General features: G+C 39.8%; 1 protein-coding gene across 1 annotated transcript; it reads left to right on the forward strand.

Moving 5' to 3' along the window:
- The first annotated feature begins 9,109 nt into the window (after window positions 1-9,109).
- On the forward strand, window positions 9,110-58,644 carry CAB39 (calcium binding protein 39). The gene is made up of 9 exons (XM_063132248.1): window positions 9,110-9,299; window positions 36,140-36,298; window positions 43,432-43,596; window positions 47,714-47,832; window positions 51,505-51,673; window positions 53,384-53,443; window positions 54,014-54,079; window positions 55,394-55,537; window positions 56,300-58,644. Exons 2-9 carry the CDS (start codon window positions 36,185-36,187, stop codon window positions 56,486-56,488), a joined length of 1,026 nt encoding a protein of 341 aa, XP_062988318.1. The 5' UTR covers window positions 9,110-9,299; window positions 36,140-36,184; the 3' UTR covers window positions 56,489-58,644.
- Window positions 58,645-70,309: the final 11,665 nt, after the last annotated feature.

Consider the following 70,309-nt stretch of genomic DNA (forward strand, 5'->3'; position numbering starts at 1 on the left):
CAAACTTCACCTCACTGCTCCTAGATTCAACAGAGCAACATCAAGAATGAAATAGACCCAAACCCTATCCCTTTCCTGGAAAGCAACAAGCAACAACAAGAAAGGTTAAGTGTCTAAGGAGAAGAAAGAAAACCAATACATAGAAGAATGTGACACGAGGAGAAAGAAAAAGCCTATATGTTTCCAAGCCTGATTTAAGGTGCAGGTTTTGACCTATAAAGCCTTACATAACTTGGGACCACAATACTTGATGGAGCACCTCTCCACGCATGAACCAACCTGTACACTATGTCCAGCATCTAAGCCCCTCCTCCAGGTGCCTTCTCCGAGGGAGGCTCAGAGGGTGACAACACAGTACATCATATAAACAACATTAAAATCATGACTCATAAATATATAACAAAATACAATAAAACCATCAACACAATCAGTCAATAAAAAGACACACACACACACCAAAAAAAAAAAAAACCCACGCAAAAAACAAAAACAAATCGAGCGCTTGCCTATGTCCCTGCACAAATAAATAGGTGTTTAACGTAGGCTTAAATGACAACAGTGTAGGGGAACAGCTGAATTTCTACTGGAAGAGAGTTCCATAGTTGGTGTGTCACCACTGAGAAAGCACTGCCATGTGTGCTCAGTCATGGGCCATGTTCCTCAAGAACACCACAAGTAAAGTCTCCCTGGCTGATCCTAAATCCTGGGATGGTCGCTATTGGGAAAGGCTTTGATGCTATGATATGGTTTTGGCTACCAAAGCCCTCTTCACATATTGTACCCAATGCTTCCCAGGCTTTTGGTCCTCCCTAGTTATTCTCCTGGTCACAAACAGTGACTTTCTTTTACCCCATGTTTTCATTACTCCATTGCTTCTAATTCCAACATACATTTTGCCCCATTAATTTAAGGTTCAGCTGGAAGATTGTGAGTGGAAATTCTTCCCTTGTACTCATAGTCACGGCTGGGGGCAAGGGGTGGGATTGTGCAAAAGCTTCCCCTGGGCTGAATGATGCACCTTGTGCCACTGGCTCAGACAGAACTCTATTAAAGACAATGGAACCGCATGTGAGATGTGAGAAAGCCATGGGTCCTGGTCAGCCCCAGAGCCTGGAGAGGCAAAAGAAAATGTAAAATGGGAGCGTGACCTGAGTTCTGATGGGCTGCAACACTGCTGTTACATTTCAAGCCTTTCTCTGTGAGAAGTCCTTTGATTTCACTTTCATCAAATCTAGCTTATTTTTGTTTTTCTTTAAAATCTTACATATACATGGTTGCAAGCTGAAACCAAATATCAGATTTGTGGGTTCTTTAAAAACAAAACAAAAAAACCCAAACCCCCAGATGGTACAATTTAAGAGCAGAGTCTGCTCTTCTTTCTTTTATGTACTCTCCCTTTTTCTGAGTTTTGTTTTCTTCTGGCTAACCAGCTCCTATAAAACCTATAAAAAGAAGAAATCCCATAAAAGCCCCACTTTTCTTTTTTCTCCAAAACCTCTGAGGAATTAGCATACATTAGCATGGCATTATCCCTGTTGATCTGTCTTTTGCGTCTCTCTTTTCCATGTAGATTGGGGTTAGGATTGTCTTATTCCCCATTTCCCTGGAGTGGTGAGTACAATAGTACTCCAGTACTTCAGCTGGTTGCTAAGCGCTGCTGCAATAAACTTGCCCATAAACAACACCAAGAACAATGAAACTGAGGTCTGCAGCAAATCATGTAGTACAGACGCAGATGAGGTTAAATGGCACATCAGATGTGTATTATTACCTTGGGACATTAATGAACACCACACATCATTTCCTCATGAGATCGGATGCTTTAAGATGTCACAAACACCCGCATGACATTGTCCACTACTCAAGGATAACCATGATGTCTTGGTAGATTTAGGATAACTTTGCCACTGCTTTGCTAACAAATGCATGTAGGTCTGCTACATTTTTGGCTAAGCAAAATCACCAAAGCTTTAAATCAGGGATGGGTAACTTGTGGCCCTCCAGATGTTTTGGTTTACAACTCCCATCAGTTCTAGCCAGCACAGCCAGCAGTGAGGGATTATGGGCGTTGTAGGCCAAAACATCTGGAGGATCACAAGTGGCGCACCCTTGCTTTAAGTCACTAATTTGGCATCCCAATTGTTTGCATAAGAAGGATCTCACTAGATCTGGCCAAAGGTCCATCTCTAGTCCAGCATCTGGCCAAGTAGATGCCTTTGGAAGCCCAGAAGCAGGACATGAGGACAATAGCTCTCCCTTAATGTTACTAATATTCAGTGGCATGCTGCTTGTGAACCCAGAGCAGCCTTCCCCAATCTTGTGCCCTCCAGATGTGCTGGACTGCAATTCCCATAATTCCCAACTGTGGGCCATGCTGGGAATTATGAGAGTCGCAGTCCAACATACCAGGAAGCCACCAGGTTGGGAAAGCTGAGCTAGAGGTTCTAAATTGCAATTTGGTGGATCCAGAGATCCCTTGTGCAGAATTCCACTCACAGAAGAATTGCTCCACTGCCCGCCCCCCATAGCCTTCTAAACAATAGGAAGGTTGGAAAACCCTCTGGAATAGCATGGAAGGTGGGGCAGGAGGCTGCAGCAGGAAGGAGGAATCAATGAAAATGGCATCCTCCCCCCCCCCTTCCATCAGCAGTAGTTTCCACTGGATCACCATCCCTCCCCCAAGTGAAAGCAGCTCTTCTGCTTGGGAGGAGCCAATCTGAATCCAAGCCAGAATGATGAATAATACCAGTGATAGACCTATTCCTTTAAATTTTCTAAGTTAGTGACTATTACTACATTGTGTGGCAGGAGAATCCATAAATTAATTATGCATTGTGAGAAGAAACATATATATATATATATATATATATATATATTTGTCTGACCTGAATCTACTGCCAATCAATGTCACTAGTATAAAATGATAGTCTAATTGGCTACAACAGAAATTGGAGGCTTATCTTGGATCTGAGAAAATATCAACATGTCACCTAAGGCATGGATTTGTTCTAAGGAATGGTTCCTTCTTTCTTTGGGTACTACAGATGAGGTTATCAGGGCTCCATCGTGAGGCAACTTACAATTGGGCCAATTGGAAGTTGCATATGCAAATCAGAAGTGACACACATGGCATGCGACCTGGCAAATCACAGCTTAATTAATCCATGATTTGCCCCATTACATGTGAATAGAACCACTATAAATGTACTGCAAATGTTTATTTGGACATGCTGTATGAAAACTTTTTTTTTTGTTTTGCTTTGCTGTCATATGGGAGATGAATCACACAATACAAGAACAAGATGTTTGACTTTTATTCTGTTTTATATGGTATATTTACACTAGGAACTACTAAGCAGAACAGCTTCTATCAATCAATCAGTTAGTCAGGATTTGATATGAACAGTACAATCTCTTACATCCTCTCCCACCCCCATATTGTGCAAATTGGGGTTTTGTGCACGTGTTTTAAAATTACAGCTAAAATAGAAGTCATTACACTCAAATAGACTGACACTTCCCCCGTTATTTCTTTATTTTTTCTTGCAAAGATATTTATGCTTGCATGACTCAGCTATTTTGCTTTTGATTAAGTTAAAGTGTATCCTCTAAAAGAATTAAAGACAGTTGATTTTAGCAACACCGTTCTGAGATTTCATGAAGAATCTTCTTGAAATTTAATAACATGAGCCTAGTGCTTGCTATTTTCAAAATGCAATTGTTCACATAATTGTTCAAAATCTATGCAAAATGGGAAATGGTTGCTGCTATGCAGTTGCAATAAGGTTTATCATTCCAATGGCTTTTCATGTTCTCCTTCAGACAAGCTTCACATGTTGCAAATCATATTTTTCACTGTGGCTTAGTTTAGGCTTCAAACCTAATCTTACATGGCACCTAAATCATACTATTTCAGAAAGCAACATTTTCAACCTAAGAAAATTACTGTAATTTACGCGTTGTATGACGCTGGATATATTATTTAATTAAAAACTGCAGGTGACAGAGGGAGTGCCTTTCAGAACAATTCCCCAGCTGATGCTGTGGGATTGCAAAGCTGCAAAAATTCTATCTTGGCAAGAAACTAGAGAACAGAAAGGAATAGCTATTCTGATTCAGTATTTCCAGAGGTCAGTCATTTCACTCTGGATCTAACTGACATATCACTGAAATTTGTAGGGAAACAATACGTCTTTGTTCATTGACATGGTTGTTTCAGAAAGTAAGAGCAATATTTTACACATAGCAATTCCAGCGATTTTGCTACTTCAGCAGCCGCATGGATAAAATAGACCTGTTCCCCAAGACTCAAAGCAGGGTGGGGGTGATATAAGTAATTCTAATTGTATCTTACAAGGCCAAAATATGGTTCTTTCTCTTTGCTGTCTGCACCATGATTATGAAATGTACATTGTAATTACACTAAACTGGGAGTAAGTTCCATTCTTCTCAATGGGTTGAATCCAAACGTAGTCTTAGCACAAACCTATTGAAATCAATGGTACTCTGTTGTGAGAGATAGCAGGTTGGAAGCCCACGCTTTGTTCGTCATCTCAGCTTTCTTGCCAATGGGGCTCATATACTGGGGGTTGGGGGCAGTGGCTTCTGGACTGGCTGCAGGGTTTGAGATGACCTTGGACAATATGCCATCTGGTGGGGGCCTGAAGTTGGTGGCCCCCTTATTTATTATTTATTTATTTTATTTACAATATTTATAGACCACTCCCCATTGAAAATTTCGGAGCAGTGTACAAGATAAAATAAAAACAGAATAAAACAGTTTAAAATAGATTTTAAAAGAAGCAAAAAATAAGCCCTTAGGCTTATTTGGGTGGCTGGGGAGCTGACATTTAAATTCCCCATAATCCCCTGGAGCATCTGATGTAGCATCACTCCAGGGCATTGAGGGAAATTTAAATAGAGGCTTATAAACCCAGCTTCCTGATGTGGAGGGCCCAGGGCAGGTGTAAGTGCTGGTGGGACCTTGGCAGCTGCCTGGGATGCCAGGTATTGATGTCGGGCCGGTCTCCACCAGACTACCACATCAGGGCTTGAAGTCCGCATCTTGGGGGCTGTCGTCACAGTGCTGGGTTGGCGCGTCCTCCCTCTGAAACCCCAGTAACTCTCTCTCCCACGGTGGCATCAGGTAATCCTGACACCAAGGGAGTGAAGGTCACCTTCCACCAGGGTCCACCCCCAGATTGGCACCAGAGCGACGACCGACAGTGGAAGAGCTGTAGTTACATTGCTCTGATTGAAAAAGTTGAGATAAGTCCCCGACTTTTTAAATCCACAGCTTTGCAGGAAAGCCCTGTGGTGGCTGTGAAGCTGCACTTGCATCATAAAACCGATGCAGCGCAGATCCACAGCCACTGCAAGGCTTTCCTCATTGGTAGAAAGCCATTGGAATACTAGCAAGGGGAAGAGGGAGGTCACAGCATTTCAATATCTCCCTCAATGTTTGTGAAATTTGTCTCACACTCTTCTCTACCTCTGTTTAAGGTTTGCAGAAGAATAACTGTATGCTGATCCTGTAATCTGGTTTTGTGGCTGCTCTTACTGACAATAGGCAACTTGCCAGCTAAGGAAACCCCCCAGGTTTTTGGCTGGGGAAAAAAACTGTTTCTGCAGCTGCTCATTGCAAGGGAGGAAATGGTCTAATTAAAGTGAATGGAAGACCTCTAGAAATGATAGAGCCTTGTACTCTGCAACACAAACCGCTTCAACCAGTTATCCTTCAGGGCAAGGAGTGCTTTGAGGGAGTTAATATCAGCATCTGTATGGAGCATGATGGTCACATAACACAGATATAAGCAATTCAGCTGTCTACTTATGATACAAAGTTTGGGGCTTTTTACTTAGAAAAAAACAGGGAGTAAGAGAGGATGTGATAGAGGTGTATACAATTATGTATTGTGTGGAGAGGGGAAAATGTATCCCTCTCTTATAATACTAGAAATACTAGAAACTGGGGTCATCCTATGAGATGGAGCTGAATGGTGGGAGATTCAGGATAGATAGAAGAAAGTACTTCTTCACACTTCACATATTTAGATGATGGAATCTACTACCACTGGACGTAATGATGGCCACCACTTTGAACGGCTTTAAAAGGGGATTAGACAAATTTATGGAGGATAAGTCTCTGGCCATTTCTAAGCCTGCCTTTTCCCCCATGATCATCCCTGTGCATGCAAATGACACACAGGGGATCCAGGGAGCAGGCAGGGAAGATCCCTACATTTTCCTGAGATAATCCTTAGGTGTAGAAAGGGCCTCAGTGGACTGCATCCAGGTCATAGATTACACACAGTCCAGAACTTGAAGTATTTTCAGTCCCATTGATTTCAACAGGAAAAGAGCACTGCAATCCTTTGCCTACTTAAGCTAGAGTGAACTGCTAAGCACCTGCTTTGCTCTCCCATTGAAATCCATGGGACTTCACTAAGGTTGGATCCTGTCCGCTGTTTTTATTGGTTCCTCTATTGGAAAAAAAGGCCACTGGGTTGTTTGCTGTCTCTGATCCCCAAAATATAGTGAAATTGACGTTTTAACTGCAGGCAGGGTGTTCCTAAACAGGTGTGTTTCAGCCTCCTGGGATTCGGGGTGTTGTTTTTAATCTAACACTTTCTTCGCTGTATTTGTGTGAGGGTGGTTAGTGCTTTCAAAGCCAATGTTGTAAGGGTGTGTATGCATGATTTAAAACTACAGTAGCTTGTAATTATGTTAAAAGCTTTCAAGTTTAAACAGATAGTATATTCGGAACTGAACGGAAAAAAGAGTCAAGAAGAAATTGTGATGATTTATTTATTTTCAGTCTCACTTCACATCTATTTCCCCCCTATTTATTTAAAATTCAAATTTCTTTTAATAGATAAGGATCAGCAAACAAGATGGTCCAATCATAAAGAATAAGGGAGTCTTTTATCTCTTTGTTGGCTGCTGATATCCTAGATCCTTTATGTCCTGCTTGAAAATTTTTTCAACATATTTATAGTAATATAGTAATGCTTTGGAAGAAAGAATATGAAAAGAGCCCTTTTGGATCAGACCAAAGGCCTATCTAGTCCAGGGCCAGATCTACACCTTGTGTCAAATCACTACGAATGTGGAATAAAATGCAGGGTATAACACTATGAAAGCAATATATGGAATGCGGATTGTGCCCGAACAGTTATCAGTACACTTGAATACTCCTATAAAGCAGTAGTGTAGATCTAGCCTGAGACTCTTGCAGGCTCTGACCAAGCCTTCATTGCTCAGTTGGGGAGGAAATATCCCTCCCTCCTAAGCAAAAAGATCAGTAGAAAACCACAGATTCCACCATATTCCCCCCAAACACTGCTCAGCTGCCACAGAGAACAGCTGGGCAGGGGGTAAAGGGGTTGGGCTGCAGATAAACTTTAACTTCCATCCCCACAAAATACTGATGAAGATTGACTTCCCCCATGCTGCTGTTAAATTTAGGGGGAAAGTCAATAGCTGTGTATGTAGGGTTAAACCTCTCCTCGTGATCCTGATTAGTGTGCATGTGGTGAGGCAGAGAGGGGGCCATGCCCACCCCTCCTGCAGCCATCAGATTTACCCTTGAGGGAATGCAGCCCTCTGGAGTAAAAAGATTGTCCTCCCTGTCCTGTGGGATTTGTCCTCATACCCAGAAGTCAGAAATGTAGATGGCAATGCAGAAATCCAAATTTAGCACAAAGCAGTTTGAGAGGCGCAGGAAATAAATTCTATTTGAAAACATGTATTTAGTTGGCCCTAACATGTTTTGACTCTGCAAGAGGGGAACACTGACTGATTTGAAAGCCTCTCCCTCTGTGCTCTCCAGAAGGAGCTATATGAACTCTGTGTGCTGCAAGGAACTGTCTGTCTTGCAGAGGCAAGTCTTGTAACCTATGGATAGCATAGAATTCCTCATGGACACAGTAGTTTGTTTGTTTGAAAACCACTCAATGTTGTCTTTCCGTGCTGCATGTTAAATTGCTTTAGAGACTGAGGAGAAATTACTTTCAAGGCAAAAGAAGTGAGCCATTGTCCTAGACTAACACATGCCCCTTCCACGAGCCTCAGGTTTATATATCCTTGTTCATGTTTCCCCAGGTATCTTTCCATTGTACCACACCTGGTCTCTGTAAACATAATTTTTCAGAAGACAATATAATGATATTCTTTCAGAAGACGATATGGAAGCACCAAAAGTGCCTCAGGTACACATTCATTTCCCCCCCTCCTTCTCACGGATTTTCTCTGTTGAAGCAAAGGTTACAGGTTATTGGCACACTACTTGCCCAGAGATCATAATTGGGACAGAAAAGAATGAAGATGATTGTACCATTGGTGAGAATGGGTCTACCATGCTACCTATAGGTCTCTGAAAAGCTACCATCTGTACACAGCAACCTTGGTGACCTACCCAGTCCTGAGTCCCACCCAATTTTGCAGCAGATTGGACTGACGAAAAGGGAGGCTATTCTTGGCTGCAACCCCTACCCACATTTAACCTTGGAGTAAGGCCCACAGAACACAATGGGCTTTCCTTTTGCAGAAGATTTCCTTTTGCACACAGTAAGAGAAAGGCCCTATGTATACATTCAAAGGCACTCTTCATTGGTCGTTTCACAAGGTGCATAGCTGACATGCGTGGTTGATCAATGGACAAGTAGCGCTCCAAAAACCTGCAACCCGTTTCGTTCTACATCTGTGTGCATCTTATACATTCGAATCTATATTTGATTAGAAGGCGGTCAGAAGCTTGGCGGGCTTCCACCTAATCCCAGCCACACACTACCATTGACGGCTGGGGAAGCAAAGCCACCCTTGCCTCTCTGCCCATCCTTTCGTCGTATGCACCGCCCTGCTCGCGCCGTTCCAAGAGGGGCAGGACATTGGCTGGCGTTGACAGTCGTCGGCCGTGGGTGCTCAGAGCCTGCCAAGCCGCAGGGGGCAGCAGCGAGACAGCGGCCGAGCTGGGCGCGGGCTTCCTCCTGCTTCGCCGCCGCCGCTCGTCAGTCGTTAGTATCCGCCGCCGGGCTGGGAAGAGAAGAGAAGAGGGGAAGGGAAGGGAAAGGAAGAGCAGGGGCCGCTGCGCAGCCAGGACCGCGGGGCGGGGGAGGGGCCAGTCAGGCCGACACCGAGGCGAATCAAGCCAGGGGAGAAGAGTGGAGTGGAGTGCCGGCCGAGGCCTGCGACCGAGAGCCAGCCGCCGCCGCCGCCGCCGCCCCACGACGACGACGACGACGAGGAGGAGGGCAAGGCAGCCGCTCGCCCGCCCGCCGTCTCCTCGCAGCGGAGCGAAGGTACCGTGGCGTTGGGCTGCCGGGGCCTTGCGGGCCGCAGCTGGCCCGGCCCGGGGTGGTGCTTGGGGAGGCCTTTCGAGCGGGCTCCTTTGCGCTGCTGCCGCCGCCCCGAGGCCAGGCCTGGCTGGCTTTGGGGTTCTGCCTTGCGCTGGGTTTGAACTCGGCGGCCGCCCCAGGCCCTTTGTGGGTGGGTGACCCTGGCCGAGGGAGAGCAGGCAGGGACGGTGCCGGACCTCAGGGTGGCTTGGTGCACAGATTAGTCAGCCCCTTTCGGGCTCTGTTGTGTGGAGACGCGGTGGGAGAAGGCGGCTTCCTTCCTTCCTCTCTCCCTGCCGCCCCGCCCCGCCTTCCTCCTGTTACCTTGCCTGGCTGTGGCTTCTAATCGACCTTCGTGATCGTGACCGTGGGACCCGGAGCTGGGAGTCAATTCCGGATGAATTCATGTGGGGTCCAAAGGGGACAGTCTCGTGGTGTGCGGCGTCAGGCGAGCCTCGCTCCTTGGCGTCTCCAGCGTCCAGCATTGTTGTCTTTGTAAGTGGGCTCCACGAAAACTTTTCTGGACTTAAAGGGCTACGAGATCTTCAACCTGTCTGTCAGCGTTGAGGGTGGGGAAAGATTCTTGCATCCGGAAATGTTAGTAGCTCCCCTTCCCCCCCCCCCCGAGGCCTTTAAGGCTATGAATAGCGAAGGGGCTCCTGTTTGGTTTGTTAAGCCAGTTCCTTGGTGCTGCAGAAATGAAAGCGTGTTTGCTTTTCCCTTGCAAAACTGCACTTTACACAGAGAGGCCCAGTTTAGGTCAACGTTACTACGCAGGTCAATCTAGCGCTTCTTAGTTGCTAGGTTATTTTTGTAAATATTGTAGATGGTTAGGCCTGCCCTTATTTTTAAAAGCCTGAGTATTGCAATAGTAAATAGTGAGGTTGAGAACGATTTATAAAGTGTTTTTCCCCCAGAGTGTTTTCTTCCCTCTCTCTAGATAACTGCCCTGATATATTCTAAGGCACCCCACTCAGAATAATTACTACAAGCTATTCTATGAGCTGTTCTTACGGATATGTAGTATATCCTACAGATATGTTGTTTTTAAATACTTGGGAATTACACCACAAATACTGTGAAGTTTTACAGCTGCCATATTTGGAGCTTGTAAGCCTCAAATTCTGGAAATTGCTTTGTTAACGTTGTGTATGAAATACTGCACAGGATTTGCTTCTGGAATGAAATGCAGCTATTTAACTAAATTTTATGCACATAACAATAGGAAGAGAAGTGAACATACATGATTTCCAAATGTTACAATAAAGTATGGGCGTGATATTTTCGGTTGGTATCTTTGCAGTTTGATCACAGCCAAATTGTCTTAAATTATTTGGATTAAACTATTTTAATTCTATAGTGTGTTCTGGATTGCAAAATATATTGTAAAATTATAAGAATATGAAGAGTTCTTCTAGATGGAGGTGTAAAACGTAGAGGAGTTTTTAAGAGTGCAATCCTATTTATTTATTGCACTTATATACCGCTCCCATAGCCAGGGCTCTCTGGGCGGTTTACAGATCCTATGCATGTTTAGACAGAAAAAAGTCCAACAACAACTAGAATTTCCTAGCCAGAAGTTGTAGGACTACTTTTTCTCTAAACATGCATAGGATTGCAACCTTAATGCCTCACATTAGGCTCTATGTGTTTATGGGGTGTGTCTCCTCATTAACCTTAACTTACATGGATCGACATAAGAGTGTAAGTATGATTGAAACTGTCTAGACCAGGTGACTCTTAAGGCCCAGGAAGTGGAGCCACCTCACTAAGAGTCCTCCTGAGAGGCTCTTAGGTAAATAATTTCATCTGGCAGTAATGAAAGGCTGGTAATGAAGGTCTCCAGTGTTGGAAGACAGTAGATATTACTTGGAATGCTAGGGTTGCAAGCAACTTTACTTTTTCTACATATATGACATAATTGTGGGTGTAGACAAAAGCATTTCTCACTTTGAGTTCTTAAATATTTTTTATCAATCAAAGCTACATATTATTTTACATCTGTTGTATTCGTATAACTCTATTAATGATGAATGTCCTGGTGTAAGCTTGCACAGAAGTGGTGAAGAAAAGTTTTTGTCTTTTTAAAATAAACTGTTTAACGCTAACACTACCTTTTTAATCTATGGTATTTTATCAGAAGAAACCCGTTTCTGTGCTCACAAATTGCTACAAGCATATTTTTAAATTATCTGTTTTTGATACAATCCTTCAGCAGCTTTGAGGACAGTGGGTGAAAACTTGACCTTAATGAATTAATTTTATCAAGAAAAATATTTTTATACTTGGTTGGGATTCATACTGTCAGTCATTATATTATACAGTATAATATTGTGGCACAGTGAAGAGGCTTTGGGGGCTTCAATCCTGCACACATGTCAGTTGTGTAAATCTCATTGACTTCGCTGGGATTCAGACAGACTTAGCAGATTTATAGAATCGTAGCTTTGGACATTATAGTTTAGCATTTTATCTGCGACATGACAATTATTTGTTATTGAACACGAAAAAGATGACACAGTTCACATGGTGCCACTTGTGTGTGAAGTTATTGCTGAATTTAACTTAACAAAGCTTTTTACGTTCTGGTTGTTTTCCAGAGAAAGTTGGTATTATGGTGCAAGGTGATTGTGTAATAAGTGGGTTAGTTGACATAATATCTGCACAGTAGATTATAACATTTTCCAGTACAACTAATAAAGTAGTGGTTTGGAATTTGAGTACAGAGCAAATCAGACTGTACTTAGTTGTTAATGACATCGGGATGAAGGTATCTTAAAATAAATTCAAACTTTGAATGTATTATAAACTCAGCCATATACTCTTAAAGTGGGGTTTTAGGTATTCATTCCCTCTTATTTGTTAGCAAATTGGATATTTTTCATTTTCTGTGGTATTCCTTTACCATTTTTTAGGATCTGAAGAGGCCTGTGTATGAACCTTTCTGGTGCCTCATGGAATGCTGCTGTATAGGGCCCCTTGACCCTTTGAGACAGTTTTTCATGGTGTGTGAATGGCTGTGCTTAGAAGGGGATGACCAAAAAGCCACTCTGTGTGTGGCCTTTTGCATCTCAGCCATTATTTACACTGTTTCTATAAATGTTCATTGTGTAGTTACGTGTATATTGGAAAACAGACAACAGTTAAAATAGGAAAAGGTTTTATTACTATCACTTATAGGCACAGGACTCCATGCCTGTTTATGTGAAATTATGTCAAGAATGCCCCACCTCCCTAAAATGTCTATATACTTAATATAAAATGTTTGCTTAGAAGGGGGAAGAGTTTCTTTTTTCACATTCTGAAATGGTTACCATTTTTACTGTTAGACACTAATTAATTTGTGCTGACTACACTATTGCCTTAGCTTGAAATAGACTATAACAATGCTAGTATCACTTTCATAAGTTCATTCATAATTTGGAAAGCTGACATCTGCAAGATAAAGTTAAATAAATGTAACCTATCACTTTTAAAATAGATAAGATTTGGTTCTGTATAGCTTAATCCTATAAACTTTTTTCAAGGCCTCTTCAGAAGATGGAGTTCTTGCGACTAATCAGATTCGGATTTCAAGTCACATTGAAACTAGATCTCAGATTTCAGTGGGTCTCTGTGAGTGTGCACATTACAGATGAATGCGTTAGTAATTGTTCAGTACTTTAGTTTTGTACAGTGGGATGTAAACACAAATGACATTTTTCATCTCTAAGGTTTAGTGGTGAGATACTAATTTGTTTAAGATTGTATGACTATCAAAAAACAAAAATGCTTTGGCATAAACTTCCAAGGATTAAAGCTTACTTTTTCAGATCTGATGAAATAGGCTGTAGTGGCTCAAGACTTTTTGTTATGCTGCAACAGACTAACACTTATACCCTGCAGGTATTTATCCACAAAATAGCTGTCTGCGGTGTCCATAACATGTGTTTTATTTTCTTCTTCTTTGCTTATGCACCCACTTGTTGGTGTCGTAATAAGATTAATAATTGTAGAAGATCCAGGAATAACCTACTGTTGTGCAGTAATTCTTTAATTTGTCTTTTAAAGGAAAGGCCAGCTTTAAAAAGAACATCAAGATAAGCATAGTAACATTTAGAACTTATTTTGAAAACAGCATGCAAATTCTGTTCAGGGAATAATTACAGTATAACTAAAAACTGCATCCAAGGAGTCTGTAATGAATTTGCTCACTATAGCTATTTTTACTGCTTCATAGGATAGTAGGCTGCTTTTCTTAGAATCAAGCAACTTTTGCTGTACCTATAAATAAGTTTTTTGAATACAATATGGCAGTTACACTCTAGAACAAGGCCACAAAGTAAGAGGTTATAGGCAGACACACCAGTGCAAATGTTTAGGATCTGACTGCCAGTTTTCCTAATCAAGCATAAATCATTTTAGGACAGTCTTGCTATGAAGAGCATTTACCCTCTTTTAGTCATATAATTTCAGTATATATTGGGTAGTATCCATTGTTAGTCCTATGTAGAGTATACCTATTGAAATAAATGGGACAAGTAACTCTTGACTAATTTAAGTCTAATTCATGTTGATGGGTCTACTCTATGTAGGACTAACATTGGGTGCTCTCCATTGTGGCCATCAGTAAGGAACTTCTAAGCTTGTCAGTAGAGTCTCTTAGGGTGGAATCCTATGATTGTTTAGACAAAAGTCCTACAGCTCCTAGAATTCTCCTGCCAGCAATGCTGGCTGGAGAATTCTTGGAATTGTAAGACTTTTTTTTTCTATCAAAGCATGCATAGGATTGCACCTTTACTTGATTGCATAGAACTGGCTTCTGCATTGTTGATCTCTGGTTTATAGCTGTAAAATGCAGATGTACATGCAAAGTTTATCCTTCTGAATTCCTTGGGGCATGTACTGGAACAAAACTGTTTTGAAAAATTCTTCTCCAATTAGATTTTAAACTTGGTTTTTAACCTTATGTAATCTCGTTGCACCAGAGTGGGTGTGGGTAAAATGCTTGTACTTTATGTGGAGCATGCTTAATTTTAGTAATCAAAATAAATTTCCCTAAAGAAAAAGAAAGAAAGAAGCTGGCATCTCTGCCACAATAAAAGTGGAATGTGAAAGGGAATATAGGAAGCTGAGGCTAAATGGGCTTTTTTTCTTTAAGTAATTGAGTACCCTGCATCTTCAGAAAGCTACCCATGAGGGATATGATGGTAGGGATTGCAATTGGAGGGGGAATATCTGGAAATGAAAGCATTCCCCCTCCTGGTTTAGTGCAAGCAGGTGTGCTTGCGTTTTACACAAACAGACTGTGGCAGGCTGCAGTGATTGTGTGGACCCAGTCACTGGAGGTCTATACTGACACATCTTCTGTAGTCTCATAAATCTTTGATTTGCAAGTGTCTTTCACATTGAACTAAGGTTCTCTGTGTACCCTGCCTCATATTTCTTAAGAGCAGGATAATGCTGACTATTATTTGAAACCAGAGATTGAAGCTGGTTAGCAGATCCTGGTTGGTTAATATGAAATCTGGTTAGTATTAACCACATTTAACACTGGTGCTTATGTAATACTTAACTGTAGTTAACTGCAGATTGTTTTTTATGAAGGGGAAATTCAATCCATTAGTCTGTTCTTGATCTCTTAACATGTAGAAACACACATGTGGATAGATAGTACGGGAGCCCTAAAATATTATATACACCTATATTACTTAGTACATAACATTTTCTAACAAGCTAAAATGCAGGAATGATTTAATATTATTTAAATGTATATAGTTGGTATGCCTGCCTCAATAGTAAATATGTACAAAATACATTGCAGAGGTCCTATTTAACTTGTAAATCAATGTTCTTTATTATCATTACTAAAATATAAATGGAAAACTGGATCAACATCAGCATTTTAAATTGAGGTTTTCCACTTGGTCATTTAAATCTTGATTTGTATTGCTGGTTTAAATCAATCTCCTAATGTTGTATAAATGAACAGATTCAGAATTAAGCCAAAAGGGGAGCAGCTACCTAGTTCATACAGAAATAACTGTAACAGTTTCCCAAACATTTGAGATCTATTTTGGTAACACCAAGATGTAACTTTCTCTTGTCTAGTTCTGCTTCTACTTTAAAAACTGAGGTAGTTGAATGAGCTTTCACACTGCATGGTTCCATCTATAAATGTGTAATACTAAAAGCTGTGGAATTGCAGGTTAAGGTTGCAATACTAAACACAATTTCTTGGGAGTTGCTCCCATTGGACGCAGTGTGACATATTTCCAAATAAATATGCTCAGAATTGCACTGCATAATAAGGGAATATCTGTGGTATTTCAGTCTTAAAACACCATGGAGAGAGCAATCCTATGGTCCTTGGGTGAGCATCCCATCAACCATTGGATGGCTTAGAAAACCCTTTCTGAAGTTGGAGACAGATCCCTCTTGGAAGGCAGAATTAAATATCCCACTCCTTGCACCCATTGCAGAGAGAACCACACCAGCTGCTCCAAGGTTGAAAAAAAAGACCTCAGGAGAGGAGGGAAAAGGGGGCATTCTGGTTGGTAGGGAGGGGGGGAGACCAGAGAGGCCAGAATATGATTTATCCTGAGCCTCCTTTTCTCCCCAGCCAAAGCACCCTTGCTAGAAGGGGTGAAAAGACCATCTAGCGAAAATAAAGGAGATCAGAAGACAAGGAGGTAAAGGTATTAAAGGTATTTTGAGACAAAGCACTATATAGATGGAATTTGAAGGTCATTTTTGTTGCTGTTTCAAATCTTAAATATACAGAAGTGTAAATTGGGTTAGGGCCCTCTTTAAAGCTTCATCTAGTTGCTAAGACATTTTTATTTCAGTGATTTTTTTAATGTGGGTTACTATTTTGTCTACATGTTATTACTGAATTGTTTTATCATGTTCTCAGTGATATTATATGAAATTCATTTTAGTATTTTAGATGATTTTACCAGATTTTACCAAGTTTTATGTACCCTTTTGTAAGCTGCTTTTAATTTATTTTATAAAGAGAAGTGAGATATATATTGTTTTTTAAAAAATTTAAAACACTTTTCTGCATATGCCCCTTCCTAGGAGTGTAGATAAAATGCTTACCATTAATGGAAGTTAAATTGTCATTTCTAAAACAAAACATGTTAGTAGAATTTAGAGAACAAAGGTTAGTAGAATTTAGAGAACAATCAACAAAGGGCTTGCATTTTCTTCTCTGGTTTATGAGAGATTTGATACAGAAGGATGCATGCATTTTTTCCTATGAGCTTGTATAACTTCACATTTGATTCTTTTCAATAGCTGTGGCCAACCTTTTTGACAAGTGTGCCAAAGTCAGTTCTTAAATATAAGACATATAATGCTGAATTACTGTGTGTATAGTCCCAAGTAATGAAGAGCAGAGTTTCCTCAGCACTATCTGGAAACCGTAATCACCTAGGAGTATCTTAGAGAATTTTTGTGGGAGGAAACTGTCATTCTTCCCCCTCCTGAGACTTCTAACTTGACTTTGAATCCTGAACTTAAAAATAAACTCAAATTTAAAAAGCATTCTTACATTCTGAGCTGTGGAAAAATTTCTGAGTGAAATATTCAGTTCATCTTGCACATGAGCATTATAACCTGAGCTAATTTGATTTCTGAACTGGGTAATTACAACGTTGGTAACTTTGCTACTCACAAGTGGTTTTTCTTCTTGTTTTATTCTGTGGAACAGGCAGAAGCACACCATAGCTAGCCCCATGGGCCTCCTATTCCTATTTGTAAGTGTCACAGACCTGTCCTGCCTGTGCCACCTGTTCTGTAGGTTAGCTGTCCATGCTTTATAGCATGGTCTGTACATTCAAATGACATTCCTGTTGTTAGATCAGTGTATCATACCAGTGATTAATAGAATTGTTCTTGTGTTGTGCTAATAAAAATATTTGAGAAACTGATTCTAGATTGTCAGTGGTGAGGACAAACATTTCTGTAGCTGGGTGTGGGTAGAGGAATTAAGGCAACTAAATCTTACAAATTGCTTAAGAACTTCTTATTTTTAAAGCACTGTTCCCCCTCCTCCACACTGACCTATAGTGATTATTATACCATGTTAAAATCTTAATTTGCACTGATGTATCTGTATTCAGTGCCACTGAAGCAGCCTTGGGTTGTCAATGTTGTGGCACGTCGATCAATTTACCCAACCAAAAATATTTATTTAAAGTCTTTTTATTCCACTCTCAGCCGAAAAGGCTCCTGGAGTGAGTAAAACACACGTCTCTGCCTGCAGGCTTGCAATATAAAAAGACATGACACATAACAAAAAAGGAACGGGGAAGGAAGGGGGGAGTATGTCTTTCAGGAAGGGGGGATGGAATGACCCTGCTTCCTCCTCCCCTACTGTATAGCCCGCTGGAATTTCAGCTAGCTTATCCAACTAGAAATACTTATTTGAAAAAGACCCTATGGTTAGTTACATGGGGAATTGCCTACTATATGAACTCGTCCTAATTAGGTAATGGGTGATTTGTACCATATGATCCTAGTGTGAGCCATCCTGCTCAATTAAGTAACGTGAAGAGGTCATCTTTTTGTGAACCGCCCAGAGAGCTTCGGCTATTGGGCGGTATAAAAATGTAATAAATAAATAAAATAAATAAATAAATCTTCCCTCTAGGTGTGTTGGCTTGAAATTGCTGAAATAGCACGACACAGTACTTTTGAAACATACAGTGGTGGGCAGTTTTGGCCTACAATTCCCATGATCCCACATCACTGGCTATGCTGGACGTTGTGCTCCTCCAGATGTTTTCACCTACAAGTTGCCCACCCCTTACTAAAAGTTACTGCATGTATTAGTACAGCTTCACAGAGAACTCAGGGATGACTGCCCACCTTCTAAATCTTGCCAGTGTCCATTCCCTTCTGCTGCTATTTACTCCCATGGGGGATAGATTTGCCCATGCATGCATCATCACTTCTGCAAGGCATAGATCTATACATGGCAGTGGCTCCATTTATGGTGTCAACAATTGTAGTATCAATGAGGTTACACCTGTTGCCTAGAGGCAATTGTTTGCCAAGGGCAACTAAGGAACCGCTGAAGTACAAGTATGTCTGAGTACAGTGATGGGTTTGTTGTGGATGAGGGCTGTGTACACTTCTTTGCTTTGAAACTAACACTATTTGTAATTTAGACGTCTGGCTCCAGGATGTCTAGGGAAGCTGAGAAATTCTGCCTCATGTCCAAAACTAGAAAGATGCACTTTGTAATTCAGCTTCAGGGGTTGCTTTTAAAGCAACCTGCCTAATTTTGGCACATACACTTTAAAAATAACAAATACTGGAAACAATGTGGAATTTGTGGCATCCTCTCTGACACCAAAGACTCCCAAGTGGTCCTCTTTCTCCCTAATCACAGAATGTGAGTTCCTATGTGTCAGGTACTCCTTCGTAGCTGTTATTTTAACTGGGAGGAACTTTCATCAGGAATCTTATGGATCTTGGGCAGTGGGACTCTGGTCTCAGCAGCTGCAAGCAAACTTGTCTTCTTTCCCCTGCCCCCCAAATATACCACTGTTAGTTGTTTATGGCATCCACAGCCTTAAAGAACCAGCTCATTTTTTCTTTGCATTAAGGTCAATTTCCTTTTGTGTTCCATTTGGGATAATTGAGATGGCTATAAAAGTGCATCCTACATTTCCTTTCCACAATTTTTCTGGTATCAAGCATGGCAGTGGGAAGCATTGCCTCTTCTCTGTAGTTAACAGGGCTGAAGAATGTCCAAACTGCTGTATGGACTTGGGAAAATATTTCATATTTCATGTAAAACTGATTTTTTTCCAGCCCAGAGAAACTGCAATTTCTGATTGTACCAAGGTTGTTTTGCAGAGATTTTATAAAATGGAATTTAGGAATTGAAGAAAAGTGTGCTGCCTATAGTTCTAATGTTTATTAACTGTGGAACTCCTTTGCCTTTAATTTTATACTTATTGTTGTTCCCCGCCTCGATTCAAATGTGGAGGCGGGGAAGAAATTATTATTATTATTATTATTATTATTATTATTATTATTATTATTATTGTGACCTAAGTAATCATGTTATGGAGGAGGAGGGGGCTAAAACTGTGGCATTTCACATATGAGTTTTAAGTTTTAAAGTACCTCTTGATTCACTTGATTTGTAATATGAATGTGAAATCTTAATTACCCAGAATATTCATCTGTATTACAAGTGCATCTTTGCTTTCTCTTCCAAGTGAACAATGATAATATATATTTAGATAAATATATTAGATAAATATAGATATGTTTATATATTAGCTCAGGCAATTTAAACCTCATGTAAAATCTTGTTTATCTTGTTGTTGATATGTGTGTGTGTGTGTGTGTGTGTGTGTGTGTGTGTATATGTTTGAGGTGTCTGATGAGATGTATGGTGAGAAGAGCTATTATATTTTAGAAATATGATAGTAATTCTTACCTGTTTTAGGATCTTCTTTTCTCTTGGTGTGGCTGTCCTGCTCTGAGAAGTAATTAAGATAGAAAGATAGGCAATGAAATTCCTATCATTGGAAGCTGAGGCCATGAAATGTCAGTTCCCACAAAATTCAGATTGCATTTGTTAGTCAGTTACCTTTAGGTTTCTCTATGCAGAATGTAAATGACCTGTGGGGCAGGGCAACAGGATCTCACTTCTACATAATCAAAAAGTGTCAACTCTGTTATGGAAATGTTTGACAGAGGTTGTTGAATTGTTGGTAAACTAATAAGTATCTAGAATGGCAGACATAGAATGTATATATTTAGTATGCATCCCTCAAGATGGCTCATAAAAAAGGCTTGGGAATGCTGTGTTAAGGAATTACCACAAACCACAGAATAAATCTGCATCCCCTGACTGGATCTTCTAGAAAATAAATGTTCTAAGCAAGGCCTCTTCAGCTGATCCTATTGATGGGGGTTTAATGGAGATACATGCAATATAGCATTTTTAAAAGTCAGAGCTAGTACCTTGAATTGTGCTTGGAACCACATAGGAGGTCCATGGAGCTGCTATTGATACAATATCTTGTATGCAGCATTGCAAAGAAAGCTATTTGCCCACACCCTATTACTAGTCTGCCTGCTAATATGTGTCTGCTTTACTCATTTGTCATCTCATAATTTGCCAGAAGGAAAAAGAGGAACTAATTTACAAATGCTTCCTGAGTTGCTTAGTACTGATTCTTACTTGCCAGAGGCAACTGAGTGAGTGGCTCTTGAGAAGTTAGGGTTGAATGTATTATGTTGAACACACATTCGGCCAGCTGAGGCTTCTGAATAACTTTGAAGGACAGCCCCACATAGAACATCTTGAATTTCTGAAGATACCAAGACATGGGTGGTAGATAATGAAGTGGCCCCATCCCTTCCTGTCAGATGTAACTGATAAAATAAAACAAAAAAGACAAAGCCATAGCAGCCACCTGCGCTTTCATTGGCAATCCTAGGTTGCACACCATTTTCAGACTAAGTCAGGTCTAGCAGAGCTAATGAAATAAGTCCGTTACAAGGCACACACATCTCTTGGATTATTTAAAATCCCCCACACACACATTCATCTATTTTTATTTGATCTCAGTTGTCCTAATCAGGGTGGATTTGATTTAAATCACTACTCCGACTCTATTTAATCATGTGACTTTCCCCCAAAAAAGTGTGCTCTTACTCGCTATATTTTACACAACTCAGAGTACCCAAGACTCATTCTTGCTGGTATAATCTTAATATTTACAACCAGATGAAGTTTTCATTTTTAGAATAGCAACTTTTCAGATTAGTTTTACAGTTTTATAATATATATATATATATATATATATATATATATATGAATGATTTGGTTTTACTATTAAAAACACATCATAGATAGTTCACCCTGTAATAATGTCATAATTATCTCCAGTTTACTAGGTTAATCATATTTGGACAACTTTTCTGCTGTACTTTATTGGAAGGAGAAAAACAATCTTAGAGAAACCTCTGGAAGAGCATGACATTGTGAATGGATTAATGGAATTCATTTACCAAAAAATTTAAATAGCCTCATGCTACATTATTAAAAACTAATCTTATTTCATGATGAATAACCTTTGGACTATAATGTATCTTAAATAGAAAACTATCTTTAGATAGATTTTTCCTCAAACATTTTATTTAAAAAATCCAATTTAAATTTAAAAAATCTGATTTTTTTTTTAAAAAATCATTGATTTTTATCCACTCTCATCCTAATCTAGTTGACAAGTTACTGTTCCTTATTAGCAAATTGTAATCCAAGGACATGGTCTCATTTATTATGTAGCCTTATGTATATGCCTTATATAACCTGTTGATAAACTTTTCTGGATTGATAAATAACTGTCCAAGACTAGTCTTCAATGCCTACGTCCTAGTTTGCTTGGCCCACCACCACCTGCTATTCTAAAAGCTTTTGAAGATTTGGAATATCTTGTTTGGGAAGTACAGTGAAGATGAAAAGCATAGAGATTCTCTATTTGAAGGATTAGAATCCAAATGTGAAAGTTTTAGCATCAAAAGAGGCAACAGTACAGGACATTACTAAGTGTAGCTATTCTTTACCTTGTAGAAAGGAAGCCTTTAAAAACCAAACAAAAGCAACCCTTGAGTGGTAATGTTTACTTCTCAGTTTAGAATGTTAATATGTTGACTAAAATATATCACTTTTTATAGTCATGTGACACTAGATCTGCTTTTAGGATAAATTCTGCCAGTTTAATATGTGTTTATTATGTATTGTTTGGTTAAAAATATCCCAAGTAACAGTTCAGCATGCCAAGATATCCAAACATAGGCACATGTGGCAGTAATATAATGCAAACATTCTGCTCTCCCTCTCCCCATGGTTATGCTGAGGTCATACAGTCCCACGAGGACTATCCCATGAAGGCATAAGTATGGATCTATTTCTATGCATTATATTTTAAATTGGGGTTCACCCTCTGGTAAATTACGTTTGTATGATCCTGCAGGCCTGTAATCCTGAATAGCTTTGGACTAGTGTCTTTATGCTTCCTGTTCCCCCATGCTTTACTGTGTTATTCAAAATACAACTTTTCCATCACTCCCTGTGGTAAGATGTACATGCTTCCAAGTGGGGACAACTTAAACTCTGTGTGTGTGTGTGTGTGTGTGTGTGTGTGTGTGTGTGAGAGAGAGAGAGAGAGAGAGAGAGGTAAAAGATCTATTTTGGATAATACAGGCAAGTTTATGGGACAAGAAGAATAAAGGTAATAGTGTTAAGTGATCCTAACAGTTCTAGGTTTCATTTCTTGTTGGTTATCCATCTTACCGTTCAACTTTATCTAGTCTGGTCTAGAATCCAAATTCCCCCATTTTATTATCATCCATCTCTATTATGTTACTACTTAGCTTTATCATGGTTTTCAGCCTAGTTAGAAAGTTTGCATAACCAGAAGAATGTGCAAGCAGTCAATTAATACCTACACTTATTTATTTATTTTATTTGTTTATTTATGTATTTATTACATTTTTATACCGCCCAATAGCCGAAGCTCTCTGGGCGGTTCACAAAAATTAAAATCATAATAAAACAACCAACAGGTTAAAAGCACAAATGCAAAATACAGTATAAAAAGCACAACCAGGATAAAACCATGCAGCAAAATTGATATAAGATTGAAATACAGAGTTAGAACAGTAAAATTTAAATTTAAGTTAAAATTAAGTGTTAAAATACTGAGAGAATAAAAAGGTCTTCAGCTGGCGACGAAAGGAGTACAGTGTAGGCACCAGGCGGACCTCTCTGGGGAGCTCATTCCACAACCGGGGTGCCATAGCTGAGAAAGCCCTTCTCCTAGTAGCCACCTGCCTCACTTCCTTTGGCTTCTTAAACTACTTTCCATTAATGCATTTAAAAAGAAGTTTTTCAGAACTCTTTTTATTTGTTTTTAGGCTTACTTCCTATGTAGAGAGGTTTTTGTTCCCTCTTAACTGTTTTGATCATATCAAGGCCTACTAGTTAACTGTTAATGAGCCCATTGTATATTTCAATTTAGTTTCATATAAGTGTTAGGTATTGCTTTTGTCTTTCATAAAGATGTCCAATATGCTATTGAGTCAATTAAATATTTGAATCAATGTTTTATAGTTGGTGGTTTGTTTTTAATTTTCATTAGTTGTGCAAAGAATTTGATAGGCCAATTTAATGTATGTATTGTAGTATTAAAGCTTAGAAAACAGGTCAGGAGTAATCATTAACATAATAGAGATAAGAAGTTGAATCCATTAGAACCCCAAAGCCTAAAAGAAATTTGTACAAGTACTTGTTTCAAAAACTGCCCAGAGAGCTTTGGTTATTAGCCGATATAAAAATGTAATAAATAAATAAAAAAGCTGAACCCTTGCATATATGTCACAAAATGCTCTTAAGATCATACTAAAATCTCACTGAATCTCAGTTGTTCTACTAATATGGCAGCCACATTGCATACATGGCATGTATTCATTAAATATCTCATATGTTAAAAAAAAAATCTATCTGTGGAGTTTCCAGCAAGCTAGGAACAATTTCATCCTAGTCTAGATTAGAGACTAATTTATTTGTTGACTAAACATAATCTCTGCCTTACTTGTATTCCTGCATTATGTGCTACAACAATTCACACCCACTGGTGAGCATGCCAGTCCTGCTTTCTGACAGCCATAGGCTGGAGTACATAGAGGCATACAGCCACAGCTAATTAGTTTAAGGAACTTCTCAAGAGCAGGTTTTTTCAATGTTGGTATTAATGTTAAATGCCTATTGGCGAGCTTCTAGCTCTATTGGATTGGTTGAAGAGTCATTGCAGATGGCTGAACTTGAAGAGAAACCCTGAATATGTGTTGAATAGTTGCAGAAGCTATGGTAAGATTCTCATGTCAAAAATAGGCGGGACTTTACATATCCGAAGGCAGTTGCTTGCCAACCAGTATACGGCTTCATTCATAGTCTCATCATGGTGTGCATTGTATATGGCAAGCATAAAGGCCACCTCTGCAGCTACTGTGGGAATCACTGTTTACAGCAACTTCAACACACGAGTGTGGGTCTTTGTGGAAGAACTCAAATGCTTCCTTCTTGCCTTGATTGAACAGTACTGATATTCTAACACGCCCAATAGGAGTAAGAAAACAAAGAATGCTTTTCTCCTATTCAGTTTTTGTAGAGCTTGTGAGCAATTGAGGTGGTCTGACATGTTTGTTTCAGACTTCAACAGGAAAGTTACTTGTTTTGGATCTGCATGCAGAACTGCATGCAAAACAATGCAAGTGAGTCTGTATCTTTGCCAACAATAGCCACATGATGACCATGACCAGCAGTCTCAAAAGGCACTGAATGCTATCATTGTGTCAGCATTGCCATCTGCCAGCTTAACATTTAAAGTTGGATGGTATTACTACTTATTCATTGGTGAAACAGAGCTTCCCCTAACCTAGTGGCTCCCAGATGTCTTGGACTTCAACTCCCATCAACCCCAAGTAGTGTGGCCAGTGATGTCTAAAACATCTGGAGAGCACCAGGTTGGGTAAGACTGGTGTAATGTGTGTGTTTCTACCCCGCAATCCCACCACTTTTTATACATTGCAAATGAAAAATCGTAGTGTGTGAGACAAAGCTATTGCTGCCAAACCACACTGCCCCATTTGATTGTTCATGACAAATATGTATAGTGGCCTTCAAATTTTGTTTGGCCCCAAAGGGAACCGTGGGTCTTGGTAGTGCTCAAAGTGTCTCTGAAGCTCAGTGCAACTGTGGGGACAAGCCCTGCCCTCTGCCATAAACTGGTTAGTAGGGGTTGTCCTTGTCATGCTGAGCTTAATGATGGAAAACAGCAAGATCTCTTTCAAATCCGCTTCAAAGTTAATGTGAGGTCTGGGAGACTCCAGGCTTGAAAATGACAGGGTGAATCTCTCTAGAAGTGAAAAATGTGCTTATTGATGGCAAGGGTATTTGGTCCTCTGAATATATACTGCTACTCAGATATCTATATAGATCACATACTCTCGTATGGTATTCTTTTATAGTGCTACTGGTTCTCTCGCTGTACCGCTTATTGGTAAAGATTTTGCTACTTCACGCACAAAAGCTCATGCTTCTTATGCATGATGAGTTTATGATGATCAGATATTATTGTCATTGTTTTCTTGCAGTTTGTATTTCAATATTGTCATCTGCAAAAAATATTTCATTTTGGCAACTAAATTGGTAATAGAACATTAGCACCTGTAATTGCTTCTTGTGAAGTCATGCAGCTAGGTAAAAGCACCTGACCTGACAGAATTTTGCATGTGACCGGCTGGAAGTCGAATGGAGATAGTACACCACTATCTGTACTGAATATTGAGCAGTGATGACATTTTGCCTCTATTGTAGCTAAATCAAAAAAGGCAGCACACAGAAACTTCTACTTGAACTTTTTATGCCCCCACATCAGTTTTGAGCCTTTATCCATGTAGATGCACCTTCATATATTCTTCAAATTCGTTGGCATGTACATCGGCATGGATTTCACTAAACAAGAATTGCCTCTTTAAGTCAGTTTCTTTAACACCCTTAAACTTGACTTGATTGATAAATCTATACTTCTGAATCCATACTTCTATCTGTTGATGTACATAATGCAGCAGCTATTTCCCTCTTGTGTAGACAACATGCAAAATGAGGCTGCTGTCCACTTTCTGCAGACAACATGCAAAATGAGGCTGCTCTTACTTTCCTATTGATGTAACCCAACATTACCTGCTGTACCATTTTCAAAGCACTTTTTTGTCATTATTTAGAGGTTTATTTAACAGATATAATGCTCCAAAACAAGGAATTGATCAATTAAGATATCCCGTTTTAATTCATGCTGCATTCTGAATGATAAACATTGGAAGAGTGTGTACTATTGCATAAATACTATAGAAAATAGAGGCCATCAAGAGGGAGGTGGTGATCCTATTACTTGCAGTTCCTTAGTGTTTTTGTCAGATTTTTAGTAGAATGTTGGTACGTGTATCTGTGTTTCAACTTTTTAACAACCAGGCTTGAAGAAAGATTCTAGATTTGTTTTTTAAATACCTGGGATTCTGTTTAGCTCAATTGTGATGTGAGGTCACTGTGCAGATTTAAAGTAATACTTTGAATCTATGCCAATGATCTCAAAAAGCAACTTGCGTGATAATTTCTGGAGGACCCATAAGAAGAGAGGAGAAAGGTCTTTTCATGGTTATTCTGAGTTGCGTAGATGCTCCTTGTGCCTCTGAAGCACAGCACGGAAGTTTAGGAACTACTCTTCCCCAGAGAGACACCTGGCATCTTGAGCCATGGGCCTGTTGACCTATGCTCATTTGAGAACTTTCCATCGGGCTGGGGTAGAAGTATGATCTTGAGTATGTCCCTGATTCAGTTAGATCATGAAAGCTTTAGGCTCTGGGTGCAAAATGAGCAGCCTGCAGCTGCCATCCTCCCCCCAAACACCTATGTGGTGGCCTCCTAGACCCCCAGAAAAAAATGAAACACTCTAGAATGAACTCTCTGAGTCCTGCCATAGATGCCTGGTTCCTAGAACATTCCTAAAGCATCCTAGGAAGCAGTGCTGAAAGTCTCCTGCCCAATTCCTAGGCCATACTAGTAATGCGCTTCTGTGGCAAGAACTATAGAGCCTGTTTCCCTTTTCTCTCTCTCTTTTTCTTGTCTTTCTGAAAAGAGCGGGAGATCACAGGATCCTTCAGCAAGAGAATAGTTCAGAGGAGGGAGATGGGATAGAAGCTAGAATTCCTGGATGCTGGCTGGGTGGTTTGAGAACTGTGTTTAGGGCTATGAGGAGAGTGTTTGTTTTATCTGATCAAAGCAGGTACTAGGCCTCTAAAACATTCTTGGGCAGGATTTGAATGTATGGGGGTACATGATTGTGTGTATGTGCAACCCCCACTACCCCAAAAGACACTCAATGAGGGCTGAAAAGGTTGTGTACTGCTGCTTTAGACAAGCAGCTATGCCATCCTTATCTAACAAAACCAGGTAATTGAGGCAGTTGAAGGGGGGTAGAAACTGAGATTGAGAAGTCATTGCTCTCAAGACTCTTTGGAATCATGGCCACAGCACTTCTGTGGCAATGCTCAAGGGATCACATATCTTTGTACAGGAACTGCTGTCATGCTTCAGCTGTTGTAGATAACATACTTCTGCTGTTTCCTCATCTCTTAAAGAGACATTACTTCTATGTTCTAAATATTTTTTTAATTATAATGAAACAAAAAAATGGAGCAAGGGCAGTAGCAGCATTTTTTATGTTTTATATAATATGTTCTTAGACCTGGTGTAGAAGTTTCTCCCGGCTTTCTATGCATGTGTTTGATTTTGAGCTAAGGCAATTTTTAATATTTTTGAAGCCTCTGCTTGTTTACAGGTTTATTGGGAGTGGGGCAGGGTAATATTTTCCAGCACTTATCCCTTGCGACAGTAATCTTTCAGGTGGTGGTACACAGGCAAGTTTTGGATTTTGATACCTTTCCCATGAGATTTCCAATAGTTTTATAGAACTCCTTACCTTCTTGATCACCATCTTGGAAGTGGTTGTAATTTTAGTCCTAGGCAATTGCTATTGTGCATAATATGGCAAGCAGTGGATACCCATCCACAAACATGACAGTTGATGAAAATGGGTCAGTGGATAAAAATATAGAAGGTGTGTAAAATTCCAGCAGTACTAGAGAAACAGCTGCACATGCCCTGTGTCTAGCTAATTTAATGCTTTAACTAAGCATTAAAGGTAGCTGTCAGGCACTTTAATTTTCAGAGTTTCAGCACTTATTTACCTTTGCATGTTTCTCTGCTGACATAATGTAAAAGTTGCTGTCTAAATGGGGGATCAAGTGAAAGGGGACGGGTGAATAAATTGAACTGTTTAGGTAAATCAATTCCAGTTTAGCAATCTAGAATTTTGTGAAAGCACTGTTGTAAATTGGCCTGAGGTACTTTACCCCAAATTAATACACCCTTAAACTAACAAAGATAATATCAATTGTTTGGACTTGGTTTAAAAGTGTACAAAGTACACTGATAATTTGAACCCTTATTACAATTGAGAGATACAAAAGGTATTTGAATTGGAAATTTATACTGAGCATGGGAATTGTCATTTGGGTAACTGCAGATCTACTCCTTCCTCACCCTATAATGGCTCTGGGAATTTTTTCTGCTTGCCTAGCTTATTTTTGTGCTAACCCCATTTATGCAGCTAACTTCATTAATGATCTTACTGTGTTATGTTTTGGGAACTACCTGCTCCTACATCAGCCCCATACAGGGTGTGGGGCCGATGTGATACTATGCAATCTTCACGGGCAGGACTAGATGCTGAAAAGGGAAGTAGAAATAATATGTGAATTTGCTGGTGGAGGCAAACATGAACAAATCTTTGATTCACATTTGTTGTAACATCAATCATTTTTATGGGTTAGTTTAATTATCTGTAGAAAGTATTAAAGTCAAAATGTTAGTTATTATTATTATTTATTTATTTATATAGCACCATCAATGTACAACCTTAAGTTTAAATTTAGTTAAACTAAATTTGGTAAGCATTGCAGATTCTAAAAGCCTTCATATGTATGCTCTTACTGTATTTTTGGAAGATGTGGATTTACCTTTTTTATCACTCCCTTTTCCTACCTTACTTCAGTTTTATTCATGGAATAGTTAGAAAAGGCAATGTTACACTTGTTTGAGAAGCAGGTTGGTGTTTCTCAAGTCATTTGCACTTTTTAAACATTGGCTTGCGACATAAGTTACAGTGCTAACCTATGCATGTTTACTCAGAAGTAAGTCCCTCTGTTCATTGGGCTTACTCCAGGTAAATGTGTAAAGAAGCTAATAGAAGGAAAGTTTCCTGTTGCCATCTCTCCTCAGCAGCCCCCTCGCAGCACCCCATATCACATTTTCCAGGAGGGGCCCTTGATCCTCTGGAGAGGCTTTTAGGGGGGTGGGAGATGAATGGCTGCTTGTGGGGAAGAGGGGATTAGGAAGTTTTCCTTCTGTGAATTGAAGGTAAATTAACTTGGGATCCAAGCCATGGTGTTTAAAGCCTTTGCAGGAGTTGGAGAAGTATGTTGCTCATCTACCATAGTACCTGCAGTTTCACACTAATGCTTATCCAGATTGCATAGCTAAGATTTTAACTTTCAACAACGAGAGAAAATACCTCTTGGCATTGAAGATGTAATTTATTTATTATATACAAATATGTGTCCTTCTGTGTCTGAGGGAACATAATGCGACCACCTTGTTGAAGCTAAGAATGTTTGGGGCTCATCAGTGTCTGGGGGCTCATCTACAGCAAGCAGAATATTCCGCTATGAAAGTGGTATGAAAGGGGTATATAAAAAGCAGGAGCCACACTACTGCTTTATAGTGGTATTGAAATGCACTGCAGGATCTACATTGCTTCATAGTGGTACCAAAATGCACTGACAACTGTTGGGGCCCATGCCACATCTACACCATGCAGGATATAGCACTACGAAAACAACATGAAAGAGGTATATGGTATGTGTCATTGGGCCCCAACAGTTGTCAATGCACTTAAATAACGCTAGAAAGCAGTAGTGTGGCTCCTGCCTTTTATATACCGCTTTCATAGTGGAATATCCTGCTTGGTGTAGATGAGCCCTGGGAGACAGACCACATGAGAACCTCAGGTATGCTACCTTGAGTTTGATGGTGGAAGAAAACTGGGATATAAATGAACTTAAATGACTGCTAAGTACCCACTTCATACATGACAAGGGGAAGGGTCATACATCAAGAAGAAGAAGATAATTTATTTTGGCTTTTCAGGATGGTTAGTCACAGCTGGTTCATGTGAAGTCATGCCCAAAACATAGTTTTATTTATTTAAACAAGGTGTTCAAGGAAGAAACAATAGAAGGTGCTTGAGGGACAGACCTGTTTCCCAGTGTCATTGTTTACAGGCAACTTTATCCATAGCCAAAGATCTGATGTTCACATAATACAATTTAATCCTTCTCCTTTAGTGGGTTCATGACCTGTGTACTAAATTATTTCAAAAGTATGTGCTTGTCCTGGGTAAGCAGTAGTTTTATGTGAACATAACTCAGGGCAAAAGTAAGATGAAGGGGATAGTGACTTAAGAAAAGAGACACAGGAAGTGCTTGAAGGCTGGTTTACTAAACCAGAGGATTAAGAGGATAAACAAGAGTCCTGTTCCAAGCAGTGTTCCATTCCCCTGTGGTGCTGTGGAATTTTCATCTTTATACGATTTGATGTAAATTTGTAGCTTCATCCTAGAGGAGTTTTAGCAGAAGGAAGAAAAGGAAATGTTACCTTGTTTTACTTTTTTTATTGTGAGATGAGTAAGGTATAGAATAAGTGTGTGTATTATAATACACACATTCTGTGCTTAATACACAGGTAACTACTATCTTGATTTTTACCATATCTTAAATACATGCAACAGATCCAAACATCCCAGGATCTTTTTTACTGGAGAAGGATCCCTTGTTGCTGTCAGGATCCTTTGAGATGGGGTGAAATTGGCTTGGAGAGGCCACTACTGGCCTTGTGATTAGAAGACACTTGACATTTGTATTCATTGAGACCTCTATGTGGGCAGTCTATGCACAGCTGCTGCTGTTGATTTAATCACTGCAGCTCCGTAAAGGTTTTGTGATTCTGTAAATCAGGGTGCAGAGCCTCTTTCACCCTGCTGGCCATATTTCATTTTGGTGAAGCTTTTTTGGGGGGGGGCACATTCCAGTGGTGGGCGTGGCTGAAGGCAGAAGGGGGCAAGGCCAAAAATACCAGCATATTTTAATTTAAAGTACTTTTTAACTTAAAGCGATTTCCATAGGGAAGGGGGCGTGGTGACCTGAGGAGTCCATGAGTACCACTTTTGCCCCCTGGCCTGTGGTTCTGCACGCTTGCTGGTAGGGGGCAATGCAGTTCTGCTGGGAAGCACACCATGTGCCTTGTTTCTCAACAGAATCACTGGGGATGCAGCTGTGTGGCCATTTCTGGTTGCAGCTGCAGTAGGGAAGGGCTGTGGCTTCCAGGGGATAGTATGCCACTGAACTTTCCACACTTTCCCACCACTGCTTTAAAGGTTAATTAACAAACACTTCAGTTTCAGCCAACAAAAGTGCAGGCATAATGTGATGAAAACATCCAATCCCAAGTAATTTTGTTTCCCTATTCTGGAGCAACTGCAGTATGCCCTATTTTGTGCCAATTGTACAGCAATCGTCTATAAATGGGAGATTAGCAGAGCAGGTTAATTGTGGTCAAGCTATCTCCATTCAGGTAAAGTTAAAGCTGATGAAACAGTCGAAGCTGGTAAAAGGTGCTTTTAGTCACAGAGGTCACTTGAGCCCCTAGTGTAGATGTTGGTTCAATAAGTACTGCAGACTGTGATCTTTGAATAAACTTACTTCTGTGGAGGAAGGTTCATGCATTGCTTGAATCATAGAATAGTAGAGTTGGAAGGAAGAAGGTGCCTTGCTTGACCTGTTATTGAGCAAATGTGCTCAAAGAGTTTTAACAGGGTACTATTGAGAACTGCAGCAGAAGGGAGATTTGCTCACCCCTCATCCCTCCTGACCCTCCCCCCCCCCCCCAGCTTGGTTAAGTGGCTTATGTATTTCGTTTGGGGTTAGGAAGAAAAAAACTGAGCTCTGAAAAGTTGCCCAAGTATTTTATCTTCTTCAAGGTGACTGCAATTTAGATTCGCCTATATATTGATTTTTAAACTACCAATTACTGCAAAAGATTCTATCCCATTCTGTTTTCTGTATACACTTTTTAGTACTACTAATACTCTTGGTATAGGGATGTCACAACATTAATACTAACTGATAGGCAAGCATGTTCCTGAAAATGGCCATGCTGGCTTATTAAATATGTTTTAAGTTGTTTAATTTTAATGGGAGCTACTTTTAATGAGAGGGGGGAGCTATTTGCTGGTTCTAGCAAAACACCATTTTATGTAGGTTGCTTGCCTGTTTTCAGGTAAATATCAAATTGCTCCTGATTCCTGTCACCCAATTCCTCTTTCTGTAAAGCAGATGAGGGGGTTGCATTCTTCCACAACTCCTCAAATGTTATCATTATCTCTTTGTAGATCATGACTTGGCACTTTCCACTTCCTAGCGAAAGAGTAATAGCTATCTCCTAAATAGGTATCTTTTTCTTTCCATTCTGTCATTCATGGTTCCAGCATATAGAGAAGTAAGCAGACTTCTGGAATCAAATCTTTTCAGTTGCTTAATCATTAAATGAAAAACACTTGCAAACATATCCCAATATAGTGTATGCAGAGTTATCTAGCATACATATCTGAGGAATGCATAATACACAATGACAGCTGGTTTGGAACAGATATTTCTCCATCTCTAAAGAAATGTCATTTTAATTAGGACACTGAACACCTTACTATTCTGAGAGACAGAAGGCAGTCCTTAACTTTATTTATATATAGCCCACTCCTCCACTGTGCTCATTGATAACTATAAATTATAGTTTAACTGGGTAGTTTTAATTGCCACATGCAACAAATACTAGTTTTGTTTGCTGTAGGTACTATCCAGTGTCGGCATTTGTTGGATAACTTGATTTATGCCTAGCTTTGTTCTGTAATTAAACAGATTAGTTTGAAGTTAATTTGGCTGAAGCATATTCATGTTTTCAGTGTCGTGTAGCTTTGTTCTTTACTCAGTTTTGCTGTGTGAGGATATGCATTCAGTTTTGTGATAAAATGTCAAGAGCCATCATTGCTACCTTGAACCCTGCAATAGCAGAGATGAAATTCTGAAGTTGTAAATAGAAAATTAGACTTGCTAATGGTTTGTCTTGATTTCCAACCATAAAATATCCTTCAGGTTTTTCAAATCCCAGTTTGATAATGCTTAGGATATAGAATGCATTTTTTTTTAAAAAAAAACCAACACATTATTTTTTTGGGTAGGCTATGGCCCAGATCCAAAAAACCATAAAAGTAGTTCCTTGAGTCCAGGATTGCTTTGGTCTTGTTTTTCTTGAGCAGCAGTCCCCTACGACATGGCAATTTGTTTTTGAAACTGCAGGGAATTTAAGAAATAGTTCATGATACAGCATAGAAGTCTGGTGTGGAAACAAATTTTGAAAAAATTAAAGGTAATGCAAGCTTCTTGTATGAGTCTGTAGCTCTTTGAATCCTGGTAAATACTTAGGGAGTAAATGTAATAAATATAACTTCTGAAAGTTTTTTCATACTTGGTTAGCATTGGTTTATTTTCCCTCCAAATCATTTCTGAAGTTAAAAGAATCTAGAGAAAGCAGGCACACCTTTCGTGCTTGTGGTGAAATGTCCAAAAGGGCAATATGCATATCTTCCCTGGGACAGACTGCAAGTTCTAAAAATCCACAGAACATACATTTCTTCCCACAAGTGAGATGTGCAAAGTCTCATGCTATAACAGGCAGCAAAAAGTGGAGGTATGAGTAATCTTGATTCATTTTTCACAATGGCCCAGTTTGCATGGTGGCTTGTTTAAATTGGCAGCGTGTTCTGGGAACAATTTGCCTAATTTGCAAACAACAGGCCATAGTCTATTTAAGGGTGGTTTCCCCCTCAAACAAGCCATGCTGCCTGTGTTTGGATGACATGACAAGCCATGCATGGACCATTAATTAGGCAAATGGCTCCCCAGCACACACCACAGCTTAAACAAGCCACCACTGTGATCATGTGAATTGGGTCTATATGTTGTAACGTGTTGCTTTTTAAAGAGCCACAATATGTTACTATTCTTAAAAGCACCAAGTACCTCTCCTGTACACAAACTCTGTTGAAATGTGTGAGTATTAAAGGCCCATTTGTAATGGAGGTGAGAGATCCATAAAAGAACACTTTTATCTGAAAAGGCTAGATGAAATATAGTTTGTGGGGATTTTCTTAAATAGGTCTGTTTTACCTATAACTTCTAGTACCTCACTTTTGTCCTATTATAAAGCTTGCCCATTATTTTCCCTAACTTGCAAATCCTGGCTTTAGAACAGTAAAGATTCGTGAATGGCATGACTAATGGTTATATTCAGACTTGCAACTATGAATCCAAAGTTCAGATAACTGTACCTAAATTCATTGTCCCTCCCCACATTGTTTCAGTAAAGATTTTTATTTACATTTGTTGTAAACTGGGCAATAGTGATTTGCTTCCTGACCTAGACTATGGGCTATTTTCACTTGTGTCAGGTGGGGACAGCTATTCTTTGTAATGACATTTTGACCTCTGCTCACTCAGCTTCAGCTGTCCTTTTGTTTGCTGCAGGAGTAACAGCCCATCAGCATTTTTGAAGAGCAGGCTTTTCTGTTCCCTTACATCCGATCGAGAACTCTAGAAGTCCAGTCATTAAGTAATTTAAGGGAATGTTTATTAATTATCACATACATGTTATCAGCCACGCTGCTTGTATATTGTTTACTATTGTCCATTATGGACGTGAATAAGCAAATCGTAAACATTGCCCGGAAATGTTTGCTGGCATACAGACTACTTCTCATGTTTGAAAAACCTTCTGATTAATATTTCAAGCAGTTGATCTGTAGGTGGCTTTTGTTACTCATATTAGAAGTTGCTGTCCAAAATAATAATAAAAATTGGATTGGTTTTTAAAAGTCATAGAGTATTAACCACAAAACTGTTGGAAGGATACAGTTTGAAATAGACAGTCCTAATCTCTGTGGAGCTCTGTTATGTGCCAAAATCCAAGAGCAAGGAAAGGTGAAGTCCTTAACAAACAACCATGTAATACTAAACAAAAAGTTACAGTAGAACAATAGTATTTAATGTACAAGAATAAATTTAAGATTAACAACAGTGTTGCATTAAAAGTGGGCTGATTTTACAATTCCCACAGTTATGTGGTAGAGGGTGTCGCTACCATTTGAAAATAATGCAGGGCCTCAGCCTTTTCAAACCACCTAGGTCGTGGTGTTTAGATAAATGTACAGCGCCATTTATCTAAAGACCACGACCTAGGCAGTTTGAAAAAGCTGAGGGCCTGCATTATTTTCAGATGGGAGTGACACCCTCTACCACATAACTGTGGGAATTGTAAAGTCAGCGCAATCAAATCTCCAGGGAGCATACAGCAGCCCACATTGGCCACTGACGACTTCATGTTGAAATGCGTTTGGCCTTTTTATTCTACGTTGTTTCTGCTAGACATTTGTTTTTGTGCAATATGCTATTTCACTTTTAATGCAACACTATTGTTAATCTTAACTTTATTCTTGTACATTAAATACTATTGTTCTACTCTATATGTGCCAAAATCCCACATGAGCAGAGGCTTCCACATCTACTTCAGTGTTGGGGACAAGGGAAAGGGAAATGTTTCTTCTACATGGTCAATAATCTTTTTTCTAGAGGGCGAAGGGCACTTGTATGCATTGTAATAATCATATGCACATAATGAGCTCAGTATTCTTATAGTGGGTAAAAGCAAATTAGTACTTCAGTTCTTTTGCCAATTATTAATGCATGTTCTATCTTTTAGATGCATATTTGAACATTACAAATCTTGAACAGGTTTTTAACTCCGGATAAAATTTGGCAAAAAATTATGCTGAAAAATGAGATGTTTTTAGTATGGCTTGACGTCTTCTTCGTTTTGAAATAGGAAAACATCAGGTTCAGTTTGAAAAACTGTGTTTAAATTAAAGTATCTGCTTGTTTGTGCTCAGTAGACCTTAGCTTCTTTTATTGCTCCTAACAACATACTTTTTTTAAATTTGCAGGTGAAAGAGGAATTCTAGAAAAAAAGGCACGTGTAGCTTGCAACCATGCCATTTCCCTTTGGCAAGTCCCACAAGTCTCCTGCAGACATAGTGAAGAATCTGAAAGAGAGTATGGCAGTTCTAGAAAAACAAGATATTTCTGACAAGAAGGTAGAAAAGGTATATTTTGCATTTTCTTCTCTGGGGATCTGTCTTCGTAAAATGCTGGCAGTGTGTGGGGTGAGGAGGACAGGGTACAAGATTGCTTAATGGTTTTGTATACATTACTGAACACATCGATCTGTTTCGCATGACACAACAATGCACCATGGGTGATCACCTATGATAAGATGGCACGTAATCCGAACCTGGTGTGCTTTTCACAAGGTGGCTTATTTTTCACTAACGAGCCACCTTGAGAACTCATGGCTTGCTGTTGAGTTGTTCAGTGTGGCTTGTTGTGATGTCCAAACCCACAGAGTGATTTCATTGTGAGTTATCAGGAACAGCTAGAGAGCTACCTGGCTAGAGCGGCAAAAAGCCCTGTTCCGTCTCACAGTCTTGCTAGAGCAGCCACCATCCTCCCTATCCCTTTTTATTGTCCTTTGCCCGTGCTCTTAAACATTGAGAAGAAAGGACACCAGTGTCCCAAGTGTGTTTTGCAACTTTTTAAGATTTTATTTTATTTTTTCAGTCTTTTGCAAGTATGCACATTTGGAAGTTCACAGCTATGAAATTTGTGTAATTTTCCTCTCTACTTTGCTGCTCTGCCATGAAATTTCCATATATTTACAGATCCCCCTCACTTGTGTGCTTTGAAGTTGGTGTATCTTTATCAGTCCATATTAGTACTATGTAACCCATATATATATATATATATATATATATATATATATATATATATATATATATGAGATAGTTAACAGCAGAGACCTGTGAAGGGAAACAAAAAGCAGGGGTGGGGAGACAAAACTGCCCTCCAGCTACAGGAGAATGATAGTTTGGGGTGGGTATACTTACTGTGGGAGTAGGCAAGGCAGCCTTTGGGGGGAAAACAGTGTTCATCAAGGGAAGCATGGATGGGGAGAATGAATTCAACAAGGACATTGACAAGATGGGAGATATCGGTGTGCTAGTCTAAATAGTGGACAAGGCGGGGGGGGCATGCATCCACTTTCATGGGGGTGGTCAGTTAGAGTTCAAGCTATAGCAACCCCCACCCCCACCCCATGACTGAAATATTAAAAATGTTGGCCACCATAGCAGCAAAAAGCCCTGCAGGGTAATTCACCAGCAGTGGCTTCTTGTTATATGCAAAACAGGTCAGTGTATCGAACACTTAACAGAATGACTGTGAAACATGGTTCTTAATTACAGGTTTGCAAATGTGCATACTTAGCTGGTGAAGATTCTCCATATTTGCCTTGATATTGAGAAGAGAATTAGTTACAGTATAGCTGGGGGACCTGTGATTCCCCCACAATTTTTCAGTTAACTTTAAATTTAGGTCGTGTTTATAATCCATAACCCACCCTAGTGCCATTGTGTCCTTTGGAGAGATTACAAATAGTTCTGAAACAGGTTTACATGCCAGAAATATTCCCAAGTTGGGTTGCTGAATTAGAGGAAACATTGCTTTAAAGTTAGCGGCAGTATGTTTTAGAACATACAGAGGATACCAGCTGGGAACAGGCCCGGGGTGCAAACAGTTTTTAGCTCTTCTTTTGTAATAGACCTAGCTGTTAAGATCAATGTTTCACAAGTGTGGATCACAACCCCCCATGGGATCATTGAAAGGGAAGAGTGGGATTATAGGCTTCCTGGACAGTTTTAGTCCCAGTTATGTCAAGGCATGGGAAGAAGTAGTATATATTTAAGACAGCTGGGAGAACTGTGGTGAAGATGGGGATTTGTACGTATGCAGGAACTGAAATGAGGACAGTTTGGAACAGGGTTAAAAAAATATCCATGATACTTTTTTAAAAAGTATATATTTTTTTATATTTATAAAAAATATAAATTGGATTGTCCTGCTTGTTGGTCCCTGGACGATGGCTGGTTGGCCACTGTGTGAACAGAGTGCTGGACTAGATGGACCCTTGGTCTGATCCAGCATGGCTCTTCTTATGTTCATATGATTGTTTAAATTTTAATTAGATTTTTAAAATTTATATCAGATTTTGAATTTTCTTCAAACAATTAGTGAAAAAGAGACTATGTTAAAGGTATCATCTTAAATACAAATTATACAGCTTCTAATTATATTCTATGAATATGTTAATAGCAGTTTATGGAGATGGGAGATAACGAGATCAGTCCTATTCTGCATTGCAGATGGTGTACAGAAGTGCATTTTCATTCTCTCTCTCTCTCTCTCTCTCTCTCTCTCTCCCTTGCTTCTCTCTAAGTAAAAAGATAGAGAAGGCCATTGAATAGAGAATTTGGGTAGATGGGAGTAGATCTGAACGAGTAGGAGTCTGGATATAAATTCAGGGAAAAGGGGAGGGAAATAGAAAGTGAAATCAAAACTGAACAGAGTATATTCATGCAGTCCTGATTCCTGAGAAAACTGTAGGAAATGCCATGGTGGCCATAAAGGAGACCCCATTTGGGTACCTGCTGTGGTTGAAATTGCCTACATTTTATTTTTTTTAAAAAAAAACTTGACATTTATCTAAAAACTGAAATAGTTAACCAAATAAAAATCCATCTGTGTGATTTGTTCATGTTGTTTATTGAGGAAGAAAACTAAGCAGAAGAATAAAAAATCATAGTGCAATTTAAAAGCCTGTTTGGTGGTAGTGATTCTGGCACATCATGACAAAAATATAATGATTAATTGAACAGTTGGAGCTGATTTATCTCCTGAATAACTTCACAAGTTCATTCTGCTTTAGTACTAAAATGACCAAATTATCCCTTTTTTTGATGGAAATTAATCTGAAAACAATTCAGAATAACTGCTTAGTTACCTTCTAATGAGACTTCCATCTCTGAGTAGGAATCAAAGATATATTAACAATAATTTACTTTTACTAAAAATGATGATTAAATAGAATTGTCCTTTTTTTTTTTACTAGGTTTTTTTACTAGTGATTTAAATCATTAAAATTGAGTCCTTAAATTAGATTTAAATTAGACTGAAAAAATCTAAAACTTAAAAAAGAGGCATTATTGTTTAAAGACTGAGAAACAAATTTGATAAAAGCACGTTTGTAAAAGCTTGGAAAAATAGAATAGCATTTAACAGAAAAGGATACTTCAGTCATCTTTTTTTTTTTTTTTTACATTTTTTTCTTCCTCAAAGTATAGGCCAGGCTGTCTGCAGGCTCACATTGAGGACTCAAGTCTGTTGCTTTATTTGCATCTATTTTTAGTGGTGATGGCATGTCCTGAACAAGTTCCACTTGTACTCAAAATGATTACCCAATGATGTATTAATTTGAGATGGCCCTCGAGGAATGTTGGAATATGGGCCAAGAAAGCATGATTTGAAAGACGTAGTGACTGGGGTTTATTTATTTACAATATTTATATACCGTTCCATAGCTAAAATAGATTCCGGAGTGGTGCAAATAGGAATAAAACAGTAAAAAGAAACAACTCAATGGCCTTTTAGGCCCCTTCCAATTCTACTATCCTATGATTCTAAGATTTTTTAAAAAAGGACTTATTAACCACCTGCATTCATGCTGCCTGATTTTCCTAATTACGTTGGTCTGGTGTAGCTTGTCATTACATGCAAACCCAGTGAGAGTGGCTGGTTGGGGTGGGCAACAAACCACCCAGCAACCCTACAACAGAGAGTGGGTTCTGGATAGTTGGATAACAACCCCAACCAACCACTGTTGCTGCATTCACATGTGATGACATTCCTGGCAAGTGAAACTAGGAAAATGAGCAGCACATGTGGGGATTGTTGACAAGCCGTCATGGCTTATTAATCGCCCTCACGTCTTGCGAACTGGGCCAGTGAAATTGGCTCCTTTTATTTACCTTTGTTTTGATCCTTTATGTTTCTACCATTACATTTTTCAAAACTATGTTTATAAGGTCATTGTCTCCTAATTTACATATTGTTCTTCATGGTCCTGGTAATCAAAACAAAACTATCTTAAAAAGTTTGTGGTCAAACATGGAAGTTGGGCTGAAAACATATTTTTGGAAAGCAGAATGGAAAAGGGCCCATTAAAAAGCAGCCATTCAGCAACTTGCAGTCCTGTCACTTGATTATGGGCTGAACTGTTAGCTTTATTTTACTCTGTTTACTTGAAAAAGATTTTATATGTACGCCAGTTGGTTAAACAAGTGTTTTCTGGAATGCTCCAGGAAAATATTTACATTGCAAAGTGTGTATGCAGCTAAGTTTTCACTCTGTCAGAAAGTACAGTATATATGAGTAAAACATCACCTTCTCTACGCCTTGTTGTGGTCCTCTATGCACAGCCCAATCTACAGGGAAATGTGGTGCAGGTTTGGAATTATGTTGCCTACAGGATACGGCAGACTGACTGTAAAATGAAATAGTAATGGCCTACAAAAAAAGCATATTGCACCTTAAATTTTCATCAAAAGCTGATGGGCAGTAACTAGGAGTATTTGGGGTGTGCCCCAAGAAATTAAAAGGATGGCATTCATAGCCGTGTGTGTAAAATTAAAATGTAAAAATAAATGGCATTTCCCTTTACAAGGTGGCACTCTCCGTAGTGCTCTGTTTCTTGGTGATGAACCTTGTGAAGTGTTTGGATGAAAGTTACTACCGTAGTGGCTGTTAATTGTTTATCCCCAGGAGTGGGGTGCAAATTAAATTATCTTAAAGCTGAAGTCACCTAAAACGGCACTGGGAATTAAACATTCTGGCAAGGGATCATGCATGGTTGTTTATACTGTTTGCAATAGGGTAATTCTATCATTCCACCTGGGCCTTTGATTAATCCTAGTGAGAGGGGGCGTTGAGCTTTTCTTTTCTGGTTACTAGGATCTTGATCCTGCTGAATGCCGGGCTTGGGAATCTGAAAGATGGTCTGCTTCTTCTTTTTTACTTATTTGCATGGATGACAGAAAGCCCTGCTGAGGAAAATAATAATGCTTAATGTACAACTACTTTCTAATGCAACATTAGAAGGCCAATACTGTGCTGAAATATACTAAATATATTCCATTGAGGAAATTTACCATATTAAGAAAACAGTCCTGCTAAACTAAACTTCATGCCTATATAATGTTATACTCCTAAAAATAACATAAGCTATTGTATTATATGAAATACTGTCCTTTAAGCTTGCTTCCATTTTAAAAGACGGGTCACACAGTTTTGAAGGTGCTGCCGTCAAGAAGGAAGGAGGGCTCTTGGAACATGGAGACTAGATGCAGAAACTTAGAGCTACAGTGGGAGAGAGAGGCAGGGATGTGCAGCCCGTGGACTTCTTGGCTATTTGAAAATAGGAAGCTAAGAGGGTTCTGGAATTATAGACCTTGGGGGTCTCATTTCAGAATGCTCGGTGCTGGGATATATTGCTGATTGGACTGTTCCTTTAAGTGGCCTTTTTTCCTGTTAGTACTGGCTGTGGATTTTACAGCTGTTTGCCAAAGGACTTGTTGAAACAATAGAAAATATCAGATCATTAATCCTATTATATATGCTGTTAGCATCAAATTGGTTAAGGGAGCACTAAACCCTTAAAAAACTGAGTTGCAATTTCCTCTTGTTTGTTGGCAGTTGCTTTGCTCTTATATCAGAAACCCTGTTGACCATATCAACTACTTCTGAGCAGAGAGAGTAACTTGATATTCACAAAATATTGCCCTGGACTAAATGCTAGGTAAATAGGGCTTGCATTTGCACAAAGGCTGAAGATCACTTTGCCTAAAGTAGTGTGGTGGTGGTAGTGGTGGGGATATCTGTCGTTGACACAGTTCAATATTGAACTTGCTCTGTTTTGAGTTGGGCTTGGACCCCTTCAAATATGTGTGTTTCCCCTCCCAAGCAAAAGGGGTAGTCCTTAACCAGCAGTGGTGAGAGGATGAGCTCATAAGAAGAGGAACTGGAAATCCTTAGCCCCCGTAGAAACATCATTTCTTACTGGGGGACATAGAATTGATAGTTTCCTTTGGCTTCTGAGTCAGTTTGGGAAGCAGAGTAAAATCCCCATGTTTACTAATTGGGAAAGGAGACTCGCAGGTGCAGTTCTAGTTAAGGAGAGATCAAAGAAGTCTCACCTATCTCTAGCAAGTCTTCTCTGCTGGGGCATTTCAAGGCAAGCCGAGGAGAGTTTGCCCATCAATAACTGAAACCATTTTCAGTTAGGCAAAGTGCAGCGATGGCAGCTTGTAGAATGGAGAACTGGAAAAACAATTAGCCCTTCTCAGTTGCTAGTCTTTGCAATTTTAAGTGCCTCCCCTGCCCAGAGTGGCAAACATACTTGATTTTGGGGTTTTGGCATCAGTTCAGACAGCTAGATGCCTGAGAAATGTCCAGTCCTGTTGTACATTGAGACTGATTAACTAGGGTTTTTACTTCAGATGTGGTGGGAATTAGTAGGAAATAATAATAGGATTTTTTCTTCAACATGACACTTACTGTTAGGGTAGTTCTGGGCTTGCTTTTTTTAATATATGTTGATCTATTCCCATGTTTTTGGTTTACCTCAGCATTTATTTTTATGCTGCTAGTGTGTTGGTTTGTGGTATATGTAATTGCTCTTGGTGCTGTAAATATTGACTTAGCCATAAAACAGGCATTGCTAGCGTTCTGTCCCCTATTTCACTCTGACCTTGTATCAAACTACAATGTCCTCTTATTTTCTGCTAAGGTATGTAGTTCTTGGTCCTTCTGTGGGAAAGGCTCAGATAGCAACTGCCTTTTTAACATTATTAAATCATTTAGCCAATTACTAAATCACCCCAATGTTTTCCTACAGGTTGTGATAGTCACAGCAATAGTAACTTGTCTGTAGCCTAGTCACTTTGCCTGACTCTGGGAGTGTGGTACACTGAAATCTCATCCTTGCCCCAGCATTTTGTGAACTGGCTCAGCACACCAGTTAAAATGTTAATATGTTAAACCATTTGTTTTCCATTTTTGCTATTCAAAGCAGCCTACTATGGGTTCAACACACAACACAATGCACAATCAATTAGGAACAACTTCATTCTTTCATTGTTTATAATTGGGAGGTGCTTATGGATGGGTGGGCAAAAGTAGGGGCTCTCATTTTATCAGTGAAATATTTTATTGCCTCAGTTCCTGTTGGTAGATAAAGCAGGATGGTCTTGGCATTAGAAATTCCAACTTTTTGTTTTTCTCTGTTCAGGCTACTGAAGAAGTTTCAAAAAATCTAGTTGCCATGAAAGAAATCTTATACGGCACAAATGAAAAGGAGCCTCAGACAGAAGCTGTGGCCCAGCTTGCTCAAGAGCTGTACAACAGTGGTCTTCTTAGCACCCTAGTAGCTGATCTGCAACTCATTGATTTTGAGGTAAGAAAATATTACGGTGGACTAATTGCTGTTTCAACTTCACATCCCTTTAGAATACCATATTCACATTGAAAACTCTTCAGGGGATCTTTCCTAGTCCCTATTTTTGGGGTTGGGGGAATAAGGGTCCAGGCTTAAACATTTTGGATTTCTGAATTATCCCAATCACCTGTTCTACACTCTTCCAAAACATCAGAGGAACGGTATTATTGTCATTTGAACACCTGTTTGTCATTTGACACCTTGTCCTAGAGAGGTGAAGCATACAGAATTCCTCAAAGGCTTATGGGAAGTCAAGGTGTTAACACAGTGAGGTTTGGCATCCCAATATTGAACCTCTCCCCTGTCATGTTGTTTAGCAGATACAGCCACAGGTAACCTACCTATCTTATAGCAAGTTTCTCCACCCCTCCCAATGGTTACCATTGACTCAGAATCAGATTTGTGAGATTCTAAATGATACAAGCTGGAAAGGGGTGGGGATGCTTCAAGTTTGTTTCATGTCTGCAGAGCCTTATGGAGGGAACAGTGTCTAAATCGTGCAGTGAGTGTGCTTTCCATACTAACTTTCTTTGAGGGAGTAGCTTTATGCATGCATGTTTGTTTTTTTGTTTTGTTCAAGCAAAACAACACCTTTTAATGACATTCAGTGGGAAGCCTTGAAGGTGGAATAGCTGCAAATTGTCTTGGAACTTTGGTGCCTGCAAAGGATTGCTGGGGTGGTGATGGTAGTGATAATAATCAAGGCACCCTAGCTGTGCTTATTGGTAATTAGGTTGATCAGGACTTTTCTGCGATGAGGTGATGACTATAGCTTTGAGTCACTGAAGAATATTCCAGCAAATGTAATACAACCTCTTGTGGCATTTCAAGACATAATGTCACTAACTCCCTCTAAACTAGATCATTTGTCTTTTAAATGGACCCTGGTATGATGGATTTACTTTGGAATGTCAAATCTCTCTGTTCTCTTCTGTTCCCTTTCATACCTGATACTGTTAGTAGGCTATTTTTCCCCTTGGAGGTGCATTCCAGAATAGATTAATCAGGAAACAAACAGAACCACAGCTACGATTATTGGAGTCTTATTGAACTAGATTCCTGTGATGTGTTAGAGAAAATGTTAAAGTAGAAGCCACATTGAATAAAGTTTTTTTTTTTAAAAAAAAATGCAATATTATAGAAGTGGCTCCTCCTAAATCATGTGCATTCTGTAAACTAGTGACTTCCAGCCAGTGTACCTTGAGGGAGCCATTTCCATTTCCTTGGTGCCATGGCAGACATGCAGGGCGTAGCCACAGTGAACTTTGTAGAAGATTATGGGGCACGTTGTAGAGTGCTCGCAGGTTGTACATGTGAAAGAAAAATGCCCTAGAGAACACACCTAGGCCTGATGTGAGCTGTTGACATGGTCAAGTCCTGCTTAAGTCCATGGACAGGTCAGGGGTTCAAAATCAGAAAATGACACATTACGCCAGTAATTCCCCTTTTCTTGTGGAGAAATGTAATTGGCCATCTGGGGAAGGGAGGTGGCAGGAAAAGCTGTAGCATCAGCATGAATGGGGAAGTGGAAGGGATGGACCTGCACGTCTCTTTCTTAGGGTCCTCAAAACCTGAAGTTGAGCTTGATCCTGCCCAGTTATTCCCTGTGACTGTTCTGTATCTGGGAAGGCTATGAGAGAAGTAGTTCTGGTCAAGCTGTCTTTAAGGGAATGTGGTATTCCGATGATTACTTTTCTTATTGAGGAATCCTAGGGGTTTGGGGACACAATTTGAAAACACAAATGTAAGGCAAAAGAACTGAGGTATAAAATACCTAATATGGTTTTCTAGCAGCTGAGAAAGTGGATGTCTCACTTATTTGTAACTTGCCTGTACCAAGCTATAGATTCTGCATTTAGGAAAGAACTTGAAGCTACTTAATGGATTTCTTTTCTTTGTGTAGCAAACAAATGTTTTCCTCCTCCCCACACAATTTTGCAAACATTGTGGGGACCTTTGCCCCCACCATATCACAAGCTATTTGTATGTGAAACTCCCCTGTGTTTCAGGAACAGTAAGCCATGCAGCATGGGAAATGCCTGTTCAAGGATGTACATTCAAAGCCCCAGTGGATTTGCGGAATTAGTTGCATAGTTCTTTGGAGCTTCGCTTCTGCCTTGCAGAATTTTATAGATTAGCATTGTTTTGAGTTAGAAATTTCTGGTGTAATTTTAGTGTGTGTGTGTGTGTGTGTGTGTGTATGTTTTTCCAGAGGTATGGCTGTTTGCTTATGGAAGGGATGTTACTACTTTGGAATTGAAGTGCGCATTCACTCTACTTCAGTGGATGTCCATTGTCTTTTGAGCAGATAAAGATTTTGTTTGGTATGTGGATCAGAAAATGTCTATTGAAAATAAACACCCAGAGGCAGCATTTTAGCTATGTAGTTATTTCTCTTGGGTTCTTCTGAAAGCTATTTGCTAAAGCCTCTTCTGATGCTTTGATCAGTACTTGTAGCTTTTACTTTTCACCTCTGCTTGTGCTGTGTGTGTATATCTTAGTGACAAAGTTACATCACTTGGAAGTAGTCAATAGTTCAAATAAATAATGAATTGTTTATTACTGTGAACCATTACCAAGTCAATTATGTGACTAACAAGGAAGTGCTGTTACTAATGGCAAGTCCGGAAAGAATAATAGGACCCTGGGCAAAGTTGGCTGGGCTGGTGAATGACGCTTGACTGTTGTGATACGTGGGCTTTGGGTGAGGCAGTTTCTAGAAACACTGCCCTACTCATTGCCAGAACAAAGAGCTCTGGTGCTGCTTTGGGTCAGCTTACAATGGAATTAGAATTTAGAAAACCACTTGTCTTGTAAATACTCATCATTTGCATTCTGAATTCAATTCAACATCCAGCTCCTTGGACTTGGGGGCACATTAAATATTATTCTGTGAGTATTTAATGTGTTTTGAATAATATTTTAAGAGACTGGTGCTGATGACGTGTCTTTCCCCGTTGAATCAGCACCACCCTAACCCATTCTTTTGGCTATTTGGCTGCTGGCTGCATGGGAGCTTGTCATAGAAAACTGGCTCTTTCACAAGCTAGGGTAATGTTAAGAGCTTCTAGACTAGCAAAGAAACCTACAACTGTTAAGAACACAATCTTCCTAGATTACAGTCTTATTTAATAAATTGCTTTGTGGCCTTGTGCTTCTCCCATGTAGTAGCATCAACAAATTGCAAGCAAATGAATGTACTTTTCTGTTGCGGAAACCTATATAAAGAAAACACTACTTAGAGTCCTAAGCATCTCAGTTTGAAAAAGAGAATGGATGACCAGGATATGTGAGAATTGCAGTCTTCCTATTTGCTATAATGGTCTCTAGTACCATCTGTGTATTCACAGGTGGAAAAGGACAAAAACAGGTCTGATGACTCTGTGGACAGATACTATATCTGTAGTGGACTGGGCCATGTCCATACAATAACTTGTAACTGTCTGGTTTAGTCACAGGGAATGGAAATGTTCCATTTTGGTACACGTAATAGTTAATTCTGGATATGAGAGTTAATTCTAGACCTCATAATAGAGGACAAGACGGAGCTAGTCAAGGAGCACATTGGATGGAATCTCGGGTTATGGTTTTGTTCTTTTAGAACACATTTGAATAAAGCCTGAAGAAAGAGGAGTTTGCCGTAACAACCAGGAACATATTGCTGTAACTGCAGAATGCAAGGTTAATTTACTATTATAGTAATTTCTACTCAAGGAGAAAATAAAATCCTGTACGCTTGATACCACATAATTGGTTAAACTGTCTAGCAAAAGGTTTATGTGAGTTATATAATAATAATAATAATAATAATAATAATAATAATAATAATAATAATAATAATATGTTACCCGCCTCTCCCTCTGGATCAAGGTGGATTACAACACAAATATATGTTAAAATGGCTGTCATGCTAGCAAATACTTAAGGAATTCTTGAGTAGAGGTAAGTACAAATCATTCTACTTCACTGGTTCAGTTTGTTACTTTAAAGGCATGAAGCTAGGTGCTTCTAATGTTATCACTTTTTACATGCACCACGAATATTACATGCTCTCTCTGGCTTGCATTTTTGGCAGGGTAAAAAGGATGTGGCTCAGATATTCAACAACATTCTGAGGAGACAAATTGGTACAAGAACCCCCACAGTTGAATACATCTGCACTCAGCAAAATATACTGTTCATGCTGTTAAAAGGGTATGTATTGTACAATATAGAAGTAAAATTATTAACTATTGAACATGCAACATGAAACTATTTGAAGTTCAGCATAGGTGGTTTCTCCAACATATGAACAGTTGTAGCCTCTCTGCAGTCCTGCACATTGCTTGTAATTTTAAATGTTAGTATCAGCTAGACTGTACACAGACTAGGAGCTGCTCCCATGATTATAGATAATGGCTGGAAAATAATTGAGCTATGTTTATGGAGATGACTGCTGGCTGTCTTCATATAGAGCAGCCTTCCCCATTCTGATGCCCTCCAGAGGTTTCTGACCATAACTCTCAGCTATTCTGACCATTGTCTATGCTGGCTGATGGGTATTGAAGCATCTCGAGGGAAGGCAAAGGCGTACAGAAAACAGTGGTGTGTTGGTTTAGATGTAATCCTAAACTATGTTTTAGAATTACAAAAATGGGCGTAGCCTCTCCCCAAGTTCATGCACACATCCCGCAGCATGATGATAAGGAGGCGTTCGGAAGCAGTCACTTATGTTTTTGATTAACCACAGTTCATCAAGTCATCCAAACCTGGACAAGCTGTGGTTAATTGTAACTATGATTAGTGGAAACAAGCAAACTTCAAACCATAATTTATGAAGCAGGCTTGTTTCAACAAACCACAGTTCAGATTAGCCACAGTGTTAAGGTTTGGGAGACATGCTAAACTGCAGTTAATAAAAAATGGAAGCAAGTTTCTAATCCCACAGCCATGCCAAAGAAGGGAAGGGTAGTATGTGAGCCTGGGAAGGGGGAAGTGGCTAAACCCTTTCTTGAAATACTAGACCATAGCTTGGCATTACATTTAATGCTGCCACTGTGTTTCAAATTTCATAATTCTTCTTCCATAACATACTTTGATGAAAGTCATCTTAGGTTTCTCCTTGAAAGAACTAAATTAGTGGAAGAGTTCTAGAACTCAAACTGCATTCTGCAATACATTGTCTTTTGTGTACCAATTGAGATCATCTCCCCTTTTGTTCCAGCGTTTGGTGCCTTCCTAAGCTGTCTTTGTGTATGGAACTGTCCCTGTTAAAGTTTTCCCACAGGAGCTCTGTTCCACAGTTGTTTGTATATAGGGTTATCTCGCTGTGTGAACTAGCCCTTAGGCATTGTCCATGCACCTTTCATTCAGTGAGCAGGACTTCAAACTGAGGTCCTGCACCACAATTCACCCCCTGGCTTTTGATGCTCAATCCATATCCTTGTAGCTATATGCACCGTTGTTTCAAACTTACCCAAATAAAGGCCAATTCATTGTGTGTACTCCCTGCCAGATTGCTGCTTCCTCTCCTTATGTCATCTGTATTGTTCCATCAGAGCATCATGCTTGATTTTGTTCAACATCCAACCCCAATGAAAGAAATACAAAGCCTTTCACCAAATGTGTGCATTGGTACCATTTGGAACAGGGGAATATTGGCCATTGTTCTGCTCTGTGCTTAAAGGAAATGATCTCTTCCTTTTTATTTTTTTTCAAAAAATCTGCTGAGGCACTTAAGTAATGCTAGAAGTCATAAAATGCAAGTGCTTGTCAATGTAAAAACACTTTTAAAAGCCTTTCTCACAATGAAAACCAGTTCTTTTCCTTGACTATTTTCTGTTATGATGATGACCTCAGTAGCATTTGGCCAATTATTCAAGAAAGATATCTCCTTTCTTTCACCCTCCAATGAAAGCAGTTAAGCATACCTCTATGCTGCTTACTTGATCTATATTATATGTCTTGTTCTGAGAAAGGCAGTGTTCTTAAGTAAGAGGAGAGATAATCTTGCAATATTAGGCAGGGCACAAGTTTATGCCTCATTTTCCTGCTCCAAAACACAGCAAGATCAAAACAGGTAATGCATTCTGAACACATGAAAACTTATTTATTTATTTATTCAAACTCTTTACCTCACCCATCTTAATGGGTCAATATGAAAAAAAAAGCCATTATAATCCTACTAAATTTTAAATTCACTTAACACACAATCCTATTCATGTCAACACAGGCAGCCCTATTGAGCTTAATGGGCTTACTTCTGGGTAGCTGTGTTTACAATTGCAGACTCAAATAGCTAAGATGTAGTTTAGTTATATTATTAAGCTCAAGCCATGTAGAACTCTTGTCAGTCAAACCAGCACTTTATGTCATATTCAAGTATGCAACAAAACCCTTTGCAGATACTGGCGCACCAGTGTAATTGTTCCTGATTTTCCATCCCCATGAAAGTCCATGAAGACTTTCTGGAATCACATTCTGTTTTATTTGGTGCTTCTAAACAATTAAGTGCAGCTCTGTGTTTAGTGCATTCTAAAGGCAAGAATGAGGGTCTCGTTCTCAATGACCAAATGAACGTGGTCTTAAAAAGTGCTTCCGGCCACTGCTGCAAGCTAAGCTTTTATCCGTACAGATGGATCTAGCAGCATTTGGAGTTGTGAACCTGATATGGAGAGTCAAATTGTCATTGGTCTGAGACCAGAGCATCTAAGGATTACTTTATCTCATACCAACCTGCCTATACATTAGGATTATTAGCAGAAGCATTGCTCCAAATACCCACATGATCAGAAGCTAGTCAAGGAGTGACTTGAGACAGAGAGTCTCCTTGGAATTTGCATCCAAGGTTTGTAGCTACCTTCCAGACTGGATGCCAAACTCCTCTTTCTTGGCTATTTCACTTGCTTATATTACCATATATTAAAGGTTCATCAACATAATCTACAAACATGAAGGGGGAGGAAGATCAGTGCTCATACTGTTTATTTATTTAAAACATTTATATCCCACCCTATATCATTAAGATAAAAAAAAATACTAGCACTTAGTGAATGTTATGGAGTCCTTGAAAGATGTTGGAGTGGATCTGTATACGCCATTGTTAATATGTGGAACTAGAATTGACTCACTGTTTTCATAGACCAAGATCCGCCGCCACCCCTTCACCATGTGTGAATACAAAGCACTTCTGGGCTGGTGGGATGGGGAGGGGCAGGAGCTTGTCACTTCACCTCCTGCTGTATGCCACACTGCTCCAGGGGATCGTCAACTTTCAGGAGCACTTTTCAGATGGTGTGATCTGGAGATGGGAGCGCTCCAGGTTGTTTTAATGTATTAACTTTTGTATTTTTAATAGTACTATATATGGTAGATCTTAATGGCCATGCAACCTATGAACATAAACAATTTAAATGGTGCACAATATTAAATATAAAAATTACCAGCAACTTCATTAGTGTAGCTGTATATTTATGAAAAGCACCGGTCCCTTTTGCTAGATCGCTTGTTAGTAGTGGAATGCATCAATGCTACCTTCATGAAAATTTCTGTATGTAGCCTGCCCACATGTGAAGCACATCAGAAACCAGTAGGGATGCCTGTCTGTACAGGTGTTCATAAATGAACTCTTGATAAGTGTGAGATACAGAAGTGAAAATTGTCAAATCTTCTCCCCTTTCCACAACAAGCTCAGAAACCCTTTCTATACAAGTCATTTCAAGAATTATAGAAGTCATTCCTATGAACAGTTTCACTGAAACTTTAGAATTTTGTACTAATATTAATTGCTAAGACCTTTGACCAGGTAATTAAGCATATGTGTTTAATACCTTGCTGTGATTGTATTTCTTACGTGTCAGATATTTATGTTATTTTCTCACTTTGCAGGTATGAGTCTCCAGAAATCGCCCTGAATTGCGGAATCATGTTAAGAGAGTGCATCAGACATGAACCACTGGCGAAAATAATCTTGTGGTCAGAGCAGTTTTATGACTTCTTCAGATACGTGGAAATGTCAACATTTGACATTGCATCAGATGCATTTGCCACTTTCAAGGTAATGTCTGCATTTTAATTGCTACTTATTTAAAAATATATGTGCCTTATCCACTAAGTTTCAAGAAAAATTGCAACAAATATAAAAGTGCATAACAATAAATTAATTTCAGTGAAGTAGAAGCTGTAGCATTATCTTCATAGCAGTCATAGCAGTATCTTCAGCTATAAAAAATACCACTGGGTCCCTTAAAAAAAAAGAAGCTTGCTGGAACAGGTAATCTTTGCATTATTTTTCCTGAAAGCAAACAAATGTAAATCTGAAATGAATTCTGTGGCTTCAGGAATATCTGTAGAGAAGGCTGAGCTGGGCTTGAGAACCAGTATTGGTAGCTTTTAGTGATGGAGTTCTCAAGCTGCTTGATTCAGGGGGAATCCGCACATCGTACCGAGACCGCTTCTAAGCGACCCCAATTCGACGTGAAAGCGATCGTGTAACTTGCCTTTGGAAGAGCCGAGGAAGAGACGTCCTCGCCGCCGCCACCCACAGACCTCCTCGCCGGCTGGGACGGAGAGCTCGGGGGAAGAAGGCGGGGTGGAGAGCAGAAGAAGCTCTCCACCCTGCCTTCTTCAGCCGAGCTCTCCGTCCCAGCCGGCGAGGAGGTCTGTGGGTGGCGGCGGCAAGGACGTCTCTTCCTCGGCTCTTCCAAAGGCAAGTTGCACGATCGCTTTCACGTCGAACTGGGGTCGCTTAGAAGCGGTCTCGGTACGACGTGCGGATTCCCCCACAGTGTGGAACAATTGGTTAATACTTTCCTTTCCAATTCTGTTTGTTGCTACTGTTTCTCCTGTACAACCATACTGTGTCATTTTCCTTGATTTGGGCAATTTCAAGCAATTGGGGATGATACGTTATGGATGAGATGATGCAAAGATGCTATGTAGCCAGTCAGATTTGGTTCCACTAATGCCACTGTAGGTAAATCAAGAAAATTCCAAGTGAAGGCAGTGCTTCTTGAATACCCATTCAAGCTGTAACAACCAAGGGAAACATGTCCAGTCCCTCTCTAGAAATGACCCAGCAACAGCAATAATACTGAATGGAGCAAGAACTTTACAATGCTGCCAAAAATGTTTGTGAAAAATGGTTCTCCCCTTCTTACGCCTGCCTCACCCCTCAAGTCAGTCCTAGTTTGGGAGTGGAAGGCTCAGGTTCAGTCTTGACATTTGGTCTGTTGCCTTGGAATCTATCTGGCAGGGATGTTATAAGGATAAACAGAGTCCATGTATTATGGCACACTTTTGAGCGGATATGGCAGGAAAGAACTCTAAATCAATGAACTGATCCACATGGATCATGTTCAGTACATATTCAGGAGGCAATGAAGATATTTGCTCTATCTTGAGTTGCTTTATAAATTCACCCACCTCAGAACTCATAGCAAACTATTAAAACGTGCCATTTTCATAGAATATTGCTCTCTTTTAAAGTAAAGTTCTTCAAAACACACAGAATAAGTTTTTTGTTCATTTGTTTTTTAAAGCTGAATATAAATATTTAACCATCAAATACCTGACTTTCCCCCCTAGTCTTGTGGTGAAAATGTTGTTTGCTGAGGCTAGGGAAATTAGAGAAATGTATGAAAAGGAATGGCTTGAAAAGCCAGTAGGAAAAGGCTATTGTGAACAACTATATTTCAATGCACCTGAAACTATAGGGTAGGAAGGAAAGTACCCTTTTTAAATTAATAGTATAATCTCTTGTTTTCAGGACTTGCTTACAAGGCACAAGTTGCTGAGTGCAGAATTCTTGGAACAGCATTATGATAGGGTATGTTTTCATCATGATAACTCATAATAATTATCAGTCTTGTTTTTTCATGAGAATGTTAATAAAAACCTTTTCTTATCACACTGCCTGTTAAATACTTGTGTTGGCATAAAATCTTTTATTCATTGTATCAGTGCATGTTTAATCCAGAACTGGATTTTTCAGTGTTTAAAAGCAAATTGTTGCAGTTGTACAATCCTAAAAATGCTGAGAATGAAATTGTGTATTAAATCAAAGGGAGCATTTCTTCTTTGTGTGTTCCCATTGCTGGTATGTCAGACTAATCACAAGGGCATGAGTGACAATTTTGCGCCACCTACTGGCCACATCTGGTAATAAAAACATAAAGCTGCTTGTATTCTCTAAGCTGTGATTGTCTAAAGAATTACCTGAAAGCATCCTTCAGCCCACTGTATAATGTTTAGGAATCCCTACTATGTCTTACAGAAACTGTCACAACATTTTAAAAAGCAATGCAGTTGAAATGTTTTGATCCTTGTTCTCATTTCTGTGCTTCCACACCTGTGTTAATTGGAAAGCTTCTGCTTTTTCTTCCCTTTCTCCCTTCAGTTCTTCAGTGAATATGAGAAGTTGCTCCACTCAGAAAACTACGTGACAAAACGACAGTCACTTAAGGTAAAAAGATATGGGTTGTGTAAGCCTAATATTAGCACAGTTTCTGAAATGTTTGCTTTTCAGTGGGTGGTAGTAGTAGGAGTGAGCTAGCTATTCTGCTTTACTAATTGGTTAACAAAAATGGAGAAAGGAAACCAGCATGTAATTAACTGTTAGTACAAGCACCATAACAGCAATCGTCCACAGATATCTACTAACATTGATATTGTATAATCCTTGTGAAAAGCTTCTTATGTGTTGGATCAATACAGGAATCCTTCAAAGAGGTTTATATATATTTATATAATATAGACACCACACACACACCACTCACCCATTTTTTGGTGTGAACTCAATTCTTCTTGACGGGTTAGCTACAAACCGTATGAATCAACACTGCATGCACTGGCTGGGTTCACACAAAACACTAACCCACCCACTTTGAGTTGCTGTTGAACCATGGAAGTCTTGTTGCCTGAACACAGTATGTTTTCCGTAGGGTGGGTTATTGTGTTGTCTGAATGCAGCACTTTTTCCTTAGCGTTGCTTGTTAATTATGTAGTGTGGCTTGTAAACCACTTTGAATAACCCAACAAGCCGTGGATTCCCAAGATGGCTTGTTTCAAGAAAAATAAACCACACTGCATGGTTAACAAGCCACCTTGTGGAAAATGCACTGTGTTCAGACAATATTCTAACCCACTCTGCGGAAAACACACTACATTCAGACAACATGGTGAGTTAGCTTGTTGTGTGAACACAGTCACTAAGTTCAGGATGTGGAAACTTTTATGCACACAAACTGACCAGGAAACAGGCCTGTGACCCACACCCATCCCTACCCGCTGCACAAGCCCATGCTGTGCTCATTAATCCTGTGGCAGACTGGAGCAGCAGCATGCTGAGGCCCCGGTGTTGCGCAGATGGCCAGAGCATGCTTCCTTCTAGTGCTGTTAGTATAGAGGCCTGATAAGGGCTTTGTGTTGCATCCCTCCCCTGCAGTGTTCCCTTTAGTGTAATCTGGAGAAGGGTTGCTTGCACATAATGCTGTTGTGCTGCTTGATCCGTAAGGCCTGGATCTCACCCAGATTCTTCCTGAAAATTGTCCAAATGCAGCAGTCTGTCTCAGCTATGCCAATTTAGATAACACAAGGGTTATGATAGTAAAAGAGCTTAACACCACAACTTCTGGATCTTGCAAAACAATCGTTTTGAACAAAGAACAAAGTTTTCAATGCTATCCTTGCCTCTGTTAACTATTGCTGATCGTGTTTGTTGCTTTGTAGCCATTATGGGGGGAAAAAAACCTCTCTCCTTTCTTCCTTTTTTCTGTAGCTGCTTGGTGAATTGCTATTGGATAGGCATAACTTCACAATTATGACAAAATACATCAGTAAACCTGAAAATCTCAAACTAATGATGAACCTTTTACGAGACAAGAGTCGCAACATTCAGTTTGAGGCCTTTCATGTCTTCAAGGTAAACCTTGCTTTTAAATAATATTTGGAATACTATTCATAGCTTCAATTAAATGTAAGGCAAGGATGCCCAGTCTTAAAGTGACCTAATGCTACATTACAATGGTACAATATAACTAAGTGGGAAGTATGGATAACTGGAAAGGGCGTTTCTGTTGTACAAACGAGGCTTTGTTTTAAAGTCAAATTACTTTTTACCATTTGGGTCTGTCTTTAATGAGACTGGCGTTTCATCTTTCCTAAGACACTCAATAAAACTCTTGGATTTATCCGTTCATAAAGTAACCTGGAGCACTTAATGGTTGTTGTTGTTGTTGTTGTTGTTGTTGTTGTTGTTTTCATATCACAGATCCAGGTTTCTGCATGAATTATTTAATTGATTGCAATAATAAATTTGAATGCATGATATTAGTTGCTTAATAAAGCACAAAACTTTTCTAACAGTTCCAAGCAGGTTTGCTTGGTACTATAGTGATTACGAGTCATTTTGGAAACTGTATCTAGATCTTTGACAAACATTTCTTTCATTAGTATGTTAAATTACTGGAAGAAATAATGCATTAAAAATGAAATGATTCTTGGCCTCATGCACTATAAAGATGCATGACAATATTTATGCATATATTACCTGTGGGTTTTTAGCACCTTGTAGGCTTGCATCCTTATAATCTTACATCAAGTGAAAATCTGTATTCTGCTGTTAATATTTTCTGATACACTAACGGAGCTTTTCATTTCCTGTGCTGATCTTCTTTCGTTCCAGGTGTTCGTAGCCAACCCTAACAAGACACAGCCTATATTAGATATTCTCCTAAAGAACCAGACCAAACTTATTGAGTTCCTCAGCAAGTTTCAGAATGACAGGACCGAGGATGAGCAATTTAATGATGAGAAGACCTATTTAGTTAAACAGATCAGGGATTTGAAAAGACCAGCACAGCAAGAAGCTTAATCTCCTATAAACCCCTAAAATATTAAATCCAAATTCAGCATTTGCTGTTAGATATTCAGCATCAGGCACTCTTATCAATTCATGAGGAACATTACTGCTAATCTGCTGTTCAGTGAACAGTGTTTGTTTTTCTCTCTTTATTTTTTAGTCCGAGTTGACAAACCTAGCTGCTGCTTTCTTGCACAATGTGGACTTTCTTGGTATTTGTGTCTGAATTCAAGCACACTGCTTGTTTTTAGAAGTCCTGGGCGGGGTGGGGGAGGATTATTGGTTCATGAAAGCAAACATATAGAAGATAGTTTGGGATAGGAGAGAAGGTATTAGAGTAGCTTAAGTGATGGGGTGCATGCTTGCAAATCTGATTCAATCCGTATGTTTGCACTTAACCTTTTATGAGATGCGAGCACAATGTGATCTGTGCATACTTGGCACCATAGTATAAGATTGTATGCCTTGATTTAAAAAAATGTGCAGTGCTTTATTTGTAATCAAAGGGGAAATGTATCTAAGATGTGAGCTTACTGGGATGAACAGTTGTCTTGCAAATAAAAGTGATACTGAAACAAACATAGCAACTTCTAAAAGAGTGAAATCTCAGCATTCATAAGGAAAATGTATATATGCCTTTCACTGCTTTAAAGTTTGTTTTTGAGAGAGTGATTTTCTGAGAATTGAGTTGTAGACTTGGAAATACGTTATAAGGTTTTTTTTGTTAATTTTACTTCAAAAGCGTTTCAGACAGTAGAGCTTAGCAGTGACATTTTGCATTTCATTTCAACAATGCTTGTTGGTTTCTTTTGTATATAACTCCTAGGCTGCTCATTTCTTTAAAAAAAAATGATTTAATTTGTACAGCAGAGGAATGTTAATGTATTAGTCTGTAACTTTTACCTGATACTGAGTTTTGCAAATTGAAAGCTCATGTGTAATGAATACTTTGAATCACATGAAAATGCTGATTTCACATTTCTTAAATACTGCAGCATTAAAAGGAAGAGATCCCACTTTTCTCATATTGACTGGTCTAATGGGGTGCCATCAGTTAGGGTAGACTAAAATATAGCACTAGATCCCACTAACCTGTATTCTTCAATGTTGGCCTTATCCATTTATATTAGTGCTGTGTTCAGCCATTTGCAAATTACAAAGATTATACAAAATTAATACCAAATTGTTTTCCTTGTGGGTATATAGAGAATTTCTCTTCCTTTCATATAGTTAATACTCAGTATGATAGCTGTGATGGTAAATAATTTATAATTCCCCTTTACTTCAAAAACCATAATTTCATAACTGTCCTAGTGTCAATATTTTGTTCCTTAATGCTGCAAACTATCAGTATTTATTTTTTAAAAAGACTGATTTTGCACCACTTCTTTGTTACTGTGATCATAACAAAAACCAATTGCTAAATATATCTAAACTATGTTATCAAAATGGTATCCATCTTAATAGTAGTTCTAAAATCACAACCAGCCAACTTTATGGATTAGGAGTATGAAAGTTTAAATTCTGCATGATTGAATCTGACTGAGAATGCTATACAATTATTTATTGCTTTCTAGCTTCTTTCTGATTAAATTATTTCACAAATGATTAAACTAATATCCTGATTGACATTTTAGCTAATTTTAAAGCCTTCATAAAGGAAGTAGGAAGACAGTGCCAGCAAATAGGATTCTGGTAATGTTGAATAACTCAACATTGTCATGCTTCCTTTAGAAGTCATAACCTGTACTTTGCAAAGTGATTCGTAATGTCTACTGAAAGAAGAAAAAGTAATCATAAGCCTCTATTAAATCATTTATGCAGACAGGCAAAACTGGCTATGAGGTGATATTACCATTCAGTACCTTTTTCTATTTTGGTTTATTGTAGTTAAGAGGAGGAAAATATTACTTCGCAAGTTATTCTCCATTATGCATAAGGCTTCCACTTTAGAGGGGAAATGTAGAAATACTAAAAGTTATGTATGTGTATATATAAAGAAGTTAAAAGATGGGATTTGGTTATAGGTTTTGCTTCTCTACTATTCGGCATGGGAGAAAGTGGCTCTAACTTTTTTAAAACATTAATCCTTGGAGTGTTGGCATTCAAAAAAGTTGTATTTAAGACCATTTGATGTGCTATTCATATTAAAAACTATTGTACTGGAAGTGGTTTCTTATCTGCGTGAAGGGTTAAAGATATTACTAAAATTTATTTCATGTGAGGTCTTTCTGTTTGTTTTTAAAAGATGTATACAATTGTAATTCTTCACAAAAGCATTTCATACCTTCAGATGAATGCAATTCTTATTAGAAGATCTGGCTGGCCCCATAACTTAAATTGAAATAAAATTTTGAAGAAACACAATTGTGTGTTCTATAAATATGTATTGACAAAAAGGTTCACCAGAATCCGAATATTTCTCTTAAGAGGTATACATTCTGAACTTCTTGTGAACCATAAAACATTGACACACTACATATAAAAGTTAATGCCAAAAAAAAAAACACCTAACCAACCACAAGGTAAACTTTTCAGTCTTCGTATTTGTGTGTTATGTTGAATGTTGATTCTGCTAATAAAAATTAGAAGAGGAAAATGCTCAGAAGTGGAAAAGACTAACATCTTTGGATAGATCTAAATTACAAACTTGCTTTGCCTTTATACTGTCATGAGTTCCTCTGGAGTATCCTAGCAACTACATTTGGGTGTGGATGCTAAGAATTGTAAGGCATCTGAGCCCCACTTGAACCTCCCTAGAAAAAGTGAATTACTGCAAAAGAGCCAGAGCATTATAAATCCTCTCTGTTACATCCCATGCTCCCTTGAGTTACATCAATGACTACAAGTGATCTAGGACAGCTTACACACACATGGCTTGGTTTTCTCCATGGGTACCCTCTAGCAATCAAGAGATGCAGCTTTTTTAAACACTAAGTTTACAACTAATAAAAAGCAGTGTTTTGCCAAAGATCACTTTTTTCTGTCATCTTATGCAAAAGTGTGTTAAAATTTAGCTATTTCTCTTCCTTATTCATTATTATGCACTTACATTGTGCCTTTCCAGGCCCAATTCTCATGTTAGAATATAAAGTTCTATACATCTTTACATAGCATCATATTTCTAGAAATAAAATGCATCATTTTTTGCAAGATTCTTGATGTTGTTTTGTATCTTCTTTTGTCACTGCTTCCAGCAGAATCAAAAGAAAATGCATAATAATTACAAATTGCCAGAATAGCTGGATATCGTTCGCACAACTGCAAATCTAGATATATCATGTTTTCTTTACAAAGATATGAATTACGTTTCAATCTTTTAAAACTATAAACCAAGTTGAGCTCTTCCAGGAAGGAATGTTACAATTGCTTGAAATGTGTTTAAAATTAGTATATTCACCCAGAGCTACCTAGTTATTTGATAGATTAAAACAATAAATATATTAAACAATATAAGAAGAAATTAAAAATATATTCCCCTCTGTTGCATACCTAGGGCCCTTTGCTAGGTAAGTCAAGTTAAATAGATACTAATTTGCCACTGGAACTTTATTTCCCCTAAAATACCTTAGCGTATCGCTATTTACCATCACCTACAGAATTACTTTAGCATTCTACTGCTCCGTTATGGGAGGAAGGAGTCTCACATGGTGGGGTACTGTGATACCATTCCTCCAGTTGCCAGGCTGTGTCCATCCAACTCCCCTGGGGTCAACATACTCCTGTGCAGTACCTTGGCTGAGAAGGCCATGGCAATAACATGGAGTGAGACACAATGATTCAGTATTTAGATCAGAGCATACCATATTACTGTAAAGCAGGGATAGAAAAAGTGGTCTGCTGGCATCCCTAGCCCTTGCGCATACTCCCCTTATCCAGAAAAAGGAACAGTCTAGGAGCGGACTCTATGGCCATAGAGACGGAGCTGTAGCTCTTGTAGAACTCGTATTTTGCACTCAGAAGGTCCCAGATTCAATCCTCGGTTTCTCCAGGTAGGCCTAGGAAAAGATCCTGCCTGAAACCCCAGAAAGCCACTGCCAGTCAGTGTCAATACTGAACTAGATGGACCAATGGTCTGACTCAGTTTCTGGGTTTGCACGAGCACAGGGAGAAATGTAGTATGGGTTGTTTCTCCTGCTCCTGAGCATGCTGATTGCGCACCCAACATTTCCTTAATTAACTACTCTGCATCATGTGTTGCCATGTATGTAGATTGAATCCAGCGTGTACCTATAAGCCATGAGTTGTGGGATGGGTTAGAAACACACACACACACACCCATATGATGTGTACCAGGTTCAGATGGCATGACTGCCTGCGATGCAGCAGGGATAATTAAGCAAAGGGTGGGCATGTGTGGGGGGTGGGGGGAACAACTCATAATGTGTGGTTTCTCCGCTGATCTTGGGAACCTGGCCATGTTCCTAAGCCTCATTCTTAGAGCATCCCACTAAGCACTACTCAAAGGGTGCTTCCTAAGATGTTTTAGGAACAGGGCCTCTATGCCAGGACCTATAGAAGCTGTTTCAAGTGTTTGGTTTCCTCTCCCTACCCCAAAACTCCAGGGAACAGTGTGTGAGATTTCAGGATCCTTCAGTGACAAGAGTAGATCAGAGGAGAGAGAAGAGCTAGGAGGCAGGATTGCTGGTTGGTTTGAGGTTTCAGGGGTGTTGGGTGTTGGTTTTATCTGATCAAAGCAGGTGTCCAGACTCCAAAACACTCTTGCCCAGGAGTTGAATGTGCAACTGAGTGGTGTGCGCATGTATATGCTTGTGTGTCCCCTACCACACCAACTGCACCCAATGAGGCCTAAGGCTGTGACCCTTTCCTGTATATAATGCAGGTCATTAATCAGAACACAGAGAACATAACACTACAAAACCAGAAAAGATTTCTGTTAAGAATCAAGTTCAGGGGTGCATACCCATTGTTATGTAGCCAAAGTAAAGTACAGCGAGGACAGAAGGCATGGAACAAGTGAGGGGTCTGCATAGAGTACAAAACATCTTTAAAAAACCCTCTCCAGAACAGCCAAATGAGGACTGAATATGCTCCCTAGCCATGGAATATTGATACTTGGAAAGGATAAATAGAAAAACTGAAGAGGGGGCGGGGGTGCTGAGTTTCCAGGAGAAGGACATGGTTAATTGGGAGCATTCCCCACACTAATGCTTTGTTTCAGGTCCCATTTGTTTCTAACTTCTTAAGACTTCCAAACTTGCCCTAGCTGGTTTAATAGGCAGCCCCCTTTTTTCTTTCCAAAGGTCTGTTCTAAGAAGCAATAATTGAGTCAGAAATCAAATACCTTGCACAATAAATGGATCTCAGAGAGCATAGCTAGTGTACTAGCTGAAGATAATCTCTACAAGATGTGGTACATTTACTGATCAATGTCTGTCAAACTGATAATAGCAGTAGCTTGATCTATTTCTGTGAACCACCCAGAGAGCTTTGGCTATTGGGCGGTATAAAAATGTAATAAATAAATACTTCAAGACATGGGCAAGGGGTGAACTGAGTTAGTTGCTCCCTCGAGATGATTGGTGTCTGGGTGTAACAAGATCTTTTACTTTATTTCAGATTTCTACTGTTTAACCCATTGCAGCCCAACTTTCCAAAAATATCATTGAGCTCTATTAATAATATGCCTGCCAAATATCGTCACAAAAAGTGGTCTTGAAGAGATGAATTCAAAGAAGCTGCTTCTCGTGATGGCCAGACTCCCAAAATTGTAACAAAGTTATCATTGGATGATTAGTGATATCTTGATCCTTTAAGAGCAGCAGTCTAAGAAGAAGAAGCTACTGGTGTCTGTAGGACAGCAGAGCATGGAAGAGGGAAAAAAGGCTATTTATAGTAATAAATGTATAGATGCTGAGTCAAAAGTGACCTCAAAGCTCATCTAGTCTACCCCCCTAACTGGTGCAAAAAATCCACTTGCCCATTTGTTCAAATGGAACCTCTACTCCTTAGACTACTTTCTTGGAAAACCTACTCCTCAACATTGGTGGAAGAGGGATGTTCATTGGGAGTGTCCTTATTTCGTTGCTCTTTATCCTTTTTCTTTTCCGTTGCTCTTTATCCTGCACTTCCCCCAAGAGCTCAGGACAGTATATGTGATTCTCTCTCCCCTACCCCAATTTCATCTTCACAACAGCCCTGTGAAGTAAGTTAACCTGTGTTACTTTGAACCTCCCTGCCTCAGGAGGTTAATTTTGTGTCTCCTTGTTGATCTTCTGCTGCAGTGTTAAGAGAGTCCTCTTAAAAGCCGGTCTCTACTGCCTTGCCTTGCCTGGCCATTACTAGTATGTAACCTTTCTGTGTGGCTTGTATTTCTGCTGCTACTTTCATTTACACACACTCCCACCTCCCACACCACTGCCAATATATTGGGTTTTACCTTGTTTTATGATACTTGAGGTTAGCTGCCTTGAACTTTCGCTACAGGGAAAGCCAGCATTTAAGTAGTAAAATGAAGAAATAACTGCCCCAGGGTCACCCCAGTGAGCATTGTGGCTGAGACAGGATTTGAACCTGAATCTCTGTGATCCTAGTCTGATACTAAGCATTAAACCACACTGCCATTCAAGCACATGGCCACTTTCATCCTTGTTTGTTCTCTCTGCTTCCAGTTTACCTAGTAGGCTCTAGTTCGGTTTGGGTATTCCCCGTCGTGTGAGAGTGGGGATGTACTTATTGGCTCCACTGCTCCTGATGGGCCAGCCCCACAGCCTTCCATGCGGTGGTGGCGAGAGAATGTATCGATGTGGGCTCCCCATGCACTTTAGAAGCCTGGGTGAGTATAGCAACCTCCCCAGTGCAGAAGTTCAGGCCCGGCACATGGACAACTGCTGGGTCAGAGTCAACTATCACAACTCCTCACTCATTACTGAATGCTGAAGCAGGTCTCTTGTGAAGGGCTCCAAGAGAAGAGGTTAGGCCCAAGTGCTTGGCATAGCACTTTCCTAATTCACACAAGGCATTTTCATTTACACACTCAACTGACCTCCCTGTCGTTGGCAACACACATCCTTCAGTGATTCAGGCTCTGCAGAATTGCTGCTTGGACCTCCCATTCATTTGTGTTCAGCTCCTGTAGAGTTGAAGGTGTTTCCTCCCATGTGCCCTGCCCAAATTTTCAAAATGTTTCCTTTGCTTACTTCTCTGACAAGAAGTTGCTTGGAAAAGAGGCAATGAGTTTAAACCTGGGTGGTGTTAAAAGAACCAGGGGCTCTGAGTTCATTTTGCTTTGAACTGAATTTCTTCCACAGCATGTTCCAAAACTCAATGATCTGTTTGACTCTCTGGGTGGGAGCGGTTAAAGTCAAGTCATCTCTCTCTCCCCCCACCTTTTATACACTCACTGTACTCAAAGTGGATTGACCAAATACACAACAACACCATTGTAACTGAATTCATTGCAAAAATGAATGTCACCAATTTCCATAGACATTTGCTTTTGCTTCATTTCCCCAAGCCAGTAGCCTTGATTATGGCTTATTGTGAAGAAGACGGTGAGAAATGAATTCGGAACCTGACAAACATAGTTGACCTGCCCACCTGAACTCATTTAATTGTATTCTAAAACTGAACGTAAACCTTCAATGGTTGTACATCTGAAGAAGTTAATCCTGTGATAATTAAGGCTGCTTCCAGAAGGAGGGGTCCTGGCAGTAACAGTGGGAAATGTGTTCTGCAGTCATTCCATCTTTTCTTCCTTAAATTATTTTTTTTGCAGTAAGAAAAGATATTCAGGAAATAGTGGGAAAACATGGGAGGGTTACAAGTAGAATACAACATCGTCTGGATCCCCCACCCCCACCCCACACAAACTTTTGTGAATGAGGCGGGGTGATGGTGTGATAACTTGCCTGAAAGCACCCTAAGAGCATGATCAATTCAGAAGTGCTCAGCACAACTCCCATTGAAATGAATGGGACTTTTTGTTGTTACAGACTTCCAGTTTATCTCAATGAGGCTCTTATAGGAGAACTTCCCTATAGATTCTGTCCTGCACTTCTAGCCATCCAACAACCGCCGCTAAAGCGCCTCCTCTCCTGCAGCTGCTTTCAGCTCTCTTTTACCATCCCCATTTGTGCTTGTTGCTTCCCTCTACTGGTCTCTGTTGTTAGCTGTCAGTTCTGTGAAACGGTGCTGAGAAGGGATGAGGGAGAATGCCAGCAGCACTAGAAAGATCATGAAGAGCGGCAGGGTTGGGTTTCCCCCCCACTCTTGCCATTTTGGCAACCTATGATAAAATCGCTCTGCCAGGCTCGGACATCACAAAAGGCCACCCTGAGAACAAGCCACACTAAACAACCCTATTACAATCCATGGGTTCTTAATGTGGCTTGTTTGTTGAAAAACAACCCATGAGAGGAAAAATACTCTAGATTCGGACATCATGCTAAGCCACCCTGCAACCATCTCTGATAACATCCTGCTGTGGCTTAGTGTGATGTGTGAGCCAGGTTACTTCACATTTTTAAAAGACCAGTGTAAAAATCAACCAACAATGTCCTTAACCACTTTACCTCTGATACTACTTGTATCTATGTTAAACTCATGTAATGGACCAGAATGCAGCATTGGGCAGGTTCACATAATTGCAAGGTGGTTAACCATCCTGCATATGCCGGCCAGATTGGCATAATTTCTCCTTTCTGGCATGGCTTGTTGTGACATCCAAACCCAGTGAGGGTGGGTGGTTAACAAACCAATGAGAACCTATCCCAATCACCCACCCTCGCCAGCTTTGGACATCCCAATCCAGCTGGTACTCAGGGGGTGATTAACAAGCCACTGTGGCTTATTAAGCACCCTGCAATCGTGCAAACAAGGTCAATGTCTTCTCTGAAATAGCCCTAACCCACAATTTATTGGTAGCATTTTGTTTTCACGTTAGAATATTCATTCCCAATGATCTGAACGTCTTTCCTCCAGTGACGATGACACCCATTGTGGCCAAATTCAAATGCCTTGGCCCCATATATCCCTTCTTTACAGGGCTATGGGTCACATTTTCCATAGCACTCAAAGTGCCATCTTTTGTCACTGGAAAAATACCATTTCACCACCTCACCACTTAGCAGTGCTTCTGTTGCCATTTGGTGAATGGCAATGGAAGCACATTCTTTATAGAATGTGTTGTCACAAGAATCAGCAGGCATCTGTAAGTTAATGCCTGTGAGATCAACTGGTGACCAGTGACGCTCTTTCATTCATCCCATGCCAGTGCCATTTTGAAAGCGTTTACATTTTTGAATGGATTTCCTGACTTTAAGAGGCTGAGAGCTCCCCGTTGCACCACTCCAGCAGAAATGCTCATGTAGCCTATCAAAAAGTGTCAACACAGTGGTCTTCAACTGGTGGGTCATGACTCAAAAGTGGGTTGCAAGATTGCTCCAGAGGGATTGTGGCAAAGCTGTTGGGCATGGAGAAAATTGTGGAAGTGGGTCCCATGTTGCAGGTTGGGAGTCTGAGGTGGGTCTTGTGGGTCATATGAGAATAGTTTGATAAGTTTGCAGATGAGAGTTGCAATCAATCTGTCAAGACTTACGATCAAGGTGAAAAAGAAAATGGTAAAAGCTTTATTCCAAGTAAAAAAACATACGTGGTCATCTCAGCTTCTGGAGATAAAAAGAAAACAAACTTCATTGCAGAGCAAGGAGGAAAGAGATAAGTAAGGGAGGAGCCAGACTAGAAGGTCAAGCTATAGGAGCGGAAGAAAAGGGCAGAACCAAAGAAACCAATAAAGACAATATCAATCAATCAAGTTTATTGTACTGGCCAAAGGCCCTGACAAATACACCAAAAGGGGAGCAAAATGCAGTAATACAAAGCCTGGAGAAAAAAAGACATATAATAAAGACAATAAAGGAAGGTTAATCAGGTTAACCCCTTATTTACCAGAGAGGATTAGTCAAGAAGAACACAAAGATCACTTCAATCACCACCTCCCACTGGCCCAACCAACCAACCAACATCATTGCCCATTTCCAATAGGTCTCAGGTCTTCACCACTTGAAGACCACTATGACCACAGTGGTTAAGCATTTTGAACTAAACATTATGGCTTAATGTGTCATGTGAAACATTCCTAACCATGGTGGCTACATAACCACGGTTTAAGCACGCTCACTAACCATTTGCTGAAAAGGTGTTAGCAGCCGAACTATGGCCTAGCATGTTGTCTGAACAGGCTCTGTGTTAACACTACCGGATCCCCTTATTTATATTGGCTTGGAGCCAAAGTAGCACTTAGTGCAGTTCTGCTCATGCTGGAGGATAAGGATGGGAAAGGGATGTCTGTGATTTCTCTTCCCCCTGCAAACCCTTGTGCCTTCTGAAAAGTGGCTGTGGGGGAGGGAGGAACTCTCGGGAGCAGCCTTAGAGGTAAGAAGGGGAACTGCTGAGGAAAGTGGGAACTGGCAATGTGCCTCCAGTGGAGAGCCTCCACTCGATCACGATGCCTTTGATGAATTTGAAGTAGCCCTCACCTAGATCCCACCCATTATATCTGTATCCCATCCTTCATGCAAAGAACTCAGGGCAACTTTATACTCACAACAACCCTGTGAGGAAGGTTAAGCTAAGAGTTTGTGACTGGCCCAAGGTCACCCAGTGAACTTCATGGCTAAATGAGTATTTGAGCCCGAGTCTCTCAATCCTTAGTCTCACACTGTAACCCAGGGGTAGGCAACATGGCATTCACAGGCACCAATGTGCTCCCTGGACACCTTTCTTGGCATCCATCAAGTTGCTCTATCAAGTGGGGGCTGGTGGCTCCAATTTCAGTTGGGCTGTGCATCCACTCTGGGTTTCAGTCAGAATAAGTTGGACCTCTAAAGGAGTTTTCCAAGGTGCTGAACCCATTTTGGGGATAGGGTTCAGCACCTTGGATAGCTCTTTGTGTGTGTATGTGGGGGGGAGGCAAGATGTTTATCAACACATATAGAGCAGTCCAACATTAATTTGATGCTTACAATAATAAGTAGTGGGGGAAGTTGTCACATGGAAAGGTTTCATGCAAAGAACTTAACTGATGCAAGTTATGTCCAAGTGGATAATGAATTCTGGCTGTGATACAGAGAGTCTTGCGGAAGCCAATCCAGGTCCCCCCACCAAAAAATATAAACATATCATAAAACACATCAATATATAATAATCTTTCTGGGTTGACTGTACATCTTGAGTCTAAAATATTTGAGGACAATTGCTGGGAAAGGTCACTCTATGAAACGTTAAAGAAATATGGTGAATGATGGCCGTGCAAACACTTCCCTGTAGCAGCTCTTGTTTGACTCTGGATATTTGAGAAGGTGAGCAGGAGCCAAAATGCTGAATGTCACCGCATGTTCCATGCAACAGCCGAGCATTCGCATGTTATGTCCTTGCACCAAGAACAGTCGCTGTTGCCTGATGCTTCCCTTATTGAACGTTTCACCTAAGAAAGTGGCAGATTTTAATTGCATTTGCTATTTAAAATGTGGTTATTATAGCCATTAAAAGCAATCTGAAGCAGTGGAGATCACACTGACCTTGGCTATTTAAAATCTTCAGGCTTCGAGAGCCTGCTGGAGTTGTGACTTAGAGTGACACCGTTGCATCAAAACTGCAGAGGACTCCTCGGGTGCTAATTAGTAGTCATATGTCTTTTGCTCCCTTTGATAAAGGTAATCTGATAAATTTGAATTCATAATTTCTCTTTAAAAAAAAGGAGGGGGGAGAAGTAATCTTGGTAGAGGTGACAAGAGAGAAGTCCGTATGCCATGATACAAATATTTGTATTTAGCAAGACATTGAAGTAGCAATCCTAACCTCGTCAGAATGGTGGTCTCCCGAGAGGGGAGTCCACTTTCGGAGGCCTGATCATCGCAGCAGCTTAAAATTCTGCTGCCATCTCTTTCCCACCATCTGTCCTCCAACAATTGTAGGGGGGAAAGGCTATGTGTTAGGGGCATATTGAGAGAGGCCTTGGATCAGATATGTGGGATCCAAAACCCTCCCATTCCCATGACATGCCCCTGCTGTACTTAATTCCTTGCCATTGTAGTCAATGAGAGGGAAAATGTCAAAGAAAAGAAAAACACAGAAGGTGGGGAGAAGCAGAAAATCTCAGCAGGGCTTTGGATTGGGGGAGGACATAGAATCATGGAATAGTAGAGTTGGAAGGGGCCTATAAGGCCATCGAGTTGTACTGATGTCCAGCCAGAATCTGGCTTCTTGTAACTTGAACCCATTATTCTGTGTCCTGCACTCTGGGATGATCGAGAAGAGATCCTGGCCCTCCTCTGTGTGACAACCTTTCAAGTATTTGAAGAATGCTATCATGTCTCCCCTCAATCTTCTCTTCTCCAGGCTAATCATGCCGAATTCTTTCAGTCTTTCCTCATAAGCCTTTTTTTTTTTCCAGAGGGAGGATCTGTGGTTGAGCCTTGTGCCTACTTGTATAACAATTTTACACAGGATATGCCTCTTTCACTTTTTTAAAAATATTCAAGTACTTGTGAGTGCAAGAAATAGCATGCCGTCTTGAATAACTACACATGACACTAAACGTGTTGCTGCCAATCACGTCTGAAATTTCAGTTTATTTAATAGTAAGCATGGGTCAAGGTGCTTTTGATCAAGACCACAGCATGTGAGGTGGGAAGGTTTTACTTTCCCCCCTCTAGCTGCGATCTTCATGAAAAATCTCCCTCCGTGGTACCAATGGGATCTTTTCTCCTATCACCACTTGTGACACTGGCTGTTCTACAGACATCATAGCTAAGGTTTTTACCGCCCCTCCCTGCATGCTGTGGTCCTGATAAAAAAATACCCCACCCCATACTTACTGTTAAATTAGAAATAAAAACTGGACATGAATGGTAGTGATGTGTTTAGTGTCATGTGTAGTTAGACCCTTACTCTTGCTGCCCCTTATTCCTGGAACTGCCTTCCACAGTATCTGTGTGATGTTGCCTCTCTTACTTCCTTCAAATTCCTTCTCAAAACCCACCTTTTCTGTGAAACCTTTGGCATAACCTCCTGCCCTCCATGCCAACCTTAAGTACATGAAACTGAAATAATGCCAATGGTCCTCCTGTTCAACCCTGACACAAAATTGGGTGGGATAGCTAATACCCTGGAAGACAGAAACAAACTTCAAAGTGATCTTGATAGGCTGGAGTGCGGGCTGAAAACAACAGAATGAAATTGAATAGGGATAAATGCCAAGTTCTACACCTAGGAAAAAGAAACCAAATGCACAGTTACAAGATGAAGGATACTTGGCTCAGCAATACTGCAAGTGAGAAGGATCTTGGAATTGTTGTAGATCACAAGCTGAACATGAGCCAACAGTATGATGTGGCTGCAAAATATCAAATGCTATTCTGGGCTACATTAATAGAATTATAGCTTCTAAATTGCGCGAAGTACTGGTTCCCCTCTATTTAGCACTGGTTAGGCCTCATCTTGAGTATTGTGTCCAGTTCTGGGCACCACACTTCAAGAAGGATGCAGACAAACTGGAGCATGTTCAGAGGAGGGCAACCAGGATGATCAGGGGTCTGGAAACAAAACCCTATAAGGAGAGACCGAAAGAACTGGGCATGTTTAGCCTGGAGAAGAGAAGATTAAGGGGAGACATGATAGCAGTCTTCAAATACTTGAAAGGTTGTCACACAGAGGAGGACTAGGACCTCTTATCGATCATCCCAGAGTGCAGGACACAGAACAATTGGCTCAAGTTACAGGAAGCCAGATTCCAGCTGGATATCAGAAAAAACTTCCTGGCTGTTAGAGCAGTACCACAATGGAACCAATTACCCAGGGAGGTTGTGGGCT

The sequence above is a fragment of the Elgaria multicarinata genome, chromosome 8 (assembly GCF_023053635.1).
Source record: "Elgaria multicarinata webbii isolate HBS135686 ecotype San Diego chromosome 8, rElgMul1.1.pri, whole genome shotgun sequence".
Taxonomy (NCBI): Eukaryota; Metazoa; Chordata; class Lepidosauria; order Squamata; family Anguidae; genus Elgaria; species Elgaria multicarinata.

Bases quoted from the DNA above. Each gene is read 5' to 3' on its own strand.
- CAB39 (XM_063132248.1), top strand. From the start codon at position 36,185: ATGCCATTTCCCTTTGGCAAGTCCCACAAGTCTCCTGCAGACATAGTG. The intron at 43,597-47,713 runs GTAAGAAAATAT...CATTTTTGGCAG, and splicing joins TGCAACTCATTGATTTTGAG to GGTAAAAAGGATGTGGCTCA. The intron at 55,538-56,299 runs GTAAACCTTGCT...CTTTCGTTCCAG, and splicing joins AGGCCTTTCATGTCTTCAAG to GTGTTCGTAGCCAACCCTAA.